Genomic DNA, 72,089 nt, shown 5'->3' on the forward strand with positions numbered 1-72,089 from the left:
TTGCACAATGACTTGTTGGCAACTTGGGAGCATAGCTTCATGGGGTCTGCGCCACACTTGAACCCTACCATCAGCTCTTATCAAATGAAACTGGAATTCTCATCTGACCAGGCCACGGTTTTAGAGTCGTCTAGGGTGCAACCAAAATTGTAACGAACCTAGGAGAGGCGTTGCAGGTAATGTCGTGCTGGTAGCAAAGGTTCTCGCGTCGGTTGTCTGCTGTCATAGCCCATTAACGCCATATTTTGGAGCACTGTCCTAATGGATACGTTAGTCGTACGTCCCAAATTGATTTCTGCGGTTATTTCACGCAGTGTTGCTTGTCTGTTGGCACTGATATCTCTACGCAAACAGTGCTGCTCTCGGTAGTTAACTACAGGCCGTCGGGCACTGCGTTGTCAGTGGTGAGCGGTAATGCCTGAAATTTGATGTTCTCTGCACTCTCGTGACACTGTAGATCTCAAAATACTGAATTCCCAAAATATTTCCGAAATGGAATGTCCCGTTCGTCTAGATCCAACTATGATTCCGCTTCCAGAACCTGAAAATTCCTGTCGTGCGGTAGTAATCATATCGAAAAACTTTTCACGTGGATCACCTGTGTACAAATGGCAGCTCCATCATTGCACTGCCCTTTATCCCTTGTGCATTCAATACTAACGCCATCAGTGTAAGTGCATATCTCTATCGCATGACTTTCCCGACCTCAGTCTATATTTCAGTGATACTGTAATGATGGAGCCTGTATGTTTCTTGCACATACTGTTTTTCATGCAAACTTGAGGAACGTGTGAACTGAATTGGTGCCTGCGTTTACGAATTTCATGGGTTCAGCAGGCTATATTAATTCTGTTGACACCTCTGATGCATCTATCACAAACGAGTAACGAAAAAGCAACAATGGCGATGTCAGATTTTGTCAAAGAAGTATATTTTGTGTTCCTTGTCGTAATGCTCGGGGATCAGCACAATTCATGGGACCCGCATTGAGTATGTGCAATTTTTGAGGAAGGAGCCCCGCAAATTGGACTGTCGTGTAAAAGACGAGCACTGACCTCAGAAAATCTGCCTAATTAGAATGCCAAAAGTAGAACATACTACCCGATTCAAAAGTGGACGCTAAAAAACGTCTGCCTAATTCACTCGACATAAAACTTTATGAAAGTCCCAGCAGAAGATTATCTCACTTTTAAGTATGTGGAAAGCAATTTACCGGAATATCAAAATTTAAGGTGAAAGTAGGTTGTTTTCGTCACATCTGACGTTCGGAAAGTAATGGAAGGCGAAATCCTTGAAAACAAATTGAATGAAATTTGAAGATCATCTCTGATACCCTTTAACCAATTTATCAACATGTTTCTTGGCAACTGCAAAGATCTTGATTACGAGAACCAGTTAGAAGAATACTGGATAACTTCAGTGTGTTGGATGTCTCAGTGAGCTTGAAGCTGCATTTTCTTGACTCCCGTCAGTTATTTTCTAGAAAATCTAAGTGCTATCAGCAAAGAACAGGGACAAAGTTTCCATCAAAACATTAAACAAAGGGAACGGGGGTACCAGGTATGATGGATTATCAGCATGATAGCAGACTATTGCTGGATGCTGCGTACGGACTGTCTTCAATCAGTGCACAGCAGGCAATGCGACGGAGTTTGAGAGAAAAAACAAGGTAAATTAAGATTTATGCCATTGTACATTGTCGGGAAAGATTAGTACACCCTTTTAGAGGCTTCAGATTCATTCAGGATTGGACCCATGGTGAAACGCCCATGTTAGGTCATGGTGTAGACTCCACGGCCGGCAATGCAAGGGATGACTGTGGCATACAATCATTCATACACACGGTGAGTAATGGTCTGGGATACGTTATCTCACGCCTACGTGACCTGTTCATGTAGTTCTGTAAGAGATGTTGGTTGACGAGTCGCACGAGTCACTTCTCGTCCTATCACATCCCACGTGTGCTTGATTGGAGACAAGTCTGGAGAACGTGCTCGCCAGGGAAGTTGCCGCATATCTTGCAGAGCACGTTGAGTTTCTCGGGCAGTTGGAACAACACATCACCTTAATGTTCTAATAATGCCAATAGAATGGATGTAACAACGTTCTACACTTACCGAGCGCTGGTTAGTGTCCCCTCTAAAAATACCAAAGGTGAACGAAAGCTGTTGCTTATCGCATCCCACACCACAAGGCCTGGGGTGGGGCCCAGTGTGTATGTGTTCTGGCGTAACCACAAGCGCCGGAATGAAGAAGAAGAACGCGAGACCAGAGAAGGCGGTGAGACGACGTCAGCCAATAGGGCGCTGACCAGGACGTCACCACCATCGGAGAGGCACCTATCCGAAGTGAATATAAGCGCCGCTCCTGCCAGCCTCGGCCTGACATTAGTGGAGTATTAGCACGGCCTAGCAGAGAGTGCTACGGTATCAGTTATTAGTGATCTATATGCATTGCTTGTTTGCGCTTTGTCTATAGCAAACAACATTACTGTTTGCATGTCGCCCATCGTTTGCGACACTTGTTATAAATACAAAGTTAAGTACTGTCACTCTGCTTTATTGAAATAAAACTGTTAACGTTATTTGCTTGAATTGTTGTATAGCATTCCGAGAATGATGCAGCATCCCTTTAGGCACTCTATACGCGACGATTGGGAAGGATCCCATATCTTGGACGAAGGCGCTCTACAAGACAGCACTCACCAGGTCTATGTCGTACGCACCAGCGACCATCACATGGGACCAGGCAGAATCAGCTTTCATCGCCGAAGACGAAGGCACGCCATTCCATCCTCCAAATGATCCTCTGGCGGCACCAGTCGAGCCGTGCTCGTCGATTCTGTGGTGAGAGAGGAATACGGGCTAGACTTGTGCATGCCCGTAGTCGCACTGCTAATGACCGGTTCGCAACAGTTCTTGCTCAAACATCTGGGCTCACAAGCCCTCTTACCTGTGCCGTGGTGGCTGTACGATCTGCCACTGCTGCTCTTATAATACGTCTATCCTGGCGGGCGTCTGTGCTCTTGGACGTCCAGAACCTCGTCTACAGGTGTGAGAATGGTCATGCGATCACTGATAGCAGCATCGTTGCACAACTGACACGGTACGTTCAACGTGTATGGCAGTTCTCCGAAAGGACTATCCTGCCACGCAGAAAGGCACCATGCGACCCGTTTCAAACTCGCTCACATGGCTGTAGAAAGCATAAATGTGTCTTCGTGACATGGTTGCCTGCTTGCTACAGGCGTTTGCACCACACTGAGCCTTATGGATGTGACCATTTCCTATTATAGGGTAGACAGAGATGGTGCTCTGGTAGCTATACCACTACGCTATCTGTTGGCGGACGACGTTGATACCATTATCGGTACATCTACTATTCCCCATGTGGCATTCACCGTCATCGGAATAAAACCTACATCGTCTTTCCCGGTGTACTAATTTTTTTCTGGCAGGGTGTTTTACCCGAATAACATAATACTTCACTATACTATTAAGAGTGCTTTATTTTTTAATTCTTTTAACGAATGTGTTTTGTGTAAATTTTCCATATTCCTTGAGTACTTCGTGAAAAACTATATGTGATAGAGGGAAATTCTTAGCATTTACATATTTAGCATACCTAAAATGGAAAAGGAAAAAAATAGGAAAATATTAATATGTAGACCTGTGTTACATTTTATGAGAATCAGGTAACACAAACAAAATTGATATTCATTTCGCTGTCAATTAAACTCTGCCGGCCGTTGTGGCCGAGCGGTTCTAGGTGCTTCAGTCCGGAACCGCGCTGCTGCTACGGTCGCAGGTTCGAATCCTACCTCGGGCATGGATGTGTGTGCTGTTCTTAGGTTGGTTAGGTTTAAGTAGTTCTAAGTCTAGGGGACTCATGACCTCAGATGTTAAGTCCCATAGTGCTCAAAGCCATTTGAACCAATTAAATTCTATTGACGTAACATCTAATTGAACTGATAAAATTTCTCTGAATTAATCTCTAAGGTATACATAGCGTTTCACAGATTTTTTTAAGTTGATTAGCTCTATGAACAATGGAAAAGTGCTCCTATCGGAGGACAAGAAAGGCTAACATGCTCCCTTTTAAAAGGCGCTGTTTCAAAAGTGGTGTACCAGCTGCCTCATTCTCTCTTTCTCAGCACCTTCAAAAATTTTTGAAAAATTTTGGTATGCGAACATATTCGTGCACTTTTTAACATGTAGCTCACCTCTCACTCCCACAGGCTCCATCCACTCCCACTTGCCCATTCTCACTCACTCATTCAGCCGAGCACATTATCATTCTGTGTTTGTGTCCTTCCATCACTGTCTCCTGTCTCACAGCCACAGTCTTCTTCGTTCGGTGCTGCTACTACCGCCTACTCTCACTGTCTCTGTCCCTCTCTGTCTCTCTTTTACTCCTACTATATTGTTCCTTCCTTCCTACTGCTGCTGTCTTTGTCACTGCCTCTATCTCCCTCTTCTTCGTTGTCATTGTCATAGCCCATGTCTCTCATAATCGCTGGGTCTCATTCACCTCCACTTTTTCCTCCTCTTTACTCCTCTTCCACTGGCACTCTCTCCTTCACTCTTTTCCTAGCACTGTACTGTTACCATCAATTATGTTCCACTGATACTGTGTCCCTCTCTGTCTCTCACTCTGCCACTGTCTCCTTTGCTCTTTCTATAACACAACCATTCTCTGCTATTTTCTTGTTTTTACAACATTTCCGTTTCATGCCCTCTGCCACTGTCTCCTTCTCTTTCAGCATAGAAAAAAGCTAATATGTTAGAAACCTAGAATTTTGCGACAAATTGTAAAGGTGCGGAGGAATGTTGAATGAGGCAGCTGGTACCCCACTTTTCAGCTGGAGCATATTCGCCTCTTTGTGCTCCGATAGCAGCATTTTTACGCTGGTTTCCTTCTTTTCCCTGCAAGAGCAGAGAATGTCATTCAAATTATGATAACTGTATAGAACACTAAAATTACGTGATAGCGAATGTATGGTTACGAGCCGCAACTGACTTTAGTTTAAATATTGTCCTAGTTAATTCAAAACTACTTGAAATGTTAACTTTACGATGAAGTCCTCATTTAAATGAGCCCAAAAGGTATGCACGTCTACTAAATCACGTTGGTGAAGGTGGTGCACGCGTGATGGGGCACAGACAAATTTTGCTGCTGAAACAACATATCTAAGATGCCAGTATCTTTGAAGGGGCAAAAGTGAAACACAGGCTGTACCTAAGTCTCAAAGGTCACCTGATCCAAAACTCTGGATTGTTCGGTCAGGGAACATTTCAAAAGTTAAATGTGTAGCATTCACTTTCATACGTTTGATGAACAAAAATACCGAACTGTACTGTCTTGCAGGGTTTTTCAGATGACCCGGGTGTGTCTGAAAGACTTTGTAACTGCAAGGAAAAGTGCAGCATTACCTTGAAATGTGAGGACGGCACGTGGTTGACCTCCTTAAACAGGTATGAAGTATAGTTATCTGAAGCATGGAACACGCACGAGTAACATTTTATTTTTTGTAAAGGTAGGTCTGGGTGAATCCTGGGCCCAATTATATGGGGAATTTACCTATAAGTTTACAATTCAGGTATATTTGTGCTAATTACGATAATATTTCGTACTGGAGTCATGGGCGACTCATAACCAAACTCTGGCAATCACAATTATTTCGTAAATAGTCCGTTGCAGACCCACGTTTAGTGGATCGGTTTTGATTCTATTATCGATACTTTCACCCGTTGTATTTTCTGCTACTAATTATGATACATCCTTTACTAGAATGTTACACTAAGGCACCCCTGGCCCCGCAGCTTGGCAACACAAACGGCCGCTTCTGTCGCTTGAGACTTAAAACGGCCTTGGCCATTTGGCTGCGGTGTCAATGGACCTAGAGTCAGCACACCGCTCTCGGGAGCGTTGAAGGTTTAGCGGGCATTAGAGCCGCTACTTCTCATTCAGTTAGCTCATCAGTTGGCATCACGAGAATGAGTAGATCTTGTTGCAATCGTTCCACCATGGAAAAATCCCCGGCAGTACCAGGAATTAAACGTCTGTCCTCCACAAGGCAGTAAGATAAGCTAACAGCTCCGCTAAGGAGGTGGATATACAGGCAGCCCTACACGTATGATATAAACCACACAGTTCAATAATTGCGCCATACCAACACAGCCTGTTGTACACGCGTCCATGCAGCAAGTAATTCTCACACATACTACTGCACTACACTAGGTGCACGCTGCATACCACACCAAGCCTGTTAGTGAGGCCAGAAACAAGGAGAAGTGCGCTCACACATCCGTGCAGCATAAAACACACACACACGCGCGTGTTCAGTATGCAATAAACTGCTACAAAAGTGGAACATTTGTTGTACATACCGATAATAAGGTCGTCGTAGTAAATTACTCTTAGAGGCACGCCCTCAGTCCATCAAATGAAGAGCCTGTCGAGGCAGAAATTGGAATACGAAACATTACATAATACCATATGACAGTGCTCTCAATGCATGAAGCAGGACGTATCACTTTTTTTTACACCCGGATCACTTCTGGAAACATTTCAAAGAGCTATTACTATAGAAAAGATGCTTTTGAAATGTTGTACTACAGAGGGATAGAGAATATAAGAGGAGTCGATTGAATAACCTATAATAAATATCTGAAAGCAAATTTTACACCCTCATGACTGTCATAGTTTGTGTGTTTCATGAAATCCTCTTTAAATACTCTTTTCACAGAGGAAATTGCTATTACAGCCACTATGTACAAGGAAACTTGCATTATATGTGAAGCTGAATGGAGTGCACTGTTCCCAACTGTCAACGGTAGAGTGAATTAGGTACACTGTGGAGTCTAACAGCATGCCTCGTAGGGTCATTTCAAGCTCATACCACGCCCTTATGTGACCTTGACGGAGAAGCGTCTCAGAAAAGGGAATGTGCCCCCGAATCAGAGTACACTACAAAGACGGCGTCCAAGTATTCAACCGCTATCGTGAGAGACAATATACTGAAGATCGTTCTCGAAATAGTCCCCGTGCCCTATGAAAATGTAACAGAACTACGAACTGCCTGTTTCTGGAGGCAGTGAGAGGTCTGAGTCACCCAGAAAGCGCGATGCTGTTTCCGTAGGATCTATTTGAAGCGCATGCATCCCTTATGAACAACAGTACGAAACCCTCAGCATCACTATGAGTGAAGGCTGAAGAATGTTGGCAAGGGAACATTAGAATGAAACCTGTATTGTGTGCTTTTCACTGACGAGTGCAGGGTTTGTCTAGTACCTGATGATCGTCATAGAAGATTTTAGACGGGAAAAAGTTCGAATGCACGCCCGAGGTATTCAGCCCTTTGGGTGCATTAAAGAGTTCGATCGTTGGTGTTTTGAACTGGCATCACGCACGGATGCAAGAGGCCTCCCATCGATGTCGAGAGTATTTTAACGGCTGTGCAGAATCGGTATAGGATCATCCAATCTGCTGTCCAGCCATGCAGTCGAAATTGGCTTTGTCCTTCAAGACGATGATCCACGTTCTCATAGTACCCAAGACGTGAACATCTTCCCTCAGAATAGCGTTCAACCGAAATGACTGATATGCGATACCCACTAACACAAAGCCGACGGAGCGTGCTTGCAACCTGTTGGAATATTGCAGTGCTTCGTCGCAGGCACTCGATGATCCGAGGAGGGCTGCCTTTGAAGAGTAAGACAGGCTGCAACACCAACGGTTCGACCACCTTTTTTTGACATCAGTCTGTCGTCTGACTGGTTTGATGCGGCCCATCACGAGTTCCACTCCCGTAACAACCTTTTCATCTGAGAGTAGCACTTACAACTTACGTCTCCATTGTTTGCTGGATGTATTCCAATCTCTGTGTTCCTCTACAGTTTTTAGCCTTTAAAGCTCCCTCTAGTACCATGGAAGTTATTCCCTGATGTTTTAATAGATGTCCTATCGTCCTATCTTTTCTTACTGTCAGTGTTTTCCACATTTTCCTTTCCTCTCCGATTCTGCGCAGAACCTCCTGATTCCTTACCTTATCAGCCCACCTAATTTTCAACATTCGCCTGTAGCACCACATCTCAAATGATTCGATTCCATTTAGTTCCGGTTATCCCAGAGTCTATTGCTCACTACCATACAATTCTGTGCACCGAAAGTACATTCTCAGAAATCTCATCCCGAAATTAAGGCCAATGATTGATGCTAGTAGACCTCTCTTGGCCAGGAAATCCCTTTTTTCCAATGCTAGTCTGCTTTCGATGTCTTCTTTGCTCTGTCCGTCATTGGTTATTTTGCTGCTGCCTAGGCGGTCCGCGCGACTGCTACGGTCGCAGGTTCGAATCCTGCCTCGGGCATGAATGTGTGTGATGTCCTTAGGTTAGTTAGGTTTAAGTAGTTCTAAGTTCTAGGGGACTGATGACCACAGATGTTAAGTCCCATAGTGCTCAGAGCCATTTTTTTTAGCCTAGGTGGTATAGCTCCTTAACTTCACCTAGCTCGTGACCATCAATGCTGATATTAAGTTTCTCGCTGTTCTCATTTCTGCTCTTTCTCTTTAATTTCGTCTTTCTTCCATTTACTTTCAGTCCATATTCTTTACTGATTAGACTGTTAATTCCATTCAGCAGATCATGTAATTCTTCATCATTGTCACTGAGAATACCAAGTCATCAGCAAATCGTATCGTTGATTTCTTTTCACCTTGAATTCTAATTCCAGTCCTGAACTTTTCTTTTATCTCCATCATTGCTTCTCGATTGTATAGATTGAAGACTAGGAGCGGAAGACTATATCCCTTACTCCCTTTTCAATCCGATCATTTCGTTCTGGGTCTTCCACTCTTATTATTCGCTCTTCACTACATGTTGTAATGGTTCAAATGGCTCTGAGCACTATGGGATTTAACATCTGAGGTCATCAGTCCCCTAGACTTAGAACTACTTAAACCTAACTAACCTAAGGGCAGCACACACGTCCATGTCCGAGGCAGATTCGAATCTGCGACCGTAGCAGCAGCGCGGTTCCAAACTGAAGCGCCCAGAACCGCTCGGTCACAACGGCCGGCTGTACATGTTGTGTACTACCCGTCTCTCCCTATAGCTTACCATTATTTTCCTCAGAATATCAAACATCTTGCACCATTTGACATTGTCGAATTCTTTTTCCAGGTAGACAAATTCTGTGAACGCGTCTTAATTTTTTCTTCAGTGTCAAATTTGCCTCTCTGGTGCCTTTACCCTTCCTAATGCCAAACGGTCGTCATCTAACACATCCTCAATTTTGTTCTCCATTCTTCTGTATAATATTCTTGTCGGCAACTTGCAGGCATGAGCTGTTACGTTGCTTGTGGGATAATTCTCGTACCTGTCACCTCTTGCAGTCTACCGAATTGTGTGGATGATATTTTTCCGAAACCAGATCATATATTGCTAGACTCATACATTCTACACAACAACGTGAATAGTCGTTTTGTTGCCATTTTCCCCAATGATTTTAGAAAGTCTGATCGAATGTAATCTATCTGCCTTACTTGATCTTAAGTCTTCTAAAACTCTTTTAAACTCTAATTCTAACACTGGATCCCCCATCTCGTCTAACTCTTCTCCCGTTTCTTCTTCTATCACATCTCATACCGGCCTTCTATGCACTCTTTCCATACGTCCCTCTGCATATAGCAGTGGAATTCCCATTGTAGTCTTAATGTTACCACTCTTGCTTTTAATTTAACCAAATGTTGTTTTGGCTTTACTATCTGCTGAGTCAGTCCTTCCGACAATCATTTTTCGATTTCTTCACGTATTTCATGCAGCCATTTCGTCTTACCTTCACTGCACTTCCTATTTATTTCATTTCTCAGCGACTTGTATTTCTGCATTCCTGAATTTCCCTGAACATTTTTGAACTTCCTTCTTTAATTTATCAACTGAAGTATTTCTTCTGGCACCCATGGTTTCTTCACAGTTACTTTCTTTGTGGCTACGCTTTTCTTTCGAACTTCTGTGATTGCCGTTTTTAGAGATGCCCATTTATCTTCAACTGTACTACCTACTAAGCTGTTTCTTATTGCAGTATCTGTGGCCTTAGAGATCTTCATTGCGTAGTACTTCATATCCCACTTCTTCATTGATTCTTCCTGACTAATCTCTTAAACTTCAGACTACACTTCATCACTACTACACTGTGATCTGAGTCTATACACTGATCAGACAGAACAATTTGACCACCGCATATAATCGATATAAACGCGTCCTGGCGATAGCAGCGTCAACTGGCGGGGAATGACTTCTGGTCAGACACCCGCACAGTGTATGTAGCATCAGTGAGTGTGCTGTAGAAGTAGGAAGGCGCACTCTATCTGAGTTTGACCGATGGCAGATTGTGATGGACCGGAGGCTCGTCACGAGCATTTCAGAGACTGCACGACTTGTCGGGTGTTCTAGCAGTACTGTGGTGAGTGTCTTCAACACTTGGCGAAACCAAGACGAAACCGCGTCTAGACGTCGTGGGTTGGACGGCCACCCAGTATTACAGAAGTCGGAACTTTAATGCTGGGCAGAGGAAAAGTGTGTTTGAACAAATAGCACACCGAACAATCCTAATGATGGGCATCCACAGCCGACGACCCATGCATACGCCAATGTTAACACCACGACATCGGCAACTACGACTGAAATGGGCAAGTGACCATCGGCAACGGACATTGGTGCAGTGCCAGAGCGTTGCATGGTTTGATTATTACCGATACCTTCTTCATCATGCCAATAGGAGTGTGCGAATCCGTCAGGTTCAAGGGGATTGCTCCTTGACACTTGTACTGCGGGGTGGAGACAAGCTGGCGGCGGGCCCATTATGCTGTGGGGAAGACTCACGTAGGTATTCATGGGAGCTCGTGCAAGGCACCGTGACGGCCAAGGAGTATCGAACACTGGTAGCAGACCACTTACACCATTTCATGACGATCACGTTTCCCGATGGTAGTTGCAGTTTTCACCAAGATAATGCACCATGTGACGAGGCAAGGCGTGTGAAGGAGAGCTTCGAAGAACACAGTGGCGAGTTTCAGTCGATGTGCTGGCTCTTCAAATCCTCAGATCAGAACCCGATCGAACACATCTGGGATGTGACTAACATGCCATCTGAGCTCATAGCCACCTCCTTGGAATTCACAGGAATTAGGTGACTTGTTTGTGCAGCTGTGGTGCCAACTCCCTCCAGAGACATACCAAGGCCTCACTGCTTCCAGTCAACGATGCGTCACCGGTGTTATCGGTGCCAAAGGTGGAAAAATGGTTAAAATGGTTCTGAGCACTATGGGACTTAACATCCGAGGTCATCACTCCCCCAGAACTTAAACATAACTAACCTAAGAACATCACACACATCCATGCCCGAGGCAGGATTCGAACCTGCGACCGCAGCAGTCGCGCGATTCCAGACTGAAGCGGCTGGAACCGCTAGGCCACCGCGGACGGCGCCAAAGGTGGACATACCAGCTATTAGGTAGGTGGTCATAATTTTCTGGCTTATTAGTGCATCTGCTCTTGGGTACGCCTTACATTCCAATATATGATTTCTGAATCTCTGTCTGACCATGATGTAATCTAATTGAAATCTTCCCGTGTCTCTCTGTCTTTTCCAAATGTACCTCCTCCGCTTGTGATTCTTGAATAAAGGATTCGCTCTGCATGCCTAGGAGGAGCTAATCATGTTGCAACGCATGGGGCGGACCAACACAGCATTGAGCCTTACCCAGCAGTAGATTTTGATTTCACGGAGGTGTAAAGATATGTACTTCCAAAACACTTGTAATCTTACCCTCCCACACATCACTATTAAAATTTACACAAATTTTGGAAGCTTCGAGCTTAAGATATACAAAACAATACCTTTTACTTATCTTCATTATCTCGTTGTTGTTGTTGTTGTTGTTGTTGTTGTTGTTGTAGGCTCAAAGTCTTATCTAGGGGTACATTCTTGCAGCTGCAATTTCGATTGTGTTGGTTCTTGACGCCTAAATAACTGATGAAGATTTGCCTGTATTATTCTTGAATTTTATTCTTTGTCACATCTTTGAACATCACACCGTTTTACGTTTTCCACATTAAAAAAAACCAATGATTACATTGTTGGTGACAAACTTAGAAAACGTCTACTTCCATCAGAGGCATGCCCACCACGACTTACATTCTGCGGTACTCAGATTATTCAAAAAAGTTTACAAAGCAAAAGAGTTTACAAACTTTCTTCACCAAAGAAGAATCTTCGATAAAATATATCATCATTTTGTGACTCAATCTAGAAATAAATTGAATAATTAGTGTTACATTATACAATTAATAATATGCATTTTAAGTACGCCACAAGTTTTGTAATTTCAATTATTTTTAAAAGAAGAGTAATTTTAACTGTTAGTACATATCGATTGCAACACATTAATTTCTTTTTTATACATTTTAGCCTGAAATATAATACATCGTACACAAAATCATTGAAATATAATAAATCGCGTATAATCGAATTTTTTAATGTTTTCGTAGCGGGGAATGTATTTTTCAACTACTAAACTAGCAATATTTTATATTTGTAATAACTGTTTTCGCTTTCTTTGAAGTGTTATACTGTACAAAAAATGTTTTTAGTTACTGGAAAGAAAATGCTTCGGCGCCTACAATCTGCTGTATTGCCATGTTTTATGGCAGCGCAGCGCTCGACCCAACCGCTGCCTCGCGCCTCGTCACAAGAAACGTGCTCGCTGGCAGCCTGTTTCTCCTCCCAGAAAACTAACGCCTCCTGTTCACTCAAGTGAGCGTTCGCATTTAATCTGCCTGATGTAACTGTTTCTATTTTTGTTGACTGCAAGAATATGTAATTACTGATTTCACCATGTGTAACCTAGCTGAATATCGTTAATTTTTGCAACTAATTTTCTCTTCCACCTCTCTCCAAAGGGGTATGAGGATAACGGGGCTCGATTTATAATAATTTCAGCACACAACAAACTATATTACCATGAATAAACACTTCACTGTTTACCTTTTAGTTTTATCCTCATCACAGTAGCGAACGGATTGTAAACTTACTGTGCAGTAGTCCCTCTGAAGAAGATACTAATTCTACGAAGATTTGTGGTCGTCAGCTCTCAAGCAGCAAATTAACTTTATTCTTTCAGAAGTTATTTAACTGTTAGTCAAACGATTTTACGTTATTATAATTAATATTCAATTTTTTAAATGGAATCAAGAATCTGACGTACCTTAGCGCCTACCAACTTTAAAGTTTGCAGTTACGTATTAATGAAAATTGATAACTGAAGATTAAGGGAAAATAATCTCAAATTCTGAAGCATTAAGAGAATTTGCAATGCGACCAGATAATTTTATAACTACACAAAATTAAAGCCGTGTTTTCCAGCTAAATACTCATGGACTAATCTCGGGTTTTCATTGTTTTATATGATGTTTTGACGGTTAAGATTTACTCAAAATTATTTAAACATAGTGACAAAGAAATTAGGTTTGAATTTCTTACTTTAGTGTAATGACTTTAACAGATACTTTTGTGTAACTCTATCTATTCAATATTTAGATATGACGTTTGTGACTGTAATATTCATTACACTTATAATCAATCAAAGGCCTTGCACTGTATATCACAGTTGTTGTGGTGTTGTAATGAAGACAGAAAAATGGCAATCGGCTAGACTCTTCACGTCTTCAGTAAGATAGAATTAATATGTTATTACCATGTTATTTGCAGTAGCCATTTTCGTTGAAGTTGGTTTGGCTCCTAATTCCATCTAAGGTTAATGTTGGATATTCTTGCTGTCCACAATTTCTAGAGGTGGCTATACGACTCAAATGTCGTTGCCACATCAAATTTTGCTTGAATCAGCACAGTTTTAGCATTCACAAAATTTCGACATCGCCAGAAACGGCGCAGCTATAAACGCACATTAGGCTACCCCGCCTGCGACTGCTGTCCTTTCGTTTCGTTCCGTTCCTTCTGCGCCACTTAGCGCCTAGCTCATCCACACAACCACGGGTCGAAAATCCAAGGTGGATTTCCGACTTTCTTATTTGCTTCGTCAAAGCCAGTAAATATATTCAAATAACCTAAGAATATTACAGCCGTTATAATAATCGAAAACATTGCGTGTGATGGTTTTGTTTTCCTTAAACAATATCGGTTACTCTGTTAACTTTTAACAGATTTTCCAGGAGATTTAACATCATTAGAAAACATCGATACGTGCAATGTAGTTTCAAAACATCTACTCTTTTATGTATCAATTTAAGGTCAATAGAAAATTTTTAACAAATTTTTTGTCAAATTTAAGCTGTTACATTACAGAAGATAAAGTGGAAACAAAACTAACTGTCTAGAAAATGGAAAGGAATTCTATAAATTACATGTACAAGCTGCGTGTAATATAGGATACCTCTCAGTTACCTATAAGAGCACATTCCCTAGTGAATGAGATTATCACATGACTGGTCATGTTGTAGGAAGGTAAAGGGGCACATAGTCAACTGGTAGAACCGACAAACTACACGATGTTCAGTAAGAAAAGGCACAAATGGAAAGACCGTCCTCCAAGAAAAAACATATGGCCATCGGCTGCAGACTTATGTTTGCAATCCATCTGCTAGTGAAATATTGATAATGGTGTGCACATATTTCAATTTTATCTTGTGAAAATTGAGATAGTTTTTGAGAATACGGCGATTCAGAGTGTGAAGAGAGATGAAAATCTAATAAACGTTGGATATTGGAACGCTATAGTAGGTGAAGGAAGAGAAGTAAGTATTTTGTGAGAATACTTGCTTGAGAGTAGAAATGAGAGAGGAGAAAATCTGTTTGAATTGTGCAACAAATTTCAGCTGGCGATACCGAGCCTACTGCTCAGATTCCACAAGTGGAGGAGGTATACTTGGCAATGATCTGCTAACAGTGGAAGATAGAAGCTGGATTACATCATGGTCACACAGAAATTCCAAAATCAGATATTAGGTTGTAAGGCAGTAGCAGATATGACTGAAGTTAAAATAATCGTCTAGAAGAATTAGTGAGGAAAGAAGTGGGATACTGCATCACTGAGAAATGTTGAGGAGCGTTTTAAGTTCTCAAAGCCTGTAGACACTGCGGTAATGAACATAAAAAGGCATACTAGTTGAAGAGTAATAGACCTCTAAAAATGGCAGCGACAGTAGGCATAAGGAAGGTGACTGCGTACAAATCTTGGGTAATGGATGAAATACTTCAACTCATCAATGATGAAAGAGATGTAGACGTACAAACCTTGAGATACAGATGAAATACTTCATCTGATAGACGAAAGAAGGGATGAGGGCTGCACTTGTATCAGCTTCCTCTCAGAGGGGGCATCTGAGTACTAGTGGACCGTCAAGAACAATTTGAGAAGGGGCGGTCTGTAACGATGTTATAGAAGGATGTTTGTGGTGTATTTAACAGTTATCTATATGGTAAAACCAACACGTTAATTTCTGCGAGACACAGCATCAAGACGAAACTGTCATTTCTCCTACACGGGATCGACAATAGAATACAGCAACAGGAATTTTGTTAAAAAACTCACCTCTGGTGCCACCCAAGAGCTAGTGTATGTATGAAACAGAACAATGCAGCCTCCAGATAACGCAATATGGTGCCCTGTATTATGCGATGCAGCACTAGGGGTGGCACCTAATAGGCAGCACATTGACCTGCATATAACTAAATATTTTGCTGGGATTTTCAACAAAGTGTGGATATGTGAATACCTAACATCATAGCACAACTTCTGTGTGCAAGAAGACACTCAAGGAAACAGTAACGTGAATGTGAACCGCAATCAGTTGGTATAGACAGGTCGATGAAGATGAGCTCCAACTGTAGAACAAAAATATATAACACACTTATAGGTCAAATCACAAGTCGAGGAGTGAACGACGATATCGGCAATTTTATTGGTTTCATAAAGTGTTTCCTGATATGCGTCTACGATCAGCTTTTACACCTTTCTTGGCTAAAGAAAATGCTAATATCAGACTCCTAAGTGCACGCACATACACCAATACCTCTCCCCCGCCTCTCTTCCCTCATCAACTCTGCCAATGAAGGTTTGTGACGTCAACCACAAACACTGAGAACCAGAAACTCCATAGATATACTACTACCATTAACGTATTAATAACTTTCCGCATATTGGTTTCAGGTGGTGAAACAATGCAGGTGAACGTAACATGTCATTGCTAACGTAGTACTTAGCGGCAGACCAGCCTATAAAAAGAAAAAACCAGTTTTAAATTTTGGTCTTTCGTCGACTGCAGTCGTTCATGATTTCATTTCTGAAAATTCATTTCCCTCTTATAGTACGTTGTTGGAATATGTATAATGTAGACAGGGTATAACAGAAAGATATGGCCAGACTTTCAGGGAAACTACGTCACACGTAGAGGAAAAAAAAGTTACATGGACCTGGATCCGGAAACGCTTTTTTCCATTGTGGAGCTTCGTCTCTACAGCTCTTCATCACATTAATCATGCGAAACACACTGGAAAATAACGTATCAGTACAGCATACACACTTTCATAAATGAAATGTACAGAATTCTCTCAATTATTGGGGATACAGGCATCAAACCGCCGTCGCATTGAATCCCTGATTCGATGATATATCCCTGGAGAATTGAATATAGCTTCACTGACTTCCATAATACGGATACGAAGACTCTGTACATTGATCCATCCCACCTAGATATCTGTCACAGATTCTATTACGAGGGTTATTCGGAAAGTGAGGAACGATCGGTCGCGAAATGGAGAAAACAATGAAAATCTGATGAAGCTTTGTACAGATGTGTTGGGCACTGTGTCTAGAACGCCCACCGATCGAATCATGTCGCTTTTCTCAGTTGTGAGCTCACAGTGAGAAGGTAAAGATGGCTAGAAATTAGCGTCTCCCGCTAAGTATGAGGGCCTAGAGAAAGATTTCGCCTGAAGCTATGCAATCCACATAACGTAACTGTCATGCGGTTCGTTCTACACAATTCACGGCCGCACTCTACAGGGGCAATGAAGATGCTCCTGCAGCGTTTTCGATGGGAAGTGTTTGATCACCCACAATACAGCCCGTGATTGACAACCGCTGAGGTTCATATCTGCCCAAATGAACTGCTGGCTAGGAAGACAATATTTTCGCACAGATAACGAGTTGCAGTCCAGAGTAGAAAACTGTCGAAAAGCACTGGCGGCTGTCTTCTATAACGAGAGAATTGAAAAGCTGGTACAACGTTACGACAGATGTGTAAGTCTGAGCGGCGACTGTGTAGAGAAGTAGCTGGAAGGTGTAGCTAACCGTTGCAAATACAACAGTTTTGATATTCACTGTGGTTTCCTTTTCGCGATCTATCATTCCTTACTTTCCGAATAGGTTAGGTTAGGTTAGTGTTTTTTTAACGTCCCGTCGACAACGAGGTCATTAGAGACGGAGCACAAGCTCGGGTCTGGGAAGGAAATCGGCCGTGCCCTTTCAAAGGAACCATCTCGGCATTTGCCTGAAACGATTTAGGGAAATCACGGAAAACCTAAATCAGGATGGCTGGAGACGGGATTGAACCGTCGTCCTCCCGAATGCGAGTTCGAATAGTCCTCGAATTTAGATGCATTAACATCTATTTTTAGGTTTCAGATATATATTTTAACTGTTTTTGTGATAATATTTACTATATAAGTGACTTATTAGTGGTTTCTTCATTTACCTCTGCATTTCTTGTGTTGTGGCCTGATATTTGTGAGTGTTTCGTATCGAACAACTTAACCTCTTACCCGTGTTTACATTCCGCGCTGACCAGTTGCAGCTGTAGCGGCGCATCGAAAGCTAAGTACTAATTAATTGTTTGTGTATAGTAGTTTATTTAGGAACTTTAGTAGTTTTCAACCGGTGTTCTTGGTGTTTTCCGGTGAAATAACTTCAGAAGAAATTTTTGCGAACTGCTTTCAGTTTCGTTACTGTCATTAGACGTTTGATTTTCTTTCTGTGTTAGTATTTTGTTATATTCTCATTTGTTGTTGATTAATACTGTCAATAATAGTAGTTACTTCCCTTGTAGAGCAAGTTTGTGATAATTGTAGTCAGTTTTTAACATCTTCTTATTGTAGTAGCGGAACTTAGATAAAGTTGTTTTCTTGTTTCAATAATTGTAAAATTTTACCATGAGTGAGAAGTGTGGGCTTTGCCGTAGGTTCGTGAGTAGTGGATTGCGGTGTGAGGCTTGTTCGAAGTATTTTCACTGGGGGGAATGCAGTGGGGAAGCCAGTGGGCATTCTGGTGAGATCCTCTCCAGGAACTGCAGGTTATGTAGCAAGAGTAAGTTGATAGAGGAGCAGGAGCGTAAGATCTGTGCCCTTCAGGTGCAGTTGAAAAACGCACAGGAGGAGCTAGATAGGATGAGGAGGGAGAAGGGGGTTGGGGAATGGGAGCTGGCTGTTGGCAAGAGATCTGCTAGGAGAAGGAGATTTTCAGATAGTTTTACTATTGGTGTTTGTAATAGATATGACCAACTGTCAGAGTCTAGTGGAGAGGAATCTCTAGTAGCTGTAGATGTAGGAAGTATGCAGCAGACCTCAGCAGTTACGGTGGCTAGTACAGTTGCAAAGTCTAAGAGAAAGAAGAAGGTTCTGCTGTTAGGTAGTTCTCATGGTAGAGGTGTAGGCCAGCAGTTGCAGGAAGTTTTGGGGAGTGAGTACCAGGTCACCAGCATTGTCAAGCCTAATGCAGGATTGGCTCAGGTGACTTTTAACATAGGGGGGTTATGTAGGGATTTTACTAAAGAGGACCAGGTAGTGATTGTGGGTGGGGCTGGTAATAGTATTGATAGGGGTGGGGAGTATGACATAGATGGTGACCTGGAAAAGATAGCCACTGAGACTGGCAACACGAATGTGCATTTCGTGGAACTGTTTCAGCGTCACGATCGGCCTCATCTTAATACAGCCGTCAGGCGTAATAACATGAGACTTGGGGGTGCGCTGATGACAGAAGGCATTAGTCACATTTCAGTGGTGTCGGTGGAGTCTATCAGTAGGACGGGTTTCACTAGACATGGTCTGCACCTCAACAGGTATGGGAAGGGGAGGTTGGCAAAACTTATAGGTGACAGCATAGGTGGGGGTGGTGGGACCACTCATGGGAAAATTCCGGTAGTTGTGGGTGTTAGAGCTGTACCTTTTTTAGATTGAAGTCAGCTGATAGGTATTCCTGCTTAAGGAAAGTCTCTCTAACAATGAAACCACTTTCTACAAAGCTTGGGTATCCGATTAATGAGGGAATTAGTATATTTCATCAAAATGTACAAGGTATTAGAGATAAAGTTAGTGAACTGCTTATAGATGTTGACTCTGAAATTATTGGTATATCTGAACACTTCTTAAATAAGGAGATAATTCAGAGGCTTCCTTTACCAGGATACAGGTTGGCTGGCAGCTTTTCTAGGAGCTCTTTGCGGTGTGGGGGAGTAGCCATGTATGTGAAAAACAGTATCCCATTTGAGTCAATTGATGTTTCAAAGTACTGCACTGAAAAGGTGTTTGAATGTTGTTCAGGTGTGGTTAAATTTAGTGGAGCTAAACTTCTTACTGTTGTTATTTATAGATCCCCAGACTCCGATTTCACAACATTTTTGCTAAAGCTAGAGGAGGTTCTTGGTTCACTTTATAGGAAATACAAAAAGTTAGTTATATGTGGTGACTTCAATATTAATTGTATAAGTGATTGTGCAAGGAAAAGGATGCTGGTAGACCTCCTTAATTCATATAATCTTATGCAAACCGTATTCTTTCCAACGAGAGTGCAAGGGAACAGTAGAACAACCATAGACAATATTTTTGTTCATTCGTCATTATTAGAAGGGCATTCTGTTAGCAAAAAGGTGAATGGCCTTTCAGATCATGATGCACAAATTTTAAGTCTAAAAGATTTTTGTGCTGCAACACATGTTAAATATAGTAACCAACTTTTTAGGAAAGCTGATCCAGTTGCTGTACAGACTTTTGTAAACCTTATCAAGGAACAAGAGTGGCAAGATGTTTATAGTGCTGATACAGTAGACGATAAATATAATGCTTTCCTCAAGACTTTTCTCGTGCTCTTTGAAAGTTGCTTTCCGTTAGAACGTTCAAAACAGGGTACTAGCACAAACAGGCAGCCTGGGTGGCTGACTAAAGGGATAAGAATATCTTGTAGAACAAAGTGGCAATTATATCAAAACGTTAGAAACAGTCAAAATCTAAATGCAGCAGCCCATTACAAACAGTATTGTAAGGTGCTTAAAAAAGTTATTAGGAAGGCAAAAAGTATGTGGTATGCAGATAGAATAGCTAAGTCTCAGGATAAAATTAAAACCATATGGCCAGTCGTAAAGGAAGTGGCTGGTCTGCAGAGACAGGTCGAGAATATACACTCCTGGAAATGGAAAAAAGAACACATTGACACCGGTGTGTCAGACCCACCATACTGGCTCCGGACACTGCGAGAGGGCTGTACAAGCAATGATCACACGCACGGCACAGCGGACACACCAGGAACCGCGGTGTTGGCCGTCGAATGGCGCTAGCTGCGCAGCATTTGTGCACCGCCGCCGTCAGTGTCAGCCAGTTTGCCGTGGCATACGGAGCTCCATCGCAGTCTTTAACACTGGTAGCATGCCGCGACAGCGTGGACGTGAACCGTATGTGCAGTTGACGGACTTTGAGCGAGGGCGTATAGTGGGCATGCGGGAGGCTGGGTGGACGTACCGCCGAATTGCTCAACACGTGGGGCGTGAGATCTCCACAGTACATCGATGTTGTCGCCAGTGGTCGGCGGAAGGTGCACGTGCCCGTCGACCTGGGACCGGACCGCAGCGACGCACGGATGCACGCCAAGACCGTAGGATCCTACGCAGTGCCGTAGGGGACCGCACCGCCACTTCCCAGCAAATTAGGGACACTGTTGCCCCTGGGGTATCGGCGAGGACCATTCGCAACCGTCTCCATGAAGCTGGGCTACGGTCCCGCACACCGTTAGGCCGTCTTCCGCTCACGCCCCAACATCGTGCAGCCCGCCTCCAGTGGTGTCGCGACAGGCGTGAATGGAGGGACGAATGGAGACGTGTCGTCTTCAGCAATGAGAGTCGCTTCTGCCTTGCTGCCAATGATGGTCGTATGCGTGTTTGGCGCCGTGCAGGTGAGCGCCACAATCAGGACTGCATACGACCGAGGCACACAGGGCCAACACCCGGCATCATGGTGTGGGGAGCGATCTCCTACACTGGCCGTACACCACTGGTGATCGTCGGGGGGACACTGAATAGTGCACGGTACATCCAAACCGTCATCGAACCCATCGTTCTACCATTCCTAGACCGGCAAGGGAACTTGCTGTTCCAACAGGACAATGCACGTCCGCATGTATCCCGTGCCACCCAACGTGCTCTAGAAGGTGTAAGTCAACTACCCTGGCCAGCAAGATCTCCGGATTTGTCCCTCATTGAGCATGTTTGGGACTGGATGAAGCGTCGTCTCACGCGGTCTGCACGTCCAGCACGAACGCTGGTCCAACTGAGGCGCCAGGTGGAAATGGCATGGCAAGCCGTTCCACAGGACTACATCCAGCATCTCTACGATCGTCTCCATGGGAGAATAGCAGCCTGCATTGCTGCGAAAGGTGGATATACACTGTACTAGTGCCGACATTGTGCATGCTCTGTTGCCTGTGTCTATGTGCCTGTGGTTCTGTCAGTGTGATCATGTGATGTATCTGACCCCAGGAATCTGACCATAAAGTTTCCCCTTCCTGGGACAATGAATTCACGGTGTTCTTATTTCAATTTCCAGGAGTGTAGAATCAGGGGATGTCCGTGTTACTGATAAGTCGCATATATGTCCAGTACTTAATAGTCACTTTCTGAATATAGCAGGTGAACTAAATAGAAACCTAGTCCCAACAGGGAATCATATAGCGCTCTTAGAAAAAAGTGTTCCGAGACTGTTACCTGAAATGCTCCTCCATGATACTGACAAGAGGGAGATTGAGTTAATAATTAAATCTCTAAAGGCCAAGAACTCTCATGGATATGACGGGGTATCTAGCAGAATACTGAAGTATTGTTCCACGTATATTAGCTCAGTACTTAGCCATATCTGTAACTTTTCCTTTAGGAGTGGTCGGTTTCCTGACCGATTAAAGTACTCGGTAGTGAAGCCACGTTATAAAAAGGGAGACAGGGATAATGTTGACAATTATAGACCTATATCTATGCCATCGGCGTTTGCTAAAGTTATCGAGAGGGTTGTATATACAAGGTTACTGGAGCATTTAAATTCACATAATTTGCTGTCAAATGTACAGTTTGGTTTTAGAAATGGCTTAACAACTGAAAATGCTATATTCTCTTTTCTCTGTGAGGTTTTGGACGGATTAAATAAAAGGTTGCGAACGTTAGGTGTTTTCTTTGATTTAACGAAGGCTTTTGACTGTGTTGACCACAAAATATTACTGCAGAAGTTGGAACATTGTGGAGTAAGGGGAGTAGCTTACAATTGGTTCGCCTCCTACTTTAAGAACAGAAAGCAGAAGGTAATCCTCCGCAATATTGAGAGTGGTAATGATGTTCAGTCCCAATGGGGCACTGTTAAATGAGGCGTTCCCCAAGGGTCGGTGCTGGGGCCACTGCTGTTTCTTATTTATGTAAATGATATGCCTTCTAGTATTACAGGTGATTCAAAAATATTTCTGTTTGCTGATGACACCACCTTGGTAGTGAAGGATCTTGTGTGTAATATTGAAACATTATCAAATAATGTAGTTCATGATATAAGTTCGTGGCTTGTGGAAAATAATTTGATGCTAAATCACAGTAAGACTCAGTTTTTACAGTTTATAACCCACAATTCAACAAGAACTGACATTTTAATCAGACAGAATGGGCATGTTATAAGCGAGACGGAGCAGTTCAAGTTCCTAGGCGTACGGATAGATAGTAAGCTGTTGTGGAAAGCCCATGTTCAGGATCTTGTTCAGAAACTAAATGCCGCTTTATTTACCATTAGAACAGTATCTGAAAAAAGTGACATTTCAACACGAAAAGTAGTATACTTCGCATATTTTCATACGCTTATGTCATATGGTATTATTTTTTGGGGTAATTCTTCTGATTCAAAAAGGGTATTTTTGGCTCAAAAACGGGCTGTTCGAGCTATGTATGGTGTAAGTTCGAAAACCTCTTGTCGACCCCTATTCAATAGTCTGGGAATTTTGACATTGCCCTCACAGTATGTATTTTCTTTAATGTCGTTTGTTGTTAGCAATATTAGCTTATTCCCAAGAGTTAGCAGCTTTCACTCGGTTAATACTAGGCAGAAATCAAATCTGCATGTGGAATGCACTTCCTTGACTCTTGTGCAGAAAGGAGTGCAGTATTCTGCTGCATCCATTTTCAATAAGCTACCACAAGAACTCAAAAATCTTAGCAGTAGCCCAAACACTTTTAAGTCTAAACTGAAGAGTTTCCTCATGGCTCACTCTTTCTATTCTGTCGAGGAGCTCCTGGAAGAGCTAAAAAATTAAGCAAATTCCAGTGTTACATTCTTGATTTTCTTTATTTAAACTAACGACTTGTCGCCTGAATATGTTTCTTATATTTCATTTTATCTGTTTCTACAATCGTGTTATAATTTCATGTATTGACTCGTTCCATGACCATGGAGACTTCTCCTAAATGTGGTCCCACGGAACAATAAATAAATAAAAAAAAATAAATAAAAAAAGGAGGAGCTCCATCGTGCATAAAGTAGGGTAAGTTGTTCTAAAACTGGTACACCCAAAACTTTCCAAAAATCATACATCCAATCTATTCATAGAGAAACTCTACCTATCACAAATGTTCTTACCGTTAGTTCTGCTGCCAATGTTTAGTAATAGTTAGTCATAATTCGTTTACTCCATTAGAAAGTTCACTTGGGAGGCAAAAAAAGTTATTGCAAACAGCACTTTTAGACTGATAATAAATGTGCGCAGAACTCTAGAAAACTTGACACAGTGAAGCAAATGCTGAAAACGTACCCACCAAATTTCTAATACATAACCTGAAAATTCTGCTCTGTTGACTGAATTATTCATTATTGTCATAGTTGTTATATAGCTATAATAATCAAGCAGTCGATAAAACGCTGAAATATGATACACTACGTTCTGAAATATGATATTTTTGATTTCCAAAAGTGATACCCTGTCGCCTATGGCTCATCCGCAAGCCACACACCAGCGTACCGCGGGTTGCCGCCACTTCCACGTTTCAGCAACACAGTCGTGGGAGACCACTTTCCAGCAGTACCAGGAGGTACTGCGTATTTACACTGCGCAGGGACAAGCAGCACAGACGAGACAACAACCGGTTGCTGCCCCAATTCAACTAAATGTTGCCCACGCAAGGGAATTTACGTCGTTACGTCGGAGAACGACACAGTCCGCAGCTGCCTGGCACACTTCACCTGGCACCAGAGGCCAACAACCTAGTACGACTAAAACGGAGCCGGCCGCTGTGGCCCAGCGTTTCTAGGCGCTTCAGTCCGGAACCACGCTGCTGCTACGGTCGCAGGTTCGAATACTGCCTCGGGCATGGATGTGTGTGATGTCTTTAGGTTAGTTATGTTTAAGTAGTTCTAAGTCTAGGGAACTGATGACCTCAGAACCATTTGAACTAAAACGGACGCACATTCAAAGTTAGACTTTTCGGAAGTCACTAAGATGGTCGCGAGTGTAACGAAATTCTTAGCGACCCTCCGCCAAAAGAACATTCAAGAGATCTTACAAAAATTTAATGAAGCACTAGACATTCTATCGAAACTTTTCACCTTAGCAGATGGAGCCATGAAGCTATTTTCCCGTAGACAAAAAGACTGGTTAACCTTTAACTCTGCATATTCAACGCTAACAGTGTCTACAATAAGGAGGTGGAACTCGAGGACTTCCTCACACGTTTTGAGATCAACATTCTATTCCTGACGAGAACCTCCATCCCACCCAACCTTTCAGCTTGCGTAAAATTGTGAGCTACGGGACGGACAGAAAACATGACCGAGGGGGTGGCACGGTCATATGTGTCAAGCGATCTATCACACACGACCCTCTCGCACTGCGGCAGTTTACATCTCTGCAACCAACTGCAGTTAACATCTCCGCCCCTTTTGGAATTATTACTTTGGTTGCGGCGTATCTCAGCCCTCAGAACCCGTTCGTTGAGGATAGCCTTCTGCTGTTATTTTCTCGACACGACATAATCCTGCTCTGTGGTGGCCTCAACACCAACCAACCGATGTGTTAGCTGTAGCTATCGTGAAAAAAGACTCGATTTGCGACTACAAACCGTCAACTATCTGACGTCCGATCACAGTCGTGTCGTCAGTATCACCACAGAGGAGCTAACATCTGTGCCCTCCAGGACAAAAAACTACGAACTGTGACCAGTACCAGGCGTTCCTTAGCTACTATGTCCTTCCCACAACACATATATTGACAAGAGTCCTCGTAGAGGAGACCGTCTCTACATTGACTGGAACGACCCGAAGGGCCTAACTTCAGGCTACGGTAACAACTGAGCGGCGCGCATTCTACAGTGATTTGTTTTCACCACTGCTCCAGGACTTGAGAAACCTTAAAAACTGGGTACGAAACGCTGGCAGCCATAACTCTAGAGGACCGCTGAGTTTAAGCGTCTCTCGCGGGAATTACAGTACAGAGCCGTTGTATTCTGCCAAGAAAAGTGGGAAGATAAGATGGCTGTTCTCACCTTACACACCAGTGATGAATGGGGCCTGGTACGAGACTTTCGAAAACCAAGACCAGCAAAACTGGCACTTCTGGGGCCAGCGGGTCCATTGTTTGGCCAATTGATCAAGACAGAACTTCTTGCCACGACGTATGGGAAAGAAAATTGTCCTCCAAGAGGAGGCGATAAGAATACGACGCCAGGCAGAAGACATCCGACGCGTGGCACAACAGACAGAAACACTACTAACGACATCGATGGAGGTCCGCTCGATTGTATGACGACTTATCAACCACTCAGCCACCTGACCGGACGTTATAATGAACCAACAGTTGAAGACGTTGACGCACAAACTACTGGTGTTGATATCCTGCACTTTTAACAGTTACCTCCTGCTGGGATACTTAGCGTCCGACTGAAAGTTTTCACGCATAGTGCCATTGCGGCAGCTAGGAAAGGACTATCGTCAACCGCAAAACCATCGGCCTATTAGCATCCTGCCAACATACTCCAAAGTACTGGAACGGATCCTACTCCAGCGACTTCGCCCAGCAATTACCAAAGAGGATGTGAAACGCCCAGACCAGTTCGCTTCCAACCACGCGTATCGGTAAATCTCCAACTTCCCCGGGTTATGGAGTACATAGCATATAGTATGAACAATGCGAACTATGCAGGGGCGACGTTTCTCGATGTTGAAAAGGCGTAGAGTCAGTATCGAAAAAATTAGCTGCTCACCAAATGCACGACGTCCTCACCATACCGGACTACTGCACGAAGATTATTAAGAGTTATCTTCTGGATAGGCTCTGCTTTGTCCAAATTGATGGTCAATGGTCCAGCATTCAATAGCTGCCAGGAGGCATCATTCAAGGCTCTATTCTGTCCCCTCTTCTATTCGTCTTGCATATGAATGACCTGCCGTTATTTCCACAAGCTGTCCCTGCGCAAATCGCGGACTATACGGCGATCCTTATAAGCAGCCACACAGCTGATGCAGTGGTACAGTACCTCCAACGTCAGCTTACATTTATTCAGTTATGGACAGTAGCAAATCGTATTACTTCGAATGTTTGTAAACGAAAAAAGGAGAAAAGGGAATGGAACACTACGTAACATTGCATGAAATGTAATAAAGTACCGGTACCTTAGGAGAGTGAAAGGACCTGGTACACAATACTCCTGTTCACTGCTGAAAAAAGAAAGCCTCCAAACAAAAATGGAGTAGGCTGAAAGCAAGAGAACTAGAAAGCTATGCCTGTGATCAAATATGTAGCGGCTACACATAAAAGAAAGGAAACTGATTCTGATTCTGAGACCTCTTTGAAGAGTGACGACAGCCTTGATGATATCGGTTTCTTTGCAGAATCCACACTATATCCTGTTGACAGGCCCACCAGATGTAGGTGGAGGAGATTATGAATTTACTGAATCTCGAAGAGGAAAGAGTAATTCATACAACTACAGATAAGTACTGGAAAATGACATGGAAGCTGTCTCTATTTAGTTTGTGGACAAGAACAAAATAAAACTTACTGGCAGATAAAAACTGTGTGCCGGACCGAGACTCGAACTCAGGACCTTTGCACTTCGCGGGCAAGTGCTCGATCAACTGAGCTACCCAAGCACGACTCACGAGCCGTCCTCACAGCTTCAATTCCGCCATTACCTCGTCTCCTACCTTCCAAACTTCACAGAAGCTCTCTTGCGACGAGGTACTGGCGGAATTAAGGCTATGAGGACAGCTCGTGAGTTGTGCTTGGGTAGCTACGTTGGCAGCCCTGCAGCTAAGCAGACGCGCGTATAAGAAGCTCACGCTAAGTTAAGTGATTAATATTGAAATAAGAGGTAATTTAGTTAATATTACATTTTAGAATAGTGTATTTACTTCTTCGCTAGGCTATCTATTGAAGATTTCGCTTTCCTGACCGTATTTAGATCGAAAAGGGAGTATTCCGTAAAGGTCGGTAGTCACTAGTTTTGTTTACGTTTTTTAGGCGTAAATTTCGCTCGACTGTAGATATTCGTTTTTTACTAGAGTTAGCGCTTCAAATTCAAATTAATTCGTATCTGTCATACAGAGATTAGGTAGTTAAAACTTTCGGAAGTAAGTTTAAAGTTTGTTTACGTTAGTGTTTATTTACGGATTAGTGCAGATTACGGAACTACTGTGGTCTTGTGCCAACTTATTCTCTACTTTTGCGTTGAGTTTGTCTATCAAACCATGTGTGTCAAATATGGTGGTTGCCGTAGATATTTTAAAGAGGACCTGTTCTGTGTAGACTGTAGGTTATGGTTTCATTGGTGCGAATGTAGCGGCGAGGAAACGAGGGTAGAAAATGAGGTTCTTCCATGGCTCTGTAGGTTATGTACAAAGGACAGAAAAATCGCTGAACAGTGCCCTTAGGGCTGAATTAGATAACGTCAACTTGGAATTATGTAGGTTAAGGGAGGAAAAAGAGACTGGGGACTGGAAGAAGATAGCAAGCAAAGGGCGAGAAAGGGAAACACTTGAAAAAACTCCAGAAATTCAAGTAGTAAATCAGTTTGGCTTTCTATCTGAAGTGGAGGAAGGGCCTCATCGAGATGTAGTTGAAAAAAGGTTGAATCAGAATATTAGCTTAAAGAAAAAAGACAAGTCGGGATCAAACCAGAATAGGAAAAGAAGAATTCTGTTTATAGGCAGCAGTCGTGGGAGAGGTGTGGGCCAGCAGCTTCAGGAGAAATTAGGTGCAGGGTACCAGGTCACAAGTATTGTGAAACCAAGTGCTAGCCTTAACCAGGTGACAGAAATCTTAGGTCAGGTATGTAGGGACTTTGAGAAGGAAGATCAGGTAACTATAGTTGGAGGAGCAGGAAACAGCCTGGCTATAAATCCAAGATACAGTATTAGGAGTGGCCTGGATAAAATAGGAGCAGAAACTGGGCACAAATGTGGGGTTTGTGGAGGTCTTTCAGCGCCATGATCAGCACTGGGTAATCACTGCTGTATGGCATGTTAACAATGAGCTTAACAGGATGCTCCAGACACCGGCAAAATCTCACATAAGTGTTGTTCCAGTTAATGCTATTGGTAGGTGGGGATACACTACACATGGTCTACACCTAAATAGGAAGGGGAAAAATAAGTTAGTTTCTCCATCAGCAGAAACTGTAAGAGGTGCCACAGTCACACAAGGGGTGATCCCTGTGGTTAATGGCTCCAGGCAGACAGGTTTTTTAGGTTACAGCCAAAGTTCAGACAGACAACAATCAAGACAATTAGAATAAAAGAAACTTCATATACAGTAAATAGGGGCAAAGCTAACGGCAGTCTCAACTTACATCATCAATATATAAGTGGAATAAAAAATAAAGTAGATGAGCTACTAGTGTGTTTAAATGATCTCAAAAATAAGAATGAGATTGACATACTCTGTCTGTCTGAACACCATGTAACTGTGGGGATGGATAGTGTCGGTATAAATGTGTATAATTTAGCATCTTACACTTGTAGATCTAGGATGGATAAAGGAGGAGTTGCCATTTTCATAATACAAGGGTATAAATAGAAAACTGTAGAAGTAAACAAATTTTGTGTTGATCAGCACTTTGAGGTTTGTACATGTGAACTTCAGTTAGATAATGTGGTATTGATATTGTCAAAAGTGTAAAGGTCCCCATTAGGAGACTGGGAGCTATTCATAAAAAAGTTTGACTCCCTATTATGCTGTCTTTCAGACAAAAAGAAGAAGTTATTAATCTTTGGTGATTTCAATGTACACTTTCTAAGTAATTCTGATAGAAAAAGTGAACTGGAAGCGTTATTAACGACATATAACTTAAAAAATGGTTCAAATGGCTCTGAGCACTATGGGACTCAACTTCTGTGGTCATCAGTCCCCTAGAACTCTGAACTACTTAAACCTAACTAACCTAAGGACATCACACACATCCATGCCCGAGGCAGGATTCGAACCTGCGACCGTAGCAGTCCCGCGGTTCCGGACTGCGTGCCTAGAACCGCTAGACCACCGCGGCCGGCCATATAACTTAGATTCAGTGGTCAATTTCCCTACATGTCTAGCTCAAGACTGTAGCACTCTAACAGATAATGTAATTGTGCAGAAAGAGGATGTAAAACAGCCGGCCGTGGTGGCCGGGAGATTCTAGGCGCTTCAGTCCGCAACCACGCTGCTGCTACGGTCGCAGGTTCGAATCCTGCCTCGGGCATGGATGTGTGTGATGTTCTTAGGTAATGTAAAATATAAGTCACATATATTTAATATATTTTACAATTATTTGTGCACATATTTCACTTGTACCTATAGCTAATTGCGTTCTGCAGCTTCATTCCCACACAGCGCAATGTTTATGACGTCGTAGTTTAAGTAGTTCTAAGTCTAGGAGACTGATGACCACGGATGTTGAGTCCCATAGTGCTCAGACCCATTTGAACCATTTTGTATGAGACAGCAAGAACTAGTAAAGATCCAGAAGTAGTTTTACACTACAAAAATTATTGTAATACACTGAGGAAAGTTGTAAGGAAATCAAGAAATATATATGTTAGAGAAGAAATTACCAACTGCGGCAATAAAATCAAATCAATCTGGAATGTTGCTGGAAGGGAGACAGGAAAAGGAACCACAGGGGTAGGATGGCTCTGAGCACTATGGGACTTAACTGCTGTGGTCATCAGTCCCCTAGAACTTAGAACTACTTAAACCTAACTAACCTAAGGACATCACACACATCCATCCCCAGGCAGGATTCGAACCTGCGACCGTAGTGGTCGCGCGGCTCCAGACTACTGGGGTATGAAGTATTACTATTAAAGAGAATGAGACCATCCTAACCATCAGTACACAAGTAGCTAATGTATTTAAGAACCATTTCTTAAGTGTAGGAGAAAAAAATTGGTGAGAATAGTTCAAAAGAGAAAGCCAGGCAATACATGGAAGAGTCAGTTTTGAAACATTTTAATCAGATTAAGTTTCACCTAACAACTTCTTGTGAAATAAATAAAATTATTAAATCTTTGAAAAATAAATGTTCTATTGGAGTAGATGACATCTCTAATAAGATATTAAAACAATGTGGAGCAATTACATCTGATGTTCTGAGTCACATATGTAATGCATCACTAACTCAAGGTATTTTCCCAGACAGGATAAAATGTGCCATTGTCAGACCTCTCTACAAAAAGGGGGAGACCACAGATGTCAATAATTATCGGCGAGTATCCTTGCTTACAGCATTTTCAAAAATCTCCGAGAAAATAATGTCCTCAAGAGTGGTTAACCTTCCCAACAGTAATGGGATACTCAGTAAACCATAGTTCGGATTTCAAAAACGCTGTTCCAGTGAGGCAGCAATATACAGTCTCACTGTCCACATAGCAGTCAATAAATAGTAAAATGTCACCAATAGGAATTTTCTGTAACTTGTACAAAGCATTTGATTGTGTGAACCATTACATTATGTTGCAGAATTTACAATTTTATGGTATAAATGGAATAGCATGTGAGTGGTTTAAGTCATACCTGCATAACAGGAAACAAAAAATTTCTTTATATGGGTCAAGTGATTTAAATAAGTTAGGCAACGCCAGGTGGTGCAGCTAATGTAAAATATAAGTCACATATATTAATATGTTTTACAATTATTTATCTCTAGCGAATTGTGTTCTGCAGCTTCATTCTCACGCAGCGCAATGTTTATGACGTCGTATCTCCTGAACTGTGCCGTAAAATGATGTAATTTTATACGAAGTGTGTGTGGCTACGGTCAGCGAAATCTGTTGTGACGTGAGTTAGAAATACAGAAGTAGTAAATTAAAAAGTCATACATGATGCGGCAGTCTTTCACGCATCTCTGTATTTGACGTCATATCTCCTGAACTATCTATTGTACAATGATATAACTTCGCTGGTACATCAGTGACATATGCGAATACTGTCTGCACAATGTATCACGATCACAGTCAGTAGTAAACAAGCAATAATCTAAAACTTCATGCGCTACGCGGCAGTTTTACTAGGTGAACAGTGGAAATGTAATAGTGAAGAGCTTTTTTCCTTTCATATTTTTGTAGGTGTTGTCAGCGAGACAGTTTCGTGAAGGTATTAAATTATTTGTAAGATATGTTCCAAGTCACTGAGCGGTCTTATTCTCAAATACTGAATCAATAAAGTCGGGTATTCACGAGTCGTGAGTAGGAATTTCCTTTTTGACCACCACCCTTTTGACAGGTAGGTGGTTCTTACCCAAACAAGAATTATATCCAGACGGTAAGTGATGACTGTACCACGTTTGGTTTAAATTTATCCAGTGGCTTAGCAGGGGAGTTGGAACACACATTCCTACATACACCAGCAGATAAATGCATCTATAGGAGCACCAAAAAGGCTAATATGCACCTGTTTTAATAGACTCTGTCTGAAAAGTGGAATACCAGCTGCTTCGTTCAGCCTTCTTGAGCACCCTTTATAATTTTCTCGAAAATTTTGCCATGCGATACTATTCGAGCTCTTTTTAACGTGCAACTTACACTCACAAGACCCCCTAACTCTATCTGACTCACACCCACCAGTCCATCACTGTAGGTGGCTTACACCCATCCACTCCCACTTGCCCACTCGCACTCATTCATTCAGCCTACCTCTTTGTCATTCTGTCTTTGTGTCTCTCTCATTGTCATTGTCTCCCGTCTCACAGCCAGAGTCTCCTTCGTTTTGTGCTATTGGCTCTGAGTACTATGGGACATAACATCTGAGGTCATCAGTCCCCTAGAACTTAGACCTACTAAAACCTAACTAACCTAAGGACATCACACATACATGTCCGAGGCAGGATTCGAACCTGCGACCGTAGCAGTCGCGCGGTTCCGGATTGAAGCACCTAGAATCGCTCGACCACCACGGCCGGCTGTTTTACATCCTCTTTCTGCACAAATACATTATCTGTGAGAGTGCTACAGTCTTGAGCTATACATGTAGGGAAATTGACCACTGATTCTAAGTTATATGTTGTTAATAACGCTTACAGTTCACTTTTCCTATCAGAATGACTTAGAAAGTGTACACTGAAATCACCAAAGATTAATAACTTCTTCTTATTTTCTGACAGACACCATAATATGGAGTCAAACTTTTTTATGAATAGCACCCAGTTTCCTAATGGGGACCTTTACACTGTTGGTAACATCAGTACCACATTTTCTAACCGTAGTTCACGTGCACAAACCTCAAAGTGCTGATCAACACCAAATTTGCTTACTTCTACAGTTCTGTATTTATACCCTTTTTTATGAAAATGGCAACTCCTCCTCTATCCATCCAAGGCGTCCAGCCTGACTGGGTTGCCTCCGAACACGTCTCCAACGATTGTCTAGTTGAACGTATCTGCGACACTCATCGGTAAAGAGAACGTAATGCCAACCCTGAGCGGTCTATTCGGCATGTTGTTGGGCTCATCTGTATCGCGCTGCATGGTGTCGTGGTTGAAAAGATGGACCTCGTTATGTACTTCGAAAGTGAAGTTGCGCATTATTCAGCCTATTGCGCACAGTGTGAGTCGTAACACGACGTCCTGTCGTTGCACTAAAATCATTATTCAACATGGTGGCGTTGCTGCCAGGGTTCATCCGAGCCGTAATCCGCAGGTAGCAGTAATCCACTGCAGTAGTAGCCCTTGGGCGGCCTGAGCGTGGCATGTCATCGACAGTTCCTGTCTCTCTGTATCTCCTCCATGTTCGAACAACATCACTTTGGTTCACTCCGAGGCGCCTGGACACTTTCCTTGTTGAGAGCCCTTCCTGGCATAAAGTAACAAGGCGGACGCGATCGAACCGCGGTATTGACCGTCTTTCATGGTTGAAGTACAGACAACACGAGCAGTGTACCTCCTTCCTGGTGGAATGACTGGAAGTGATTGGCTATCGGACGCTCTCCGTCTAATAGGCGCTGCTCATGCATGGTCGTTTACATCTTTGGGTGGGCTTAGTGACATCTCTGAATACTTAAGAACCAAAGATACTGTTACACCTGCCTAATATCGTGTACCTCCCGCGCGAGCACGCAGAAGTGCCGCAACACGACGTGGCATGGACTCGACTAATGTCTGAAGTAGTGCTGCAGGGAACTGACGCCATGACTCCCGCAGGGCTGACCATAAATCCGTAAGAGTACAAGGCGATGGAAATCTCTTCTGAACAGCACGTTGCGATGCATCCCAGACGTGCTCAATAATGTTCATGAGTTGAGAGTTTTGTGGCCAGCGGAAGAGTTGAACCTAAGAGGAGTGTTCCAGGAGCCACTCGGTAGCAAATCTGGGCGTGTGAGGTGTGGCATTGTCCTGCTGAAATTGCCCAAATCCGTCGGAATGCACAATCGTTATGAACGGATGCAGATGGTCAGACAAGATCCTTCGTGCTTGTGACCTGTAAGAATCGTATCTAGACGTATTAGGGGTCCCATATCACTCCAAATGCATACGCCCCACACCATCACAGAGCCTCCACCTACTTGAAAAGTCTCCTGCTGACATGCAGGGTCCATGGATTCATGAGGTTGTCACCATTCGCGTACACGTCCATTCGCGTGATACAATTTGAAATGAGACTCGTCCGACCAGGCAACATGTCTCCAGGCGTAAAGCTTTGTGTCGTGCAGACATCAAGGGTAGATGAGTGGGCCATCAGCTCCGAAAGCCCTTATCGATGATGTTCGTTGAACGGTTCGTACGCTGACACTTGTTGTCTGTTATTGGCGTTGCCGATCGCAGAGACGTATTCAGGCTGTTTACATATCTCTGTATTTGTAAACGCATGCCTATACCAGTTTTTTTGGCGTTTATGTGAATATACAGGGTGGTCCATTAATCGCGACAAGGCCAAATATCTCACGAAATAAGCGTCAAACGAAAAAAACTACAAAGAACGAAACTTGTCTAGCTTGATGGGGGAAACTGGATGGCGCTATGGTTGGCCTGCTAGATGACATTGCCATAGGTCAAACGCATATCAACTGCGTTTTCCTAAATAGGACCCCTCATTTTTATTACATATTCGTGTAGTACGTAAAGAAATGTGATAGACGGCGCTGTAATAGTCACAATCATACGGTTCACAATTTTAGACGAACAGTTGGTAACAGGTAGGTTTTTTACATTAAAATACAGAACGTAGGTACGTTTGCACATTTTTTTCGGTTCTTCCAATGTGATACATGTACCTTTGTGAACTTATCATTTCTGAGAACGCATGCCGTTACATCGTGAATACCTGTAAATACCACATTAATGCAATAAATGCTCAAAATGATGTCCGTCAACCTCAATACGTGTAACGACATTCCTCTCAACAGCAAGTACTTCGCCTTCCGTAATATTCGCACATTCATTGACAATGCGCTGACGCATGTTGTCAGGCGTTGTCGAAGGATCACGATAGCAAATATCCTTCAACTTTCCCCACAGAAAAAAAATCCGAGGACGTCAGATCCGGTGACGTGCAGGCCATGGTATGGTGCTTCGACGACCAATCGACCTGTCATGAAATATGCTATTCAATACCGCTTCAACCGCACGCGAGCAATGTGCCGGACATCCATCACGTTGGAAGTACATCGCGATTCTGTCACGCAGTGAAACTTCTTGTAGTAACATCAGTAGAACATTACGTAGGAAATCAGCATACATTGCACCATTTAGATTGCCATCGATAAAATGGGGGCCAATTATCCTTCCTCCCATAATGCCGCACCATACATTAACCCACCAAGGTCGCTGATGTTCCAGTTGTCGCAGCCATCGTGGATTTTCAGTTGCCAATAATGCATATTATGCCGGTTTACGTTACCGCTGTTGGTGAAAGACGCTTCGTTGCTATATAGAGCGCGTGCAAAAAATCTGTCATCGTCCCGTAATTCCTCTTGCGCCCAGTGGCAGAACTGTACACGACGTTCAAAGTTGTCGCCGTGCAATTCATGGTGCGTAGCAATATGGTACGGGTGCAATCGATGTTGATGTAGCATTCTCAACACCAATGGTTTTGAGATTCCCGATTCTCGTGCAATGTGTATGCTGCTGATGTGCGGATTAGCCGCGACAGCTGCTAAAACACCTACTCGGGTATCATCGTTTGTTGCAGGTCGTGGTTAACGTTTCACATGGGGCTGAACACTTCTTGTTTACTTAAATAACGTAACTATCCGGCTAAAGGTCCACGATACCGAGCAGCATACATAGCACACGCCCGTTGGGCATTTTGATGACAATAGCCATACATCGATATTGCCTTTTTCCGCAATTGGTAAACGGCCCATTTTGACACGGGTAATGTATCACGAAGCAAATACCGGCGGAATGTTACGTGATACCACGTACTTATACGTTTGTGACTATTACACCGCCATCTGTCACAAAGCGAAAAAAGTGGTCCAACTAAAACATCCATATTTCTTTACGTACTATATGTAATAAAAATGGGGGTTCCTATTTAAAAAAACGCAGTTGATATTCGTTTAACCTATGTCAGCGCCATCTAGCGGGTCAACCATAGTGGCATCTGGTTTCCCCCTTCAAGTTAGACGAGTTCCGTTCCTTGCAGTTTCTTCATTTTATGCTTTTCACAAGTTAAGTGTAAACATTACGTATGATACAATTTTGTTTGGAAAGTTAGTTAAAATAGTCGCGTCTATGTGTTCCGCCGAAGGTCCGTCTTCCTTTTTTATATTTTGGATGAGACGATTTATGAGGAAATCGGTCCTTCATTTTTAGTTAAAGAACATGAGGCTGAATTCAAGCGTGTTCTTGAAAATGATCACTACAAAAGACTTTACAAGGTTTCAACTAAGGCTGAATACACTGAATAAGTGCACAAGGTGTTGTAGATGGCACCTCTTACCAAACGATAATTTCAATAAAATAAGAGCAGTCGGAGATTGTACAAAAATATTTTCGTGTTAGTATTATCCAGCCGCTGTTCGGAATTGGAATGGTAGAAAATACAATGAAATTGGTTTGATGAGCTCGTGGCCAGGCACTTAGCTGTGAAGTGCGAAGTAGTCGTGTAGTTTAGATTTAGATGTTGTTTTGAAACAGTTTTAGGGCCTTTTAACAATTATGCAACTTTTTTAAGAATATGTAACTAATTTTGTATGCCTGTTTACTGACAACTCGGTTATCATGCAACAAACTAAGATGAAGGCTATTTAGTACGCCGGGAAGGTCGATTAGTGAATTCTAAAATACAACACGGATTCTTCTTATCAATTTCCTCGGAAATAAAAGAAAACTGAAGAATATTTCTCAGATTCTCTGAAGCAGTTGCATGAAAAAATTCTAAAGAAGGGGACAGGCGTTAAAAAAAAGAAGCTATTCTTTTGCCCACAAAATAGGCTATTATAATTAATACGCATACTACTAATTTGGCACAGATAACCCGAGGTACGAATTGATGGAATATTCTACTTTTCTGTCGTTGCTTTGTGAACACTATCGGACAACAGGGGAAACGCCATGGCTTGCGTAGATCAGTGTTTTGTAGATCTTCTAGAATCACTTTTCAGGAATGGAACCACGTTGGAAAAAGAGTAGTGGCTTGAAAAGGAATTAAGCACTGAAAAGTGCTTTCTGAATTAAACACACAGTGTCGATTGTCCGGTCGAGAAATTCCCACCTTACTCTAGTACCAATCTTATAGTAAACTAGCTGAGTGTACCCAGCGTTGCCTGCGTGCATATGTATTCCAGTCTTCTATCAGTCTGTCTCCTCCTTCCCCTCTCTCTGCCCCCCTACTCCAGCCCATATTATCTATTCCACCTTCTCTTCTCTCTCCCTCTGTCCACGTCCTCCTACCCCTCTGTCTATATGCTCGTTCCCCCTCTGTTGCTGTGCTCCTTCCCTTGCTATCCATCTCCTCCTCTCTCCACCTAATTACGTTTCCTCCTTTCCCTCTCTTTGGTCATCTCTTTGTCCTCCTCTCTCCGTCAATATAGTCCCCCATCTCCTCTTCTCTATCTTAATCCCCACCTCTCTCTCTCTCTCTCTCTCATTCACTCTCAATCTCTATCTCCTCCCCTTTCCTTCTCTGTCCTTCTCCTCCTCTCCCCTCTCACTGTACATCTCCTTCTCTTCCCTTTCTCTGTCCACTCCCTCCCTTCCCCTCACTCTCCTTGACACCTCTTTCTCTTCACCCACTCTCTATCTCCTCCTCTTTCCTTCTCTGTCCTTCTCCGCCTCTCCCCTCTCTCTGTCCTCCCCTTTCCTTTTTCTGTTCACTCGCTCCCTCCTTTCCCCTCCCTCTGTCTATTTCCCTGTCTCCTCTGTCCATCTTTTCCACCCCCTCCTATATGTGGACATTTCCTTCTTCCCACTCTTGGTCTGTTCACCTACTCCTCCCTCCTTTCTCCACCTAATCATACCCATCCCAATAACAGGCTGTCGTTTCCTACCCACACAGTATTTCTTTCCAGGTCATAATTAACATGTGTAGCAAATTTGGCTGAAATACTTCCAGGGGTTAAGGATGACTTTCCTACCTGCGGTTTTCTTTGCGTACACACGCACATAACAGATTTAACTCTTATTTGTACACATATTTCACCTGTATCTCTAGCGAATTTCGCCCTGCAGTTTCATGTTCACGCATCTCAATTTCCATGACGTCCTGTCTCCTGAACTATGAGTCGTACAGTATGGAAATGCCTTGTGGCTAGGGCCTCCCGTCGGGTAGACCGTTCACCTGGTGCAAGTCTTTCGAGTTGACGCCACTTCGTCGACTTGCGTGTCGATGAGGATGAAATGATGATGAAAGACACACAACACCCAGTCATCACGAGGCAGAGAAAGTCCCAGGCCCCGCCGGGAATCGAACCCGGGGCGCCGTGCGCGGGAAGCGAGAACGCTACCGCCAGACCACGAGCTGCGGACTGGTAGTACTTGTAAAATTATATAGTCGTACAGTAATATAATTTTACAAGTCCATTCAGTGGCACATTTGAATATTCTCTGTAAAATAAATCATGAATACAATTAACATTAAAGAAGTAGTAAGTTCCAACGTCATTCTTCATATGGCAGTTTTACTGTATGAACAGCGAAAATGTAGTAAGCGATAAATTTTTATCCTTTCATCATTTTGTGAGCGTTGCCAGCGTGGAGAAGTTTCGTGAATGTCTGAAGTTATGTGTAAGGTTTAATACGAGTCACTAAGTGCTCTCATTTTCAAATATTAGGTGAATAAAGGGTGGATATTCGTGCATCATTAGCTTTTTCAACGCCACCTCCAGTAGTTTTGAGAGGTATGTGGCTGTTACCATCACAGCGATTATCTCTAGAAAGTAAGTTATGTGTGCACCAAGTTTGGTTGAAATCGGTCCAATGGTTTCGGTGGTCATGTGGAACATACATACACACATACACGTATACATACACCCATTTTATTATATTTACGGATGTATTCCTATTTAATGGTTAGTAATCGTATCCAGTATTAAACGTAGATTAGGGTTGTACATTAAATTGTTTTTCGTAGATTTGGCGGGCACTTGGGAAATGTTTGTGTTTCGCTGTTGAGATGCATTGAGGTTACAAAACGTCATGGGACAGCGATATGTACATAAACACATGGCGGTAGTATCGCGTAGACAAGGTATAGAAAGGCAGTGCATTGGTGGAGCTGTCATTTGTACTCAAGTGATTCATGTGAAAAGATGTTCGACGTGATTATGACCGCACGATGAGAATTAACAGACTGTGAACACGGAATGGTGGTTGTAGCTAGATCCTTGGACATTTCATATCGTAAATAGTTAGGGAATGCAATATACCGAGGTCCACTGTGTCAAGAATGTGCCGAGAATACTACATTTCAGACATTACCTCTCACTCCGGACAATGTCCGAGTGCAGTGGCGTTCGCGTGGAGTTCTCAATGTAACATACAAGCACCACTGCGTCAGATAACTGCGGAAATCAATGTGGGGCGTATAACGAACGTATCCGTTAGGACAGTGCGACGAAATTTGATAGATGATTAGGGGAAATCGGGTAAAGAAATTCAATAGAGTATTATTCAATGTAGGGGCACTAGCTGTTGTCTGTTGCCAATTACAATACTGTACAGAAATATTTTCTTCTGAAAATAACTGTAGGAAGAAATTCGAAAGAAAAATTATTTTCTCCTTCGATACCTTATGCAACTTGTAACATTATGAACTGTTGATACCTTACTTCTCGTATTTTGTCACATTAAGAACAAAATAAACGGATTTCTAATCATTTGCTACAGATAGGTAAAAAATATGGTAATAAATTATTATTAGTTGTAAATTACTTTGTGTGAAGGACAGCCGCAGGTGCGATGATACATTTCAAATCATCTGAAGTATTCTTAGATTCTTCCTGAAGTATAACAGTCTTCAGCCACTATCGCATAGGTGTCCAGTTCTTTTGTGAATTTCAATAAGTCCTGCTCCAGTGAAACACTTTCTACACTTTTGGCTTAGTGCCCTGTGGAACGTGTCAGTTCTCCAGGTTTTTGGATTTTAGCTTATAGGAAATGGCAATGGTATTTCTTAACTTTTTAATAACTCTATAAGTGTACTACAGTACATTTACTGAATAGTACCGTTTCGACAAAAATTTATTGCCTCAGTCATCTATACAGGAAGGTAAAGCAAGAAGAATGAAGGTCCAAACGTTTGTTCGTCAGTAGTGTTGTCAAGGTGTACCTAGAGAATAACCATTTGAAAATCGTGTACAAGCTAAGTTATAGTAGAACAAGGAACTTGTACGGAGTGATTCAAATGCCTCTACCGATGTTGGTTTATGCTGCCTGCTGTGTCATATTTGGCCTTTAAAAACCAAGCGCGAGATTTTCATATTCTCTCGCTTGCTATTCGCAGACTACGAGTCCTACAGTAAAAATGAACAGGACCTTTTTGCAGGAAATTTAATGTAGTTAAATTTTGTATACTGGGACCTCGACCCCACAATCATACCCCACAACACAATATTTCTTGTATGTTGCACGTGGCACTCCCTCATACCATTGTACAAAAATTTTCGACTACGAACTATTCTGGACATTCTACTTTTTTGGGTCTACATTGATTGGTCTATTACACCACCACCAGCATAGTTGGCTATTTCGTTAACATCAATAATTAAAACGTGCCCACCAGGGTAAGGAACGAAAATTGACTTTTGTAAACGTTACGCTGAAACTAATTACGTTGACAATTCGATCCAGACTTAACCCTTACGAAAACAGATGTTCCATAGTCAGAAGGTCTAATGAACACAAGAATGCAATTGTTTATTTTATTCTGTCAAAATGCACAAAATGTTTAGGTAAAATTTACGCAAACGCCTATTTTACATATTTTGGGTGCTCATCTAAGGTGGCTGCGTAATATGGCCAGTCAAAGAAGAAACAGTCGAATGTTCGAAATAATTCATGCAGTCGCAAATCTTTGAACAGTGGTAGCAGGGAGTGTCATGAACAATATAGTAGAAATCATGACAGGTGGAAGTCGAGGATGGAAGTGGGGGAGCGTTTGAGGGTCAATTTTGTAAGTTTTCTAGAATAAACTACACCCTCTAACGAAAAGGTATCCAGTGCGAAATTTAACTACTTTAAATATTTTACAAAAAGGTCCCATTCATTTTTTCTGTAGGACAAACAGTTTGCTTGCACCGAGCGAAAGAATATTAAAATCTTGCACGCACTTTTGAAAGCCAGATATAACATTGCGGGCTGTATAAACCTATATCAGTAGGGGCAGCTGAACCACCATGTACTGGTTCCTTGCTGTATGATAACTTTGATTGTACATGATTTTCAAATGGCTGTTCTATGTACATTTATTGACCACACTAGCGATGAACAAAGCATGTGGACCTACAGAGTTGGTATCATAGACATACAACAGCAAAATGAAGCCGCTGTCGTTCTTTTATTTCTTACTGTGGTCAGGCCTTCGGCGTATGGCGAAAAAGCTTTACCAACCATCTGACAGCGCTCCTTGGATGCACTGCGGAAATTTTAAGTTTAATTAGGAATAGGCGGTGTGCTTGTTGACAGTCTCAACGCTGCCCCAATCGAGGAAGGATATGTCTTGTCGAAGAGACACTTGGATAGCAGGGGCTTCGGCAAACGTGCGGACAGATACTGTAATTACTATAAATAACCGTCGTCTTGTGACAGCACTCCATGTTGATCGAGGTTGTCAGAAGGCTCGTTTTTGTGGAGGGTGTGATAGCGGAAGTGTGGGATGCAGTCATCCTTCAAATATTAAGGTGGGACATTTGCCTTGTTTTCATACTCTGATCAGGAAACTCACTCCATACCTTACACCTCTGTGAACTTACAGGATCGCAATCTAGCTACCGTGTCAACGTCTTGTGGTGGCAGAGAACACTTGAAAAAAAAATAGTAAAACAGAGGTAAGCTATTACGACATTTTTTTTCAATGGCGTAGGCGCAGAGGTTTACAAGGGGATGCTGGTGAGGATGAAAAAGCGATGAATTGGACATCTCAGGCAGTGCAGATCGTTACTGCACAACTAACTGTCCAGGACAGACCAAAGTTTAGTGTCTGGTCAGTCGAAAATCATAGTCATAAGTGATGCACGTCCAGTAACCGTTTGTTACGAATTCATTGCCAATATCCAGCCTGGTCTACCCATAAGCGACCATAAACAGAGATGATCGCCAAGTGTTTAGGGTTCTTGCTGAGCTCGTACAGTACCACAGAGCGTTGACTGCAAAAGATGCGAGAGTATTTCAGAATGATGTCCATGCTTCGTTTCAGCAGAGCTCATCTCGTTCCATAGGTACACAGGAATATGGTGAGAGTTGCCTTGTCGCTGACTAACCTGTCAATTCCTTAATTATTTTTTAAGACGTGAAATAAGTGCTTTGCTTGTTCATTCGATTCAGAGTGGTAAGATGGGTTGGGCAAAGGTTTGAACCATTAAGAATACAGAATTCCTCGAAGTAAGTGTAAATCGCCTTGTCCAATAGGAGATCCGCCAACTTTTTTTTTTAATCTCATTTTGTTCGTTTTCGTTCATTGTGTCTACTCGTGGCGGACGTCGCAAGACACCCGTTTCAGTTCGTCGTTGATCCATTAACTCAGTTTTAGCCTACTCGAACTCAGAATCTATGTAAAGATAGCCGAGTGGTATAATTATGGTAGGGTACATACTGACTGCATATACACTCCTGGAAATGGAAAAAAGAACACATTGACACCGGTGTGTCAGACCCACCATACTGGCTCCGGACACTGCGAGAGGGCTGTACAAGCAATGATCACACGCACGGCACAGCGGACACACCAGGAACCGCGGTGTTGGCCGTCGAATGGCGCTAGCTGCGCAGCATTTGTGCACCGCCGCCGTCAGTGTCAGCCAGTTTGCCGTGGCATACGGAGCTCCATCGCAGTCTTTAACACTGGTAGCATGCCGCGACAGCGTGGACGTGAACCGTATGTGCAGTTGACGGACTTTGAGCGAGGGCGTATAGTGGGCATGCGGGAGGCCGGGTGGACGTACCGCCGAATTGCTCAACACGTGGGGCGTGAGGTCTCCACAGTACATCGATGTTGTCGCCAGTGGTCGGCGGAAGGTGCACGTGCCCGTCGACCTGGGACCGGACCGCAGCGACGCACGGATGCACGCCAAGACCGTAGGATCCTACGCAGTGCCGTAGGGGACCGCACCGCCACTTCCCAGCAAATTAGGGACACTGTTGCTCCTGGGGTATCGGCGAGGACCATTCGCAACCGTCTCCATGAAGCTGGGCTACGGTCCCGCACACCGTTAGGCCGTCTTCCGCTCACGCCCCAACATCGTGCAGCCCGCCTCCAGTGGTGTCGCGACAGGCGTGAATGGAGGGACGAATGGAGACGTGTCGTCTTCAGCGATGAGAGTCGCTTCTGCCTTGGTGCCAATGATGGTCGTATGCGTGTTTGGCGCCGTGCAGGTGAGCGCCACAATCAGGACTGCATACGACCGAGGCACACAGGGCCAACACCCGGCATCATGGTGTGGGGAGCGATCTCCTACACTGGCCGTACACCACTGGTGATCGTCGAGGGGACACTGAATAGTGCACGGTACATCCAAACCGTTATCGAATCCATCGTTCTACCATTCCTAGACCGGCAAGGGAACTTGCTGTTCCAACAGGACAATGCACGTCCGCATGTATCCCGTGCCACCCAACGTGCTCTAGAAGGTGTAAGTCAACTACCCTGGCCAGCAAGATCTCCGGATCTGTCCCCCATTGAGCATGTTTAGGACTGGATGAAGCGTCGTCTCACGCGGTCTGCACGTCCAGCACGAACGCTGGTCCAACTGAGGCGCCAGGTGGAAATGGCATGGCAAGCCGTTCCACAGGACTACATCCAGCATCTCTACGATCGTCTCCATGGGAGAATAGCAGCCTGCATTGCTGCGAAAGGTGGATATACACTGTACTAGTGCCGACATTGTGCATGCTCTGTTGCCTGTGTCTATGTGCCTGTGGTTCTGTCAGTGTGATCATGTGATGTATCTGACCCCAGGAATGTGTCAATAAAGTTTCCCCTTCCTGGGACAATGAATTCACGGTGTTCTTATTTCAATTTCCAGGAGTGTAGATATTAGGACTTGATGATGATTACTACTTACTGCAAAGTGTTCAAACAGAGGAGTACAGAATGCAGATGGAAGCATACAACAGCTGCCACTAGAAGCACATCAGTGTAAGTATTTACCGGGTGCTGTCCGATATTCTAATTATGTTGGACGAAAGTATATAATGTCTTCTGTTTCCGCATCAGCACTGATCAGTCAACGTAGACACAGGTGTGCCTCCATCAAGTACATTACCTCCCAATGGAGTCTGTGCACGAGTGTGAACAGTTTTTCCCAGAACCCCCCTGAGGCGATGGTGACGATGATGATCTGTTCGTCTCTTTCAGTACCTATTGCCATAATCCTTCGAGTAATATGAGACTACACTGCACAGAGAAGTAGTTGCGAAGATAAGGCAGAACAGAGTTTTTTGAACTTCATCATTGATCTGAAAGTACACTGTTTCCTGCGCATCGAATGCTGATTGCTTGACCTCAGATAAAGAAGTATCCCATTTGTATTAGCGTAATGATTGCTCGCCTTAATATTGATGTCTTAATTATGAGTGCTGATGAAAATAACCCAAGCCTGTTGCCTTCTCTGGAAGACCTGAATTTGGACCGGAAAGAGCCAATATGAGTTTTTATCGACAATGTGGTGAAAATTTACTGAAACAGAGGTGAACGAGAAATTTCTTTTAGTTTGTAAGTGAACAGAAAGTAATTTTTCTAGAACTGACGATCAAGAAATACAGGAAGAAAGTTTGTAAATTAACCTTTCTTCGACTACGAGGTCATTTGAAACGGAACACAGAATAGGATTAAGAAGCAATGGAGAAAGAAGTCGGTCGTACCCTTTTGAAAGGAGCTATCCCAGCACATCTAATAACCTTTAAGTTCCGTGTGTCCTGTACAGAGCATGCAACAGATTTTAAAGTAACTTCTCGAAGAACTAGAGACTTTAAACTTTCAACATAGCTGAGGACTGGTGTGTAGCGGAGAATACTTCGCTTACTACTGCCATTTACTCCTTTCCCTATTCTATTCGAGAATTGTTCGTATGAAGAACGAGTGTTGGTAAGCCTGTATTGAGCTGTTTTCGTTTTTCTTTGCGAAATATATGTTGGAGAAAGCAATACACTTTTACACTAAGGTGAAAAGAAACTGAAATAAGCCAAAAATTTAGCACATGCCTCTGTTGAAGAAATTTCACACACAGGACTAAAAACAGAAAAGGAAGGATCCTTTACTGTATGATTATATGATAGCGAAACGAACAATGGTAGCAGTTACTTCTGTAAAATATCTGGGAGTATGCGTGCGGAACGATTTGAAGTGGAATGATCATATAAAATTAATTGTTGGTAAGGCGGGTACCAGGTTGAGATTCATTGGGAGAGTCCTTAGAAAATGTAGTCCATCAACAAAGGAGGTGGCTTACAAAACACTCATTCGACCTATACTTGAGTATTGCTCATCAGTGTGGGATCCGTACCAGGTCGGGTTGACGGAGGAGATAGAGAAGATCCAAAGAAGAGCGGCGCGTTTCGTCACAGGGTTATTTGGTAACTGTGATAGCGTTACGGAGATGTTTAGCAAACTCCAGTGGCAGACTCTGCAAGAGAGGCGCTCTGCATCGCTGTGTAGCTTGCTGTACAGGTTTCGAGAGGGTGCGTTTCTGGATGAGGTATCGAATATATTGCTTTCCTCTACTTATACCTCCCGAGGCGATCACGAATGTAAAATTAGAGAGATTCGAGCGCGCACGGAGGCTTTCCGGCAGTCGTTCTTCCCGCGAACCATACGCGACTGGAACAGGAAAGGGAGGTAATGACAGTGGCACGTAAAGTGCCCTCCGCCACACACCGTTGGGTGGCTTGCAGAGTATAAATGTAGATGTAGATGTAGAAACAAAAATAAACTTTTAATATAACACGCTTTTAAGTCGTACTAAAATTATGAAATTATTTCTGCTTGCCCCACACAGATTCCAAACTCACTCACGTCGTCTACGGACCACAAGTGGTCTATCGGTACCATGCGGCCGCCTTGTCATCCTCAGATGAGGATGCGGATAGGAGGTGCGTGTTGTCAGCACACTGCTCTCCCGGCCGTTATGATGGTTTTCGTTGACCGGAGCCGCTACCATTCGGTCGAGTAGCTCCTCAGTTGACATTACGAGGCTGAGTGCACCCCGAACCACGCCTGACAGCACGTAACTTCGATGATCTGACGGGAGCCGGTGTATCCACTGCAGCCAGGCCGTTGCCAGATTCCAAACTCGATACCGATGATTCTTAAAATTTGTGGTTCTGAATTTTTAACAGCTATGAAAATACTTGTGAGGCGCATTCATAGTTACTATCGCATGACTACCCCTCCCCCCCTTCACCCCCCACAACCCACAATTATTTTCATAGCTATTAAAAGTTCATAATCATATATTTACGCTCAGTCTCCAGGTGGTCAACTCTCTGGATACCTACCACAAGCTGCTCACATCCACTGGAAAACTATCCCAGAAAAGTCAACCTATTCAAGAGCTGGACCGTCCGAAGAGGAGAACCTTAAGCCACTGGCCGGATTTTAAGACTAAAGAAAAGTGTTCACAGTGAGACACGCTGAGACGGTATGGGTGAAGTATCCATGCATCAAGTACGGATCAAAGGCCCGATTTGCGCAACTCTATCCACTGTTGATTTTGTGATACTTCGTAGAACCGCTGCGAATACCATAAATAGGTTCTAGTGTATGTATCTTTTGTGCAACGACTTAATCTCAGTAGATGCAGCAGCGCTGCTGGTGGTGGTGGTAATGGTAATGTTCAGCTCCAAAACTGTAAGGAAATCACCAGAGAAACTGAAGTAAACTTCGTGAATGGTGAAAACGTACAAGACTCTGACTTGTTACTTCTTTAGCGATTGTTGTCTCGCTTACACTAGCCTCGCGTGTTTGCGTGAGGCAAGGAGTGGTACTTAGAGGCCATTCTCCTTACTACCGTGCGATCAACCCGGCGCACGCTCGTGAGCGTGAGCGGTCACGGTTCTGCCCGCACAGCTCTGCGGCTATGCAACGGTCTCGTGACTACTTGACGCATTGCATGGGTAAGCAGTAGCCTTAGCAACAGATAACCAAGTATTGAAAGTTCCAAATCACAGTTTCCCGAAGATCACGTACGTGCAGCCCTTTATCGATTACAAGACTCAAAACTCCCAAGAAAAGAAAACATTAAACAGGACCACATAAAGTATCATACAAACTTTCCCGCAAACAGAAACTTATCGAAACAAACCCACGAAGTGAAGTGATTAAAGACGAGTAAAATAAGTGGAAGCACCAATAGGTGTGAATGGATGGGCAAATATATGAGATCCATCGCGAAACTAGACAAAGACGTACAGAATAGAGTAGGAAGTTCGCACCAGCCTCTGAGACAAAAATGAAATCGATAGAAGAGATAGACGAGAGACTCAGTATAGAAAACTGAAAATATACTGTGAAAGTAGCAAGCCCAGCTGTTTCATATGCAACTGTTGTTGCTTCCGTCGCAAATAAAAATACGAATCGAACATTGTAGCAAAGACACAATTTTCAAAGAGCACAAACTCTGGAAATTTCTGCTCCTCAAAGAAGAAGGATGTGAAGGTCACTAAGGAAAGACGCCAAATTATTAAACGTGGAAAGGACAACCATAAATATAAAGGCATCATCTCGACACGGAAACAAGCAGCGATTAAATAGATGATAGATTTTAAACAATGTGAAATATAAAACATGAGTTACGGAAAAAGAAAAGCCATCTGTTGACAGTATATTAATAGATGACGAAATAGATGATAGCAGTTAGGAGCTGAGCGCGAAAGAGAAAGCGAAGAAATTCGAATTGTTGCAGGAGATAAAACTCTGTTTCAAAATTCGGCATCGGCTTCGAAATATATTCCACCAAGTTTTTGAAATAACTCCAGGAGTTAAGGCAGTTCTGCTGTATTTCAGATAGTTAAAGTTAAAGACTATGCTACGATTCCAACACGTTTTAATTCTTTCAGACCCTCTCGTTACAACTGTGTACAGTAACTTTTACTGTGTATTGGCTGCAACAGAAGTATTTCTTTTCCCGGTGGAAATATGAGGTACACATTTGTGAATGTTTAGCCTTTTCATCATGCTCAAGTGCTGCGAACTGTTGGGTATCACTATGAAAACATCAGCAAGTTAGTACAGCAGTGCGTAGCAGCTCGTGATCACCAGAATACACAGATATGGTTTGTTATCTAGTTCCATTATATATTTGAATATTGTTATTGTTAGATTGCACGGTGATTACTGAATGGTCATTTAACTGTTTATTACAATAGAGAATATTTCGTAACTACTTATGTTAGTCCATAAAATGAAGTGATGTGTACAAAGTATGTTTTGAAAATGGGTACACATTTTAGTATAAATCTTGCACCTAAAATCATTAAAATCATCTAAGGGCATTACCTTGTAAAGAAAAGTTTTCCTTCCTCCAGAAAAATTCAGGTCAGAAAAGATTAAATGCCATGATCTTAAGTCCATTTCGATTTACAGCCGGCCGCGGTGGCCGAGCGGCTCTAGGCGCTTCAGTCCGGACCCGCGCGACTGCTACGGTCGCAGGTTCGAATCCTGCCTCGGGCATGGATGTGTGTGATGTCCTTAGGTTAGTTAGGTTTAAGTTGTTCTAAGTTCTAGGAGACTGATGACCTCAGATGTTAAGTCCCATAGTGCTCAGAGCCATTTTTCGATTTATTGTAAAGTGGATCACCAGGTATGTGGCACTTGCTTTCAACCCCGTCAAAAAAGTACGAACATAGATTCAGTTGGATGTTTATCATGTTATTATTGCAAGAAAAAGTGCACCAAAGGCAACGCTTTGAAAGAAATGATTTTGGAGAAATAAGTCGAATTACATCAGTACGTCAGACAGTGCAAGAATTTCGAATTCAAACCAGAAGGTACTTAACATCACGCAGAACAAAGCGACGAAAAAACATCCATCTGCAGTACTCAGGAACTGAAGAAGGGCTTGCGTCATTCCCTAAAAAAATTGTCGACAAATGAACTGGATACTGTAAAACATCATTCCCCTTCGAATGTTCTCTTAAAATCAATGCTAACATCTTAAGCGTGTCAGAATACACCGAAATAGGAGTTACGCAAAGTTGAATTCTAATGTAACTACCGCCAGAGAGCAGGGAAATGTATCCCAAAGTGCAATATTTCAAAACTAGGCTGCCAACAGAATTGAGGAACTGAAAGATGAAACACCGAATAACGAACGTGAAACGGATCCCAAATAGGACCAAGCCATGCCGAAGACCGTGAAATAAAATTATACGAACCCAGACGCTGATATGTGCATTGTACACTTCTCAACAGTAAAAATGAGAAAAATTGCAGAATCAATACAGATATTACGTCCTCACTAATAAATGTATATGGCACTACCAGGAATGACAAATATATCAAAACGGTGAAGTAGGGTTCTGGAAGAATAACTTGCATAATGCACAATCCTCACACAGTGTGTTTCTAGAACTAAGTCCTCATGCAGTCTATAGATAGACGAACACAGTCAACGCATATTCTAAGCAAAATAAACATGGATGCAGGCAAATAGTCTAACACACGAAAAAACGACACCTCACAAACAAATGTACACAAAAAGTGGATCCAACGCAGATTTATAAAGTTTCAAAGGCTAAACTTAATATACACTATGTGATCAAATGTATCCGGACAAACCCGAAAACATACGTTTTTCATCTTAGGTCCATTGTGCTGCCACCTACTGCCAGGTACTCCATATCAGCGACCTCATTACACATTAGACTTCGTGTGAGAACAGAATAGGGCACTCCACGGAACTCACGGACTTCGAACGTGGTCAGGTGATTGGGTGTCACTCGTGTCGTACGTCTGTACGCGAGATTTCCTAAATATGCCTAGGTCAACTGTTTCCGATGTGATAGTGACATGGAAACGTGAAGGAACAGGTACACCACAAAAGCGTACAGGCCGACCTCGTCTGTTGACTGACAGAGACCGCCGACAATTGGAGAGGGTCGTAACGTGTAATAGGCAGACATCAATCCAGACCATCACACAGGAATTCCGAACTGCATCAGGACCCGCTGCAAGTACTATGAAAGTTACGTGGGAGGTGAGACAACTTCGATTTCATTGTCGAGCGGCTGCTCATAAGCCACACATCACGCCGGTAAATGCCAAACGACACCTCGCTTGGTGTAAGGAGCATAAACATTGGACGACTGAAAAGTGGAAAAACGTTGTGTGAAGTGACGAATCACGTTACACAGTGTGGCATTCCAGTAGCAGGGTGTGGGTATGGCGAATGCTTGGTGAACGTCATCTACCAGCGTGTGTAGTGCCAACATTAAACTCTGAGGCGATGGTGTTAAGTTGTGGTCGTGTTTTTAATGGAGGGGGCTTGTAACACTTGCTGTTTTGCGTGGCAGTATCACAGCACAGGTCTACATTGATGTTTTAAACACCTTCTTGCTTCCCACTGTTGAAGAGCAATTCTGGGATGGCGAGAGCATCTTTCAACACGTTCGTGCACCTGTTCATAATGCACGGCCTATGGCGGAGTGGTTACACGACAATAACATCCCTGTAATGGGCTGGCCTGCACAGTGTCCTGGCACGAATGTTATAGAACAGCTTTGGGATGTTCTGGAACGCCGACGTCGTGCCAGGTCTCACCGACCGACATCGATACCTCTCCTCAGTGCAGCACTCCGTAAAGAATGGTCTGCCATTTCCCAAGAAATCTCCCATCACATGATTGAACGTATGCCTGTGAGAGTAGAAGCTGTAATCAAGGCTTTACATTGAATTCCATCATTACCGATTGGGGGCACAACGAACTTGTAAGTCATTTTCAGACAGATGTCCGGATACTTTTGATTACATAGAGCACTAAAGACGAAAGAAAAATACAAACCTCAGATACATAATTAGAGACGATCATGGAAAGAGGCAATCACCTTGCCCTCAATCGAGGCAGCACACTGATTATTCCTGAACAGTCAGCAGAATATCTACTTCACAGACGCCTTCCGGACGACGAGACAGATGCTAATCAACTGAACTGGAAGCTTAGAAAGGGACTATACAGTGAGTGTCTCAGTAACTTGGTAACTTCACCACATGCTGAAGGAGAAATAAAACAACCTATAATGAATATGAATAATGGAAAGACTTTGCAGAGAATGTTTAGGTGTACAGGCTTCTGGACCCCCAGAACAGGTATATCTTGCGATGTGCAAGGAAGGGTGCGTTCATCACACTCACACCTTCCGACAGAGTGAACATTATAGTAAGATCAAACACCCGAGTTCAGTCTTTCTCGTGTCGTGTGGAACAAACTGAACCGAATCAGATGTGGGGAACGGAGAACGGTAGAGGTGTGGCACAGACGGTGCACCTATGGTTCTGACTGCCCCTATCTGTTTTCGCCAGATTCTTAGAAGAACTACATGAAAGTGGTTCTGAGTCAGTTGAGTGATTGGAAAACCTGGTCATTAATCTGTGATTTTTTGTTTTGGTTTAGCCTACTGCTTTTTATAATTTCATTGTCTCTAAGAGCATCAATCACCAAATAAATAAAATAGTAGGATGACGTGCGGTCTGTAACTGGTTGCTTGACAAATGTCCAACAAATCACGGAACAAAAGGGAGTTATTAGTCCCAGATCCCGGCCAGATAACGATCTTGTCACACCCGATGTCAGGTTACCCATTTGGGGAACGTATGTTCAAGATTACGCCTGCTACCCCTGTCTCTGGGGAGCCCCTGGGAATGGATTGAGATCATCAAGGTGAGTCACCACATTTCTTAGTCAATTACAAGTGTTATATTCCAGAATATGACGCAACTCTTCAATGGTCTCGTGACATAAAAATGGTAGGCACCCCTCTCAAACAATAGGACCAAACCAAAATAGCTGGAAAATGATGGAGAACGTTAGAGAATACCACCATGTTCATTTAGTTTACTGGCGGGATGGGCGTTATGGCACAAGAAATTACATCATCAGACGAAATTTCAAACAGATTTCCACCCTCAATGAAGGACTTGTCGCTGTGCACATGACCAAGGGTTAATGCAGTTTACGATGCCTGTCTATGTCGGTATGTGTGTTCTGGACCTCTCCAAACTCCACATGTATCACTTTCACTACGACTTTGCGAAGCCAAACTTCGCAGACCCCAAGGTACTCTATATGGATACAGACAGTTTCATCTGTTGGCTGAAATCCTGAAACTTTCGCCACGGCTCGATATGCGGCCGATAATCCTTTTCGAGTAACACTTCAAATCAAGAAGGTTGTCAACCTGATGAACGACGAGGCGAGTGGATTGCAGATGTTGAAGTTTGTGGGCTCAGATCTAAGATGATGCCTACACTGAAGGTGGACCTTCCATACAAAGGTCAGCTAATGTGCAACGTACAATCTCAAAGGCTCTCATAAATGAAGATTACAAGAGGCGCCTCATTGAAGACCCTCGAGCAGTTCCAAATATTGTGCTACAGGTAATCTTGCGATCTAGAGGCCGTGAGGTACATTCTACACTGTACCTGAAGGTAGGACTGTCGTGTCATGACGATAAATGGATCATCTGTGGGGACGGGATCTGCACCCCACCTTACTTACACTATTCACTGGAGTGGTTAAATGTGTGGCTGTGTATTTAGTTGTGAATACTGGATGTGTATGTGCGATTGTGTGCGCAGAATGACAGGATGAACTGCTTGTCATATTTGTGAGTGTGAATATGAATGCCTGTTGTTGTTGTTGTGCTCTTCAGTCCTGAGACTGGTTTGATGCAGCTCTCCATGCTACTCTATCCTGTGCAAGCTCTTTCATCTCCCAGTACCTACTGCAACCTACATCCTTCTGAATCTGCTTAGTGTATTCATCTCTTGGTCTCCCTCTACGATTTTTACCCTCCACGCTGCCCTCCAATACTAAATTGGTGATCCCTTGATGCCTCAGAACATGTCCTACCAACCGATCCCTTCTTCTGGTCAAGTTGTGCCACAAACTTCTCTTCTCCCCAATCCTATTCAATACTTCCTCATTAGTTATGTGATCTACCCATCTAATCTTCAGCATTCTTCTGTAGCACCACATTTCGAAAGCTTCTATTCTCTTCTTGTCCAAACTATTTATCGTCCATGTTTCACTTCCATACATGGCTACACTCCATACGAATACTTTCAGAAATGACTTCCTGACACTTAAATCAATACTGGATGTTAACAAATTTCTCTTCTTCAGAAACGCTTTCCTTGCCATTGCCAGCCTACATTTTATATCCTCTCTACTTCGACCATCATCAGTTATTTTGCTCCCCAAATAGCAAAACTCCTTTACTACTTTAAGTGCCTCATTTCCTAATGTAATTCCCTCAGCATCACCCGACTTAATTAGACTACATTCCATTATCCTTGTTTTGCTTTTGTTGATGTTCATCTTATATCCTCCTTTCAAGACACTGTCCATTCCATTCAACTGCTCTTGCAAGTCCTTTGCTGTCTCTGACAGAATTACAATGTCATCGGCGAACCTCAAAGTTTTTATTTCTTCTCCATGAATTTTAATACCTACTCCGAATTTTTCTTTTGTTTCCTTTACTGCTTGCTCAATATACAGATTGAACAACATCGGGGAGAGGCTACAACCTTGTCTTACTCCCTTCCCAACCACTGCTTCCCTTTCATGTCCCTCGACTCTTATAACTGCCATCTGGTTTCTGTACAAATTGTAAATAGCCTTTCGCTCCCTGTATTTTACCCCTGCCACCTTTAAAATGTGAAAGAGAGTATTCCAGTCAACATTGTCAAAAGCTTTCTCTAAGTCTACAAATGCTAGAAACGTAGGTTTGCCTTTCCTTAATCTTTCTTCTAAGATAAGTCGTAAGGTCAGTATTGCCTCACGTGTTCCAGTGTTTCTACGGAATCCAAACTGATCTTCCCCGAGGTTGGCTTCTACTAGTTTTTCCATTCGCCTGTAAAGAATTCGTGTTAGTATTTTGCAGCTGTGACTTATTAAGCTGATAGTTCGGTAATTTTCACATCTGTCAACACCTGCTTTCTTTGGGATTGGAATTATAATATTCTTCTTGAAGTCTGAGGGTATTTCGCCTGTTTCATACATCTTGCTCACCAGATGGTAGAGTTTTGTCAGGACTGGCTCTCCCACGGCCGTCAGCAGTTCCAATGGAATATTGTCTACTCCGGGGGCCTTGTTTCGACTCAGGTCTTTCAGTGCTCTGTCAAACTCTTCACGCAGTATCATATCTCCCATTTCATCTTCATCTACATCCTCTTCCATTTCCATAATATTGTCCTCAAGTACATCGCCCTTGTATAGACCCTCTATATACTCCTTCCACCTTTCTGCTTTCCCTTCTTTGCTTAGAACTGGGTTTCCATCTGAGCTCTTGATATTCATACAAGTCGTTCTCTTATCTCCAAAGGTCTCTTTAATTTTCCTGTAGGCGGTATCTATCTTACCCCTAGTGAGATAGGCCTCTACATCCTTACATTTGTCCTCTAGCCATCCCTGTTTAGCCATTTTGCACTTCCTGTCGATCTCATTTTTGAGACGTTTGTATTCCTTTTTGCCTGTTTCACTTACTGCATTTTTATATTTTCTCCTTTCATCAATTAAATTCAATATTTCTTCTGTTACCCAAGGATTTCTACTAGCCCTCGTCTTTTTACCTACTTGACCCTCTGCTGCCTTCACTACTTCATCCCTCAAAGCTACCCATTCTTCTTCTACTGTATTTATTTCCCCCATTCCTGTCAATTGCTCCCTTATGCTCTCCCTGAATCTCTGTACAACCTCTGGTTCTTTTAGTTTATCCAGGTCCCATCTCCTTAAATTCCCACCTTTTTGCAGTTTCTTCAGTTTTAATCTACAGGTCATAACCAATAGATTGTGGTCAGAGTCCACATCTGCCCCTGGAAATGTCTTACAATTTAAAACCTGGTTCCTAAATCTCTGTCTTACCATTATATAATCTATCTGAAACCTTTTAGTATCTCCAGGGTTCTTCCATGTATACAACCTTCTTTCATGATTCTTAAACCAAGTGTTAGTTATGATTATGTTGTGCTCTGTGCAAAATTCGACCAGGCGGCTTCCTCTTTCATTTCTGTCCCCCAATCCATATTCACCTACTATGTTTCCTTCTCTCCCTTTTCCTACACTCGAATTCCAGTCACCCATGACTATTAAATTTTCGTCTCCCTTCACAATCTGAATAATTTCTTTTATTTCATCATACATTTCTTCAATTTCTTCGTCATCTGCAGAGCTAGTTGGCATATAAACTTGTACTACTGTAGTAGGCGTGGGCTTCGTATCTATCTTGGCCACAATAATGCGTTCACTATGCTGTTTGTAGTAGCTTACCCGCATTCCTATTTTCCTATTCATTATTAAACCTACTCCTGCATTACCCCTATTTGATTTTGTGTTTATAACCCTGTAGTCACCTGACCAGAAGTCCTGTTCCTCCTGCCACCGAACTTCACTAATTCCCACTATATCTAACTTCAACCTATCTATTTCCCTTTTTAAATTTTCTAACCTACCTGCCCGATTAAGGGATCTGACATTCCACGCTCCGATCCGTAGAACGCCAGTTTTCTTTCTCCTGATAACGACATCCTCTTGAGTAGTCCCCGCCCGGAGATCCGAATGGGGGACTATTTTACCTCCGGAATATTTTACCCAAGAGGACGCCATCATCATGTAATCATACAGTAAAGCTGCATGCCCTCGGGAAAAATTACGGCTGTAGTTTCCCCTTGCTTTCAGCCGTTCGCAGTACCAGCACAGCAAGGCCGTTTTGGTTATTGTTACAAGGCCAAATCAGAAGCAAATCAGAAAGTAATTATTATACGGCTAACGTAGTATTTAAGTTGTTCTTGTTTTTTTTTCGTTTTGCTTTTTTAACGCAAACAATATCTCTGTATATATGTATCTGATGGTACCAGGTAAGCAATCATTCAAATTACAACAAAAATAATTTATTGTAAAATAACATTACAAATAAGCCATGAATTAAGAAAATAGTATTGTTAATAAATATATAAGAAATAGTTTGAAATAAAAAAATTGTTATTGTTAAATCTTAAGACATTTCTCCTAATGACAGTGTTATTTTTTATAAAAAAACCTGACCCTTTCACTACAGAGTACAATTGACTAAGCTCATGCAATGGAAATAATAACTGCTAATTTTTTTCATGTAAGTCTGATTTCGAGAATCACTTACTGCCAAATGGTCAATCAATAAATCTTCGGAATTATGAATAGGGTGCATAGCAGATTCCAAAATGCGGAGAAACAGAGTTCTGGTGCCGGACACGTAGGAACCTCTTCGGCAATTTATCATGCAGAAGTGCACCTACACTCAAATACAATTGCCACGCATTATGTAGCAATCACACTGCCCCGTTTTATGTTACTAGTTAGGTGCATAAACTATTGACAAATTGGAATTGTGTTTGAACATTTGTCTAATAAACAATATAGTGTATGAACCGACAGGAGCGAAACCGTGTGGTACAAAATTTCCTAACAGCGTCTGTGGGCACGTCCTATTGATTATTGGGCATTTGAGTCCCAGAGTCTGGGAGAAGGATGCGTTTGTTCGGTATGGAGTGATTCTGCCGGTCTTCCTATAAACGTGATAAATGGGTGGTGGTCTTGGCAAAATATGCTGTGTTGAAGAGTGAGTACTTTTCCCTAGGTTGGCCGGCATTTCCCAGTACCCGTTAGAAATAAACTTGAAAAGCGCTGGCAGGAAGCACCTTTGGACGGAAGAGTACTAGCAGTGGGAGCAGGAAACAGCCTATTGAAGTTCTCGGTTTCGGCTGCTGAACCAGATCGACAGAAAGGACTGAGCGTAATGTAATTTCGTGGATCGGTTTGGAGCTCATGAAATTGTAAGGTCTGCCGGAAGCCCTCACGACGGTAGAACGGGAGTCGTGCAGTGCGGGGCGGAGCTAACGTTTTAGTTTTGTTGCGCTTATGATGTCATGTACGAGCGATACTCTGCCATAACGTTGTTCTTTTGATACGGAAGACTACAAGAGTTGGAAAGAGCGTTTCCCGTGCACAGGCTGAAGCGGTCAGCGGTTTTCCGGTTTTCGTGAACAAGGATGTGACTTACAAGGAAAAAATCCCAGGAGCAATTAAACGTTGTGGATGAAACTTGGCGGGTTTGTTGAGAGGTAAACATAATGCAATACGCATTCCTTTCGTTCCTGCTCAATTTCGCTTTTGACGTGTAGAACACAGGGCGAAAAGCCGTTTGGCGTGTTAAGTTTAGAGGAAATATCTTAGTAACCATGATATTTATATATGTGTTTCATATGGAATTTCAAATGAAATTTCTTGAAAAATATACAATCAACTTCCGTAATAATTTGAAATTTCACAAAATATTCCAGTACATGTAATTAATTTTGAAAAATAAAAACTTCCGTTGCAACATAAATTAAAGAAGTTCTCACGCCACAATCATTCATGTGTAATAAAGCTGATTTCCAACACACCAATTTTAGAAAATAAATAGTACACAGTGTCCAGTCGGAGTATTTCCAACATATCTATTTAAAATATCTAAACGTTCATTATTATTCTAATTATTTGTTTTACTTATTTTTTCATGTTTTGAACTGTCGTTTTACCTTGCAAATTCGTCTTTTGTTTTGTAGTTTGCCGTTTCCCATATGAGTGTACTGCTGTTTGAAAAGTAAATAATTACTGTTTACAAAATCATTAAAATAGTGATAATCTGTAATGCCTAAAACATAACGTTTTCCTACACCAATGACATAAAATGAACGCAGTTCCTTCAGATAATACACAAAAACAATCCAGCAGAGTTTCAACCTGTGGCGTGTGATCCTCTAAATTTGATTTGTATCAGGCATATTTCAGTTCACCGGAATGGCTTTGGGAGGAGAACTGATTATGTACTAGTGAGTGTAGCTTGTTTATATTGTTTCTCCAGTGAAGATTGAAATTATAATTTTTCAGCAGAACTACATTCGAAAATGTTCTCACAAAGTTCTTCCGATATCTAAAGCAGTATAAGTCCAACGGCTGTACCTGTCCCGTCGAGCCTTTTGGGATCATCAGATGAACAAGTTCCGTGCCCTCAGACATGACACTCAACACGTTTTTTCGCAATGATCACCCCCGTTTTTATAGTCTGAAAGAAGCCAATGGCAAATTTGGACCGATACTTCAAGAATCTCTTTTTCAAGCCTGAAATTTTCTTGTGACCGCATCGAAACCCAGTAAACTAACGTCTGACCAGTTCAAAAGATATTTAACAAAAGTTTTCTTTTCCAGTGCGGGAGAAAAATTTATATTACTGTTGGATGTTATGGTTGGTCAATGTGCAAGAAAGCTAACTGGCTCGAAGGGTAGGGGATATCAGCTAGATGTGAATTTGTCTAGAATAAATTCCATTTGGAAACTTGAGGTGTGCTATTTTCGTGTGTGTCCTTGTCCCGCTTGACTTAAGACTGTTATCCTGTTTTCCTTGTGCAGGAATTGCTTGAAACCTGTTTGAGATGGTGTACTGACTAGTTTCGGTGCTAGTTTTCCCATGCAATGCTAACATTTGAGAGGCTCTGGAATCCAGGTGGATAACTACAGGGCCCTGATTGGTGGTATAGAAGTAGTGACGATTTAAGACTTGTCTTGTGGATCAAAGCGAAGCAGCAGACCCTCCAATAGGCAGGCTACGTATGTTTATCAGTAGTCAAAATTGAGGCGGGCAGTACGTCGTGCAATTTGACTTGCACGCCACTATTAAAATGTGTACGTTGATTCTGGCCTCTGCTGAGAATGGGTCGTCCCCCGACGCTACAGAATCTCCCAAGCAAGTACGAAAAGGAACATTTCAACCCGTTCGTCGCTAAGAAAGCTATGCTTCACTCCTTTACCTGTGTTTTTTTACGACATAAGCATTTAATTCTAGCAGTCTCATCACAGAACTCCCAGTTTCTTTGACAGTAACCATCTTTGACAATTCGCTACTATACTACCAGAAAAAAATCGCAACATCAAAAAATAATTATTGTACAGTAATGAAATTTCTGTACTACATTTGTTTAGGTAACATATTTAAGTGATCAACATTGCAAGACTTTATAAGACAGGTTAACGAAAGCACGAGATAAGCAATTGCATTGTGATATGCTGATACATTAACGAACGGTGTAAGCACCATTATGTTGAATGCTAGCATGCAAACGTGAATTCATTGTGTTCTACAGGTACCGGCTGTCAGTTTGTGGACTGATGTTCCATACCTGCTGTACCTGATCGGTCAATACAGGGAGGGCTAATGCTGGTTGTGTATGACGATGGAGCTGTCGTCCGATGTTGTCCCATATGCGCTCTACTGGAGACAGATCTGGTGATCGAGCAGTCCAAGGCAACATGTCGACTCTTTGTAGAGCATGTCTGGTTACAACAGCGGTATGTGGGGTAGTATTATACTGTTGGAAAATACCTCTTGTAAACTTAACTCCTAAGGTCATCAGCCCCTAAGCTTACACACTACTTAACCAAAATTATCCTAATGACAAACACACACACCCATGCCCGAGGGGGGACACGAACCTCCGCCGGGACCAGCCGCACAGTCCATGACTGCAGCGCCTCAGACCGCTCGGCTAATCCCGCACGGCATACCTCTTGTAATGCTGTTCATGAATGGCAGCACAATACGTCGAATCACCTGACTTACAAATTTCCAGTTATGGTGTGTGGAATAGCCACGAAGGTGTTCCTTCTGTCGTACGAAATTTCATCCCAGACCATAACTCCACGTGTATGTCCAGTGTGTGTCGCACGCAGACAGGTTGGTTGCAAGTCTTCAACTGGCCTTCTTAGACCAACATACGGCCATCACTGCCACGGAGACAGAATCAGTTCTCATAAAACACACGACATACCTCCACCCTGCCCTCCAATGCGCTCTAGCTTACACCACTCAAGTCGCAAATGGTGGTCAGTGGAATGCACGTCACAGGGCGTCTGACTCGAAGCTGTCCTTGAAGTAACCAATTTATAACAATTTTTGGTGTCACCGTGCTGCCAATTGATGCTCAAATTGCCGCTGCAGATGAACTACGACACCCCGAACAAGGTGTTTTTCTCTCGAGATAGTCCTACGTGGCCGTCGCAGCCCAGTCTCCTTGCGACCGTACATTCTCGTGATCACCGCTGTTAGCAATCATGTACAGTGGCCACATTCCTTCCATGTCTTCCTTCAGTATCGCAGAAGGAATATCCAGCTTCTCGTATCCGTATTACACGACCTCATTAAAACTCACTGAGGTGTTGATAATGACGTCTTAAGTACCATAAACCAACACGTCCAGTGTCAAATGTAACTAACGCTCACGCCCCTTACAGTATGTATTTAAAACTAACCTAATTTAGACCCTCGTACTGACGCTACTAGCGCGGCTGGTGCTTAGTTTGAATAGACATAATCTTTCAGATGTATAAACACGCTTACCAACTTTCGTTACGTCCCACAGCTTCTTCTTAGTGGTGTGTCTTTTTTCCGTCAGTGTATTTCGAGTTGCGGAATAGTGACAACAAGCACACATATCGAAAAATCGTCCCAGGGAAAGCTTTAAAAAATAGTGAAAGTTTTTGAAAAATACGACTGCAGGATGGCCACAACCTGCTAGTGTGCAAGGAAGCCTCGATAAAGCATAATTTGTGATCATATTGTCCTCAGATGTTTATGGGAAGTGTCAGTTATGACAACTGTGCACCTACAGGGATGCGTCAAGAATATTCAGTGCCACAGTACCACCAGAATCGAGGGTATGGAAATACAGTAATAAGGTGATTTATTTTAATAGTCTTGACTGTGGATTTTTCGCAAAACAGTGTATTTATTACACAAGAAAATATATCTAGATTTCATAAATCTAGGTTGAGTACAAACAAGGCATCCGAGTATAAACGTCTTACTACAGCAAAGTAGTTCAGTTGCAAACAAAGACTGTACAGTCACCACAGAAAATAAATGGTTGTTCTAAGTACACTGAAACCCAAACTGCTTTTGCATTATCGTACTTTACATGTGGCAAGGATGATATCGACCGTAGGCCTGCTCTACGAGCCTCTTCCGTTTTATTCTGTCTAGTGAACTGTTTGTCCATTTGGTGTTTATCCTAGCTGTGTCCTTCCGGATGTCATCTCACCATCTAATGCTGCGTCTTCCTCCACTTTTTGTAGAGTGCTATTGTGGATAGTTGCTATATCGCATGCCCACTTCAGCCTCCTCATATTTAGCACATTGACATTGTTGTGATGTTAATACAGTCATCTTAATTCTCCACTTTTTTCTTATTCTGTATTTCATTATATTTTCATCATTACAGATAAAAAAATTTGACTTATTTCTCTTTGGAATATTAACATATTTTTTTCACGATTTTAAGTATTAATGCTTCACACTCGTATAATTTTACCGGCATAATAGTTGATTGATACAAGTGGATTTTAAAGTTAGTACTAAGTGATCTTTTTTTTCACTTCTGATTGTCTCACTTATGACAAAGTATTCTGTCTTTCCTTCATTAAGACTTAATACTGTGTTCTCAGTAGCAGCTTTTCATTATTATGATTAATTCTGTGGAGCTGCTTAATAAACTTCGTAAGCAAGTCTGCCTCCTGCAGTTGGATGACTCGTGGATCAATCAATTTCCTCAAAGACGAGGTTAAATGAAATAGGTAAAATCCCATCCCCTTATCTCAGTCCAGTGCAGACCTTAAAGTTTTCAGTTTCTCTTACCATTGTCTTTAAGGGAAATATAGTTGTTTCTACACGCATTTTAACAAATATTGGAACGCTCTCGACATGTGGAGAGTATCGGGAAAATAACATGGGATGGATCATAACCAGCACGGTCAGGAACGGCTAGCCAGTCTGTGGTGTAGGCAGATCTCCAAGGGCTAGAGTACCCGAAAACCATCACTCCTGGCCCTCCATATTAGGTGTGCGCAGAGGGTTACCAACCCACTCACGTAAAATGCTGGCTGGCTAATATACTCACCGCAATCCTAAGAAATCTAAAGTACACACTAAGTAAGGTGATGTATAATTCCACTTACACTCGTATGCTACTACATAAAAGTTAAGTATACAGGCTATGATTACATAGTGTTAACAGCATCTTGTATCCCAGCTTAGTAATAACTCAGGTTACGACTCAGACAGTGATATCGACACAACACAAAAGCTAAAATACACCGCGGCGTGTGTCAGGTGGCTCTCACAAGACACCGCGGCCCACAGTAGCTGCTGCTCACAACATGTAAAGTGGTGCTCTCAACTACGGTGCGTGCCCAGTACAAAAATACCTGCATCAGCTGTGAAACATCCCATCTTATAAACAAACCGCCAGTGATATCGCCGCAACTGGCCATAGAAACTTGACGTTGTCTGAGAACTCAGATACACACCAGATTACCCTATTGGAGAACTTTACTATATTTTAGGAGGACTTGCCTTTGGATCCCTTGGACATTAACTATCTTGTTCTGTTTTGGGCTTTTGTAGACTCGGTCTTGACACGGATAGGTTACGGACTATTTCACTTGTTGCATTGTGACTTCGTTGAATAAATCAGTGTATTCATCAATTTTCCTTCGTCAGAAGGAAATCTACAGCCACGAATGTTTTTCTTCAAGGTTCCAAAAATATGGAAATCACATGGGTAGACATCGGGACTGTACGGAGGATGTGTAAGGTCATCCCAGCGAAACTGCTTCATCGTATTCCAAATACCTTTGGCAACATGTTGGCGAGCTCTCATTGTTTGTCCAACTGTGTAGAGCGAGAGAACACGTAAAAGACGAAACATGACAAGAATTTGATGAGGCAGTTTGACGAGGCATTGTCTCTCTTGCGATCAATGTCAGGAGCCATACTAAAGGTTGAAATAATAATGCTGTACTTTGGAATATGCATAAAGTATTTGATAGCATTTCAAGGGAATTAGACGCTGTACTCTAAGAGTGTGATATACATCCTCCAGTAGACAAACCGCTACGGTCGCAGGTTCGAATCCTGCCCCGGTCATGGATGTGTGTGATGTCCTTAGGTTAGTTAGATTTAAGTAGTTCTAAGTCTAGGGGAATGATGACCTCAGATGTGCTTAGAGCCATTTGAACCATTCTGCAACAAATATATGGGAGTCCCGTTTTAAGGGAGAATCTCTCGGTCAGGAGACGGAAACACAGGCGCTAGACTTCATTGCAACAATATGTTAAGTACTGGGATAGGACAGTGGCGTCATTATCGGGAATTGGTGTCATTTCGGGTAGTCGAAGGCTTTTTTCGAGAAAATACTTTATGGTTTGCAGCAAAATATGTATGGTCGAAAGGAGTATATGCTAAAAAACGCTCACGTTCACTTGCTTCTACAATTTTGAATGTACGACCTTCCTCAGCAGCAAGTGAGCGTCATTGGTCAGCTCACGGAAGAATTCACACTCCATTACGAAACAGATTCTCTCCACATACAACTATAAATTGGTTTATATACAGTGGAACCTGATGTACAAAGGTGACACACAGTTTATCGCATCATTTTGGCAATAGTGTGAGGACGAATTGATTAATATTATGGTGAGAGACTACCAGGAAGTACACTCATGTTTGTTCCAGTTATTAAATGGTTATTTTTTTGTTGTTGCGCTTTTTCAACGAAAATTATTTCTTTATATTTTGCAGTCGTGTACAGTTGCCTGTTGACGGCGTTTGACAATGCTTTATTATACGGTACTGTATTTTATGTTTCTGATATTTCAAGAATGGTTTACGCAAAATCTGGAGTAACATACCTAAAAATCGTGTATTTCTATATTTTTCTCTATGGAATCTATCTACGAAATAAAATACCCATTGTAACAGTTATGACGGGGTATTTTTCTTTACGCGCACTGAAATTACCAATCTAATCAATTATACGAATTTTGTCTGGTATTAAATGGTTTGAAAACAAGGTTTTCGTAGTTGACGAAATGTACCTGATTGCTTTTAACATCGATACAACTCTAGTTTTAGGAACGCAGAGTACATACTCCGTCATGTGGTTTATTTCTCGCACAGCGAACTACAAAGGTGTTTCTGGGTTACTGTCATCGTTTAATTATGCATTTTAGTGCGCAGTGACCAGACTGGGACGAAAAGTGTGTTCACTGTGAGAAAATCGCACATACCGCTGCTGTATTTCGTAGCACGCCTACCGCCTCCTCGTTTAGCTCAAGAATAGGCTCTCAACATTGCAGTGTAAACCTGTTAAATAGTTGTGTGGGCAACTTGACCAGTTCATTAGTAGACCTAAGCAGATATTCTTTCACCTCATTATTAACAGCATTCCCATTCAGTTTCTGCTGCAGACGCTACTGTTTCCTTAATAAACGAGCTTGCATAGGGAGAAATGGATGAGCCACTCTTCAAAGCTACTGTACAGAGGCTCCATCGTTATGTCGAGCAAAATTTTCCTCTCCAAGGTGTTCGCAAACTGGACATCCCCAGATGGGGAACGTATAATTGTCGTAGGCCGTACGGGTGCTGAAAACCTTCATAATCTGCGCCTGCTCTTCACCAAACTCCAGCAGAATGGTTTAAAGTGCAATTCAGATAAATGTGAATTCTTCAAACACCAAATGGAATACCTAGACCACATCCTTGGTAGCAGATGGTTAGAAGTTATGCTAAAACATGTGTATACTATTATTCATTCACCAGTGCCATCAAACCTACAAGAAATTTTAAGTCATCTTAGCAAAGTACATGATTACCGCAAATTCACACCGCAGATATCCGAGGTTGCTAAATCTATAAACTACTAGTTGAGCACCCAACGACGCCCAGGTATGTAATTTATTCCAATCTCCTATTGGTCCATCCCCTTCTTGTATCTCTCTCTGCCCATATCCTCTTCACTCCCTCAGTGTCCATTTGTTGCACCACCCTCTCCATCTACCTCTTCCGTCCCCCACTCTCTATCCATCTCCTCCTGCATCTTTCTCCGTCCATCTCCTCCTGTCCCTCTTTGTGTCGATCTGTCCCCCCCCCCCCCCCCCCCGTCCGTCTGCTCTTTCACCTTCCGTAAATCTCCCCCCTTCTCTAATTCAACACCTTCATTGTCCATCTCCTCCTCCCCCTCTCTCTGTCCATCACCTCCTCCCACCTGTCTCTGCACATCCCCCTCAACCCTCTCCCTGTTCATCTCCTCTTCTTTCCTTTCTCTATCTCCAACTCTCCCCTCCCTCTGTCCATTTCTCCTCTTTCCTTTCTCTCTCCATTTCCGCATGCCCCTCTCTCTGCCCATCTCCTCCACCCCCTTCTTTCTCCGTGTTATCACGCTCACCCAAATAGGGGGCTGGTGCCTCTTACCCCCACAGTTTTTTTTCCAGATTGTAAATAATATATCTACAAAAATTGTTTGAAATCGTGCCAGAGATTTAGGATAAGCTTTTTACCCGTTACTTTGACTGCTTAAGCCCATGGGAAATATATTTTACAAATATTTAACATATTTGACAAGTATTTCTGCACACATTTCACTTGTATCTCTAACCAATTTATCCTTGCAGTTTCCTTTTCACGCATCTCAGTGTTTATGATGGCATATCTCCTGCAGTATGAGTCGCTCAATGATATATTTTTCTAGATACGTTCAGCAGAATAAATAGGTGTCTGTGAAATGTGTTGTGAATACAGTTGGTAGCAACGAAGTATTGTATTCAAACGTGTTTCATGACGCCGTAGTTTTTTACATATCTCAGTGTTTATGACGTCATATCTCCTGTCGTACAGTGATATAATTTTGCAGATAATTTCAGTGGTATACGTGAACCGTTAGTTAAGTATCACAACAAACCCAATAATAAATGATTGAGTTAAGTGCTCCTCAGCACACACGAGCACACGTGAAGCCAGATACAAACAACGGAAAAAATTCAGTTTTTAAAACATGTCTTTAATTTTAAAGAACGCTCTGGGGACTTTGGTCAGCATTCACCCTTATACATACAGAATGATTTGGGTAGGATTTCTGGAATACGAGCAAGGCTCTAAAACTGCGTTCTTCTAATAGAGGCCTACTCCTCCCGATAGACTTCATTTCTGCTGAATTCTTAACACGTTAGGCGATATACAGTTTAGGCGATATCCAAATGTGGCTCGCCGGAAGAACTCTTATTTACAGTGAAGAAGTTACGTCACAGTAAAGAATAATGGATCAGTAAAGGTGTCACTCTCACCAACAATATTTTGAAGATACTTAACTTACAGCTACAGAAGATGGCCACTTTAAAATTGACTCTTAAAACGTCCTATCTTTCTGGGTTTACCAAAGTCGGAACTTCTGAAACGTCCCCTTAGAAAAATTATAAATGACTGATTGTGCACCTGCACAGTCGCAACAGATGGCTGCTGGCCGTCTCTACAAGGACTGCATTGGGTTTGCACCTTTGATGACCCACCAATACCATTATTTCTACAAGAACTGCAGTGGGTCTGCACCTCTGGTGGCCCACCAATACCATAATCTCTACCAGGACTACAGTGGGTCTGCTCTGTGAAGACCTACCTACCAATATTCTTCAACTTCGACTGACTCTGCTGTGAGTTTGCTTTGTTGTGGCCCATTACCTGTCTGCATGTCAAGAGTCAGCACTGTCTTTCCGTTGGAAGGACAACACTACTGCTTCAACACTGCATGGAAATCCACTACTTCCCTGTGCATTTTCTTTTACTGCTCAGACTTTGAGAAAAAAAACACTGCAATTTTACTGTGATGAGTGATCAGGACTGTCTTTATGGACTGTGAGACAATTTTAGCTTTTGATCAACATTGGATCAATAAGTGTGTGCATTTGATTTCTTTATTATTGTAATTATGGAAAATTTTTTTCAAATCTGTATTGGCCACTGCCCAAAACAATTTCTAAGATTGTTTTGTGGGGAGCATGGGGGCTATGTAAGTAGGCTGTTTAGGTTTTTATGTTGGTAACGCCATGTAGCGCTCTATATGAAAATCACTGACTGTGCTGTGTGAAGACTGTGGTTGGTTTGCATTGCTGGAGTAATATTCGCCATTGTAGCGTTGGGCAGTTGGCTGTTAACAGCGCGTAGCGTTGCGCAGTTGGAGGTGAGCCGCCAGCAGTGGTGGATGTGGGGAGAGAAATGGCGGAGTTTTGAGAGCGGATGATCTGGACGTGTGTCCATCAGAGACACAGTAAATTTGTAAGACTGGATGTCATGAACTGCTATATATGTTATGACTTTTGAACACTATTAAGCTGGCAGTAGTGGCGCTCGCTGTATTGCAGTAGTTCGAGTAACGAAGATTTTTGTGAGGTAAGTGATTTGTGAAAGGTATAGGTTAATGTTAGTCAGGGCCATTATTTTTAGGGATTATTGAAAGTCAGATTGCGTTGCCCTAAAAATATTGTGTGTCAGTTTAGTGTTGATCAGTATAAGTAAAGAGAGTAATGTCTGAGTACGTTCAGTTTTGCTCAGCTGTTTGAAAATCAAATAATGTAAGAGGTTTGTCAGCACAGTAATTCATTAATTTTTTTAAAGGGACGTTTCACTTTGACCACTATGATACAAGGTAAAATCCTTGATCTTTTGCGGCGTTTCAGGTGGCAGCAGTCCGGACACACCACACTGTCGTGTAAGGGTCAGACTTCGTATGAAACTTGCGGCTGAGCGAAGCATTAGTAAGGAAGAAGAAACTTACTTAGCTTCTCCGTGCTGTTTTAACTGTGACCTAAGTATCACTGTCTGGAATGGAGATTGCCTTGTATACGTGGAAGAAAGAAATATCTATGATATGAAACTGAATACTGTATCACATCGCGAGGTTAAATACGTACACATAGTACCTCAGCTACATGTCTTTTAAAGCTACTGCCGTGATACGAAGCTAGACAATCGATGGAAGTATTATTACACGTACATGCATACTGGCCTCGGGCGAAGGCGCACTCCCTTTCTGTTATACATCCGCAACTAACAGTTGTCAACAGTCCATATCTCCTCTCAACAGGCAGACAAAAGTGTGTTTCATTAATGAAGACGTCACAGTGTTCACCGAAATAAAAACGCGGCGTTAGAAATCGTAGGGGAAATTGTCCATAAATATACGGTCGTCTTAGACTAGCTATATCCATGGGATTAGTTGAAGGCACTTTCCGAAGATACGGAGATTGTCATCTGTCTGAAGGACCCAAAAATCTGCCTACCCCTACCCTACCCGGAGGACAGAGAGGAGAAAAATCGAAGAAAATCGCAGCATAACATGGCTTCCATATTGCTGCGGAATCTGTACAAGTTCAGTACTCATTTGGAGCAATTTACACACTTGACATCAAATCGGACGCTATGTCCTACAGTCTCGTAAGCAAGATCACGTAGAACAATTTTTTAGGCCCGCATCATTATGCACTCTAAAGTCCAGTAAGCAGTAATTGAATCCGCGGTGTCGTCGATCATCGATAACATCACACCAGCAGTCGACGTCACCGGAGGCGCCAATCCGTACGAGGCTGGAGCCACGCCTCCCGGGAGTTGCGAGGCGCCACCACGGCGTAGCAGTTACGAACTACGGCCGCAAGGGAAAAGCGTGGCCGTTCCTTCTGGAGTTCAGTTCGACTTATACTTCTGCTTCCAGTGGACAGAGTTACCGTTTCATCGCTCTCCCAAACTTATGTTAGACTTCGGTCTACCGAGAGTTAAACTGTATCCCTCCGCGGACGAGTGTTGTAATAACTGCACTTAGAACATTTATAGTGTGAAATCTACAGAGTTGTCGTATCATACAGCTCAGATTCTTAGGCTCCTTCTGTGTTTACATTCGAAATCGAGAGTTATATCTTAATACATAATTCTACGTGTGCTCCCATCAGTCACAGCACTGGGGAGCTGTAAAGATAAATGTCATTAAGTACTAAATAAAAAGTTGTTTAATTTGCATGTGAGTGTTCATCGACTGTTCTCTTTTTCCACGTGCTTGTACAAAAGGTGAACACCACAGAATTAGTCTGGCCTCTCGAATGTTTTAAAATACCGCCTGTAACCTAGGCCAATGGACAGAGCAAGACGATCTTGTTGACAAGCACAAGAAATCTGAGGTCATACAGAACATGACACTTCTTGAAATGCCACAGGAGACAGATGGTATCCTGAGATGGAACGTCGGTGTGGTTCTGTCTAGGTCAAAGTAAGCTATGGATGTTCACTGTACAGGAGCAGATTCTACAGTTCGGCCTAGTTTAATGTCAAATTACAGTAATGCATTGTTTCTGTGCTATAGTGACAGAAATGGAAGCAGTTAAACAATAACGCAACAGTAGGATATTTCTCAAATATCAGTATGGCAGTTTTGTCAGTTCTACCACATGTGTTATCTTTATCTTACCCTCATAAATGACATTGCTACTCTCTCCCTACGCCTCCCCCACTCCTCTAGATCGTCTGTCTTACCACCATAATTTAATTTATTACGCAATTAGGATGTAGAAAATAGTGCACTGCTGCCCTATTGGTTGGGGGATGGATAACAGCCTTGATTTACTACCCTCGTCTCTATCCGTGACAGTTATTACCTTTATCCTCAGTGCTGACTTCATTAGGATAATTAATGACCCAATACGGTTGATTCAATGTAGCTGCCTCTGTGACATCCAACTTAAACATGGTGATAGAAATGGCAGATGCATAAAGTAACGTATAATTCCATTCTAAATATGGCCCCCCCCCCCACCCCACCACCACCTCTGATGTTAAGGCGAAAATAAGCAAGTGTAAAATGGTGGGAACTTAAAAAAACGGAAGTGAGATAGCGTTTTGACGTGGTTTGAACAGTTGCATGGTCTGTTTACTTAACATTTAAGAACACAGGATTTTTATGGAGTTGTCAACCGATTTGTTTACCTTTATTTGTATTGCTTCCACAATTTCATTCATGTGTAGGAGAATAGGGTGATTTATGTTACGAATGTCACTAACAGTTGCCCAGTAACAAACATAAACCAAAGTGTTAATCACCTGGGTTCTTCTTCCTCTCGAGAAGATAGTGGATTTTAAGCTCTTTAGAGCGGGTCATGTTGACACTTTGAATTACCACAGAGTGTAACTTGCACCTTGAGGTTGTCGACCGAAAACTGCGTGCCTTCACTGCAGGAATGTGGTCGCTCAGAAATTAAAGTGTGTTCAAAAATGTTCAAATGTCTGTGAAATCTTATGGGACTTAACTGCTAAGGTCATCAGTCTCTAAGCTTACACACTACTTAACCTAAATTATCCTAAGGACAAACACACACACCAATGCCCGAGGGAGGACTCAAACCCCCGCCGGTATCATTAAAGTATGTACAGGTGAACAATACAAGCCGTTATTTTTAGTTTATCACTCGCTGATAACGCAAATTACTAATCAACTGCGGTATCAAACTCCTTATATACTGTAATCACTGTGATGTGTGTAACAGATGGAAATAATGTTCGTGATACTGACTTATTCAATTGTAAACTCTTAGTCCAATTGAACTGCTGTGCCAGTGTGTGTGTGTGTGTGTGTGTGTGTGTGTGTGTGTGTGTGTGTGTTGTGTGTGTACATGTGGGGGTCTAGGGGAGGGTCTTGCAGCAGATCCACCTGCGCTGCGTGGCCGTGCGGTTCTAGGCGCTACAGTCTGGAGCCGAGCGACCGCTACGGTCGCAGGTTCGAATCCTGCCTCGGGCATAGATGTGTGTCATGTCCTTAAGTTAGTTAGGTGTAATTAGTTCTAAGTTCTAGGCGACTGATGACCTCAGAAGTTAAGTCGCATAGTGCTCAGAGCCATTTGAACCTGCACTACGTCTCGGCTAGTGTCTGGAGGTTGAGCACCCACTTTAAGTCCAGGGTAGGGTCAGGAGGTGAATCAGCTTGCGTTGTCTCTGAGATAGTTCAAATGGTTCAAATGGATCTGACAAGGGAACCTCCCCATCGCACCCCCCTCAGATTTACTTATAAGTTGGCACAGTGGATAGGCCTTGAAAAACTCAACACAGATCAATCGAGAAAACAGGAAGAAGTTATGTGCAACAATGAAAAAAAGGCAAAATATGCAAACTGAGTAGTCCATGCGCAAGATAGGCAACATTAAGGAACCGTGAGCTCAGGAGCACCGTGGTCCCGTGGTTAGCGTGAGCAGCTGCGGAACGAGAGGTCCTTGGTTCAAGTCTCCCCTCGCATGAGAAATTTACTTTCTTTATTTTCGCAAAGTTATGATCTGTCCGTTCGTTCATTGACGTCTCTATTCACTGTAATAAGTTTAGTGTGTGTGTTTTGCGACCGCACCGCAAAACCGTACGATTAGTAGACGAAAGGACGTGCCTCTCCAATGGCAACCGAAAACATTTGATCGCAAGGTCATAGGTCAACCGATTCCTCCAAAGGAAAACACGTCTGATATATTATATACGACACTGGTGACGGCATGTGCGTCACATGACAGGAATATGTTGTTGACCCACCTAACT

The sequence above is a fragment of the Schistocerca piceifrons genome, chromosome X, assembly GCF_021461385.2.
Source record: "Schistocerca piceifrons isolate TAMUIC-IGC-003096 chromosome X, iqSchPice1.1, whole genome shotgun sequence".
In the NCBI taxonomy this organism is placed as follows: domain Eukaryota; kingdom Metazoa; phylum Arthropoda; class Insecta; order Orthoptera; family Acrididae; genus Schistocerca; species Schistocerca piceifrons.